Genomic DNA, 71184 nt, shown 5'->3' with positions numbered 1-71184 from the left:
GGGGGAGGAGGCACGGGGTAATTGGCAGAGATTTCATGGTCGTTCAGCTCAAACCGGATCACTGAGCAGCAAAGTTTCAGCTGCTGAAACATGAGATCAGCTTCCTCTGATCAATCAACAGTAATCTCTATCACTGATTGGAATATTCAAACACTCAGCTGATCGAGCTGTTATTGATCGTGTAAAAACTTCAAACTGCTCGCGAGTCAGTGAGAGGGGGCCGAGGCCCAACCGCCATAAACTAAACATAACAACATGAACATGGTTGTGGATCATCAGGCCAGCAGCAACCAACTATTGATTGGTTATTGATCGATCAGTGGTGAACTGATGATTTCAGTGATTGGACAGTTATATTAGATCAATAAATTTGATCAGTGACACGACTGATGCAGAGACGGCGTCCACAGTCTCACCACACGGAAACTGGCTGATCACAAGTTGCTGCAACCAGCACAGTTGGATGTAAGGCGGTTGCAGAGGTGTGCGGTGGGGGTCCAGCTCAGAGCCAATCACAGACAGAAGCACCTGTGGCAACGGGCTCGTCTGCTTTTATTCTGAAAGAAGAGGTGCATCAGCTCATCGTTGCATCACCATGTTGCTGCAGCAGAGCTGCAGGCCGCTTCAGAGGCGCATGTTGATGCAGGAAGTCACAGACATTTTGTGCTTGTTCCTGACTGGCTGACAGAAATCTTCCTAAAACAGTACCCACCAATCAGAAAACTGCAGGGTGGAAAGTCGAACCCAAAATCTGCAGTTGGGGCGTGGCTTTTTAGACTTCCAAGTGGCTGTGGCTTTGTGCTGCTGGAGCGTTTTCATTTATTTGACCAATAGCATGGCTGCTCTGAGGTTACCGTTCCCACACATCCAACCAGTCTCTGCTCCAGGTTTAGGGGCTGAAATCAAGGATTTTGATTGGATCCTCCAGATCAGCAGGTGTGTGTGCGATGCAGACATAACGTCACAATGTCTGCGCTTCACCCTCTAGACCAGGGGTGGGCAACTTCAGGCCTCGAGGGCCGGTGTCCTGCAGGTTTTAGATATCACCCAGGGTCAACACACCTGAATCACATGATTCGTTCATTGCCAGGCCTCTGGAGAACTGCAAGACATGTTGAGGAGGTCATTTAGCCATTTAAATCAGCTGTGTTGGATCAAGGACACATCTAAAACCTGCAGGACACCGGCCCTTGAGGCCTGAAGTTGGACACCCCTGCTCTAGACCGACTCAGTAGTGAAGCCTCTGCTGGACGGAGGAGGAACTGCAGATTTGGTGCTTCTCTGCTGCACACCTGTGATGGCTTCACCTGGAGCTCTGCGATTGGTTTCTCCGAGTGAGAGGGTCTCTGTGTGGCGTTTGGCTAACGGTATGTGAACTGCAGTCCTTGAGCTAGAGCGCTGTGGAGTGCTTCCACCCTGCTGTAACCACACCCTCACCTACAAACACTTTGATCAGTCACATCCACCCAGAGTCTCTGCATCAGCACAGAGATGACTAGGCTTCTAATCAAAACTTTACTGACGAGTTCAACTGCAGCACACGCCCAACTTCTACTTGCCGCACAAACAGGAAGGGAGTTTAGAGAGCCAACAGCCAATCAGAGAGCAGGATTCTCTGTGGGAGGTGGACCTCAGAGAACTGAGTTAACACGAGATGAGAGCGATCGAGACCACACACACACGTTTCATGTCTTAGTGAGGACATAGGAAATTGACATAACCCTTTCCCGAGCTGCTTCCCCTAACCATCAAAACTGAATGCCTAACCCTGCCTAAACATAACCATAACCCAACCTTAACCTAACTGTAAACCTGACACTAAAACTACATTTTAATAATCCCTTCAAACTTGTGGGGATGGGACTGTTGTTCCCCACAAGTAGTAAAGTAGTAAAATTAAATTTTTTCACACACATGCACACCCACACCCTCTCTCTCTCTCTCCCGGGTGGCGTCAGAAGTTGGAGCTCCAACAAACTGAGTCTTTCTTCAGAACAAGCAGATTAACGGCCGACGGATTAAAACCACCCAAGACGACCACGAGTGGTCTCCTGTCACTGTGGTAACCAGGCAGTGGTGGGAGGGGGGCCTCCACCCCACACACTGCTGTCAGGTGGGAACCCCGTATCTCCATGTCTGTATTAAAGTTTGTCTGACTCACTTCAGTCTGAACATGTCTTACGATTTAAAATCAACAATTATTTCTGTTATTTCTATTTTGTCATCATCTCCGAGGTCAGATTGGGGTCATGGATCTTTTTGCCAAAGTTTAAAGCTCCTTTTTTAAATTTGTCCCAAATTATTTCCACTTTTCTTCCATGAAACTTGATTTTAATCACACACGTTAAGGTAAATATCATGAATGATCCTCTCTTCTTCCCTGGCCCCTTGGATTCATCCAGCAACCCTCTGAGGGTCATGACCCACTGACTGGAAACCGCTGCATCAAAGTAGTTTCCTCGTTTACAGAAAAGAACATTTGTCTCTTTAAACTTTATTTACAAAAGGATCAGTTGGATTTGTGTGAATAAAATTACAGACTGGTCCTTCACGGGTCTCTCAGACGGCAGGTTTGTCTGACACCTCATACACTAAACATCCAGCAGATCACAGCCCCCACAGAGACAGCGGCCAGGGAAGCAGGAGAACATCACATCCAGAAGGCCCTGAGTAAATGTGTTTATCCAGGAGAGAAGGACAAGTGCTGCCTGAGTGAAAACCCTCAGTGATCCCGTACGTGCCAGCTGAAACACTTTTTCCTCTAAACACCGCGTCTCTGTGGCTTTTAAACCCTAAACAGTTGTCCACCCTAAGGATCAGGTGCCCTGACACAGGCAGAGTAATGTCGGTCTGTAAGACTTACAGACTCACATTTGTGTGTACCACGTTTACATATCTTTGTGAGGACCAAAACTTAAAATTATACTATACTTGTGGGGACCATCAGCACCTATGGGGACAAAATGCTCGTCCCCACGAGTTTGAAGCTCAAAATGTAGGTTCAGGGTTACAGTCAGTTAGGTCAGACCTTCCCAAAGTGTGGGGCCCGCCCCGTAGGGGGGCGCAGAGCCATTGTAGGGGGGAGGGGGGGGGGCACGGCATGAAAAGGGAAAAAAAAACAACGCTTGGACACTGCTAGCACGGGACGCCCACACAAACGCAAAGCAGGAGATGAAGCATCGTTGAATATGTTTCCAAACCAACTTCATTCTAAGACAAAGACTAGAAAATATGGTGAAGCAAATCTTCCCTTTGGCTTCACCTGCACAAGTGCTGAGGTAGGTCTCCCTGTATGATTGGTTTTCCCTGCGTCAGGAGCAGAGATGGGCAGTAACGCGTTCCAGTAATCTGATTACTTTTTTCAAGTAACGAGTAAAGTAAGGGATTACTATTGCAAAAACGGTAATTAGATTACCGTTACTTTCCCGTAGGAACGCTGCGTTACTGCGTTACTAAAACCATGATTTTTTTGCGAGAATGTCTCATGACAGTGACGTAAGCGAGTGCGTGACAACAGCTGTGTGCAGAGCAACAATGGATCACATATCAAGTGCGGGAGAGAGTATGAGCGTGCAGCGTTTAAAGCGTGGAAGTACTGACCTTACTTTGAGTTTGATTCCATAAAAAGTGACAAAAACATTAGCGTCCATCGTGCGTGGGAAGAAAACTTCTTTTTACAGCGAAAAAAACCCCCTAAACTTCCAAGCAAGCGCCAAGTGCGCAACGACGTAATGGGAAACTCACAGAGAAACTCGCGGATTCTTCCACTGACCGCCGCGGCACACCTGCACCAGGGTAAACCTCCGCCTACGCTACTCCTGCTTTACAGGTGAAAATAGAGCAACAGGACCGCTAGTCTTTGATTTTATTTATTTTCTGCTGTGTTTTACTTGCATTTATTTGAAAGACTGAGTGTAAACACACACACACACACAAAATTATGTGCTGGAATGTGCAGAAATTAGGTTTAAATGTTAAACAAATTTCTTCCAGTCAGAGAATGTTGCATATAATTTAATTTTTGCTTGATGCATAAAGTTAAAAGATTAAAACTAATAACACAAGTTTTAAAAAGAGACTTTTCCATTTGATTACATTGTGTATGATGGATTATGCAGAAAAAGTAGAATTGGGCTGAAAGATCTATCGCTTTATCACCTATTCAGGTTGTAAATCGTGTTTTTAAAAAGTAACTAAGTAACTAAGTAATTAATTACTTTTAAAAATAAGTCATCAGTAAAGTAACGGGATTACATTTTTGGGGAAGTAATCAGTAATTAGTTACTGATTACTTTTTTCAAGTAACTTGACCAACATTGGTCAGGAGCAGCGCTGGGCTGTTCAAATCACGGACAAACAGGATCCCACATTCTTGATTTTTAGTTCACAAACACTTGTTGTAATGACTAACTACTCCTGACATTTAGCTCTTTATACAGTAAAGTTACAGCAGGTTACAAATAACATCAGGCTGATCCTGCCACGATTTGTTCCCTCTGTCTAAATCACAGACAAACAGGATCCCACAGCTGTTTATGTTTTTAAACCCATTTTGCACAGAGGGGCATTTTTTGAAAAATGTATTGATGCAATGTTGAATATTATTACACATAAAAAAAACAACTACAGTAAAATAATCACAGCGTGACGCCTCTGCCTTTGTAAATGGCTTAATACATTTAATACATGTAAAACCTTAATACATTTGTAAAACCTGCAGACAGAGACAAAATACTGTTTATCTGCTATTCTGCAATTCCTCTCATGTAAGCAATAACGTGGTGCACAGCTGACGTGAAAAAAGGCACTTGACATTGGGTAATGAACTCTGTATTCCTGGTCCACACGGAAACGCAAAAAATTAGTTTAAAAAAATCTCCGTTTTCGATGATTCGAAACGCCGTTTACGTGTGGACGACACAGCTGCGTGTTCAAAACTACCCGTGTAGGTGTGGACGCAGCGAGTTAGTAGTTTATTTTCTTACTACCTGCAGATTACTTGTATTTGCTTAATTGTTTACTAAATGTTTGAGGTGTGAAATAAACCGCAATTGAGGAAAATATGGGTGTATGTGGTTGGAGGATGTGTTAGTGCGTGCGTGCGCGCGCGCGCGCGGGGGGGGGGGGGCGCGAACATTTTTCTGTAAAACAAAGGGGGGCCCAGCGAAAAAAGTTGGGAACCACTGGGTTAGGTTATGGTTATGAATTTGTTTTTGATGGTTAGGGTATGTCCATTCGATGTCCTCACTAAGATATGAAAACAACTGTGTGTGTGTGTGTGGGGGGGGGGGGGGGGGGGGGGGCGTTTGCTGTACGTTCACTTTTTCTGTTTCCACCGTTTACAGGAGCCCCCCTTCTTACCCTAACCCTAAAGTTTTGATGTGTTCTGCAGAAAGTTTTCCTGCAGGAAACCGGCCCGGGGTGGATTAGCCCCAGGCACACTGCTGCTCTCACTGCTGCCTTCAGGAGGCGCTACAGAGCAATGTTTACTGAAACCAGTTTGTCCCCCAACTCTCTGATGAGCGCTGTGGGATAACCCACTCTTATTGGAGCTGAAGTTTACTGTATTGAGTGAGTTGCAGTGAACAATGAATTTATTTATTATTTAAACTGATTTTTTTTTTAACAGCAAGGTTCCACATGTCACTGTTGTTGTGGGGCATTAATCAATGGGACACCACTAGTGACAATGTTGCATGTGTGGGGCTTCTCAGCCAAAGTTGCATGGACTCCATGTGGGTCAGGCACATTCCCCTGTAACTAAACCATGAGTTTAAATTTGGTGTGTTTGGTTAACTAAGTATTAACTCATGAGTGTAAATGTAAAATAAGGTAAATGATGATTATTATTATTGTTACTGTTATTATAGCAGAATCTGGAACAAACACACAGCAGGGCTCGCAAAATCGCTAGCCTGACGTCCCAGGGCTAGCGATATCTCCGGTCGGGCGGCTTATTAATTTAATAACTGTACAGTACTCTGTTTTTGGTAACTATTGTCCTTGATGTAAATATGTTAAAAAAATTGTGTATGTTTCTGTTCTGTGTCCTGTTTGTTTGTATGTGTTTTTCTTGCTGCTGTTACAACCAAATTTCCCCTTGTGGGACAATTAAAGGATTATTCTATTCTATTCTATTCTATTCTATTCTAAGTCTTCGGACACAGAAGATCACAATCAGAAGACGAGCGCCGCGGGTCTGATGGAAGCAGCTTTTCATTACCTCGTTCTTCATTGCCTGCTGTCAGATTTCATCTGCAGGTCTGCAGACCACCTAAGAGCCTCGTCTCCCACAGCTGTTCAGTCCTGAGTCCAAATCAGAACCTCCTTTTTTATTAAACGCTCCCACATGTATGATTGGTCGTCAGCTCGACTCTGCAGTTACAGAACCAGTCTGACTGACAAACAGCTTCATGCACCGTAGCTCAATAAAAGAAAACATGAGCACAGTAAGAGAAAAACTGCACTCAGTTCAATGTTATTTATATGGCGCCAAATCACAACAGCAGTCGCCTCAAGGCGCTTTATATTGTACAGTAGATCGTATAATAATACATACAGAGAAAAACCCAAGAATCATATGACCCCCTATGAGCAAGCACTTTGGCGACAGTGGGAAGGAAAAACTCCCTTTTAACAGGAAGAAACCTCCGGCAGAACCAGGCTCAGGGAGGGGCGGGGCCATATGCTGCGACCGGTTGGGGTGAGAGAAGGAAGACAGGATAAAGACATGCTGTGGAAGAGAGACAGAGGTTAATAACAGATATGATTCAGCAGAGAGGTCTATTAACACATAGTGAGTGAAGCAGAAACACCCAGTGCATCATGGGAATCCCCAGCAGCCTACATCTATTGCAGCATAACTAAGGGAGGATTCAGGGTCACCTGGTCCAGCCCTAACTATATGCTTTAGCAAAAAGGAAAGTTTTAAGCCTAATCTTAAAAGTAGAGATAGTGTCTGTCTCCTGAATCCAAACTGGAAGCTGGTTCCACAGAAGAGGGGCCTGAAAACTGAAGGCTCTCCCTCCCATTCTACTTTTAAATACTCTAGGAACAACAAGTAGGCCTGCAGTGTGAGAGTGAAGTGCTCTAATAGGGTGACATGGTACTACAAGGTACGATGGGGCCTTCCTCCGAAGGGTGGCTGGCCTCTCCCTTAGGCTACGTTCACACTGCAGGCAAAAGCGCATCCAATCCGACTTTTGTGACCCTCTGCGACCCATATCCGATCATGGTGTGACAGTGTGAACGGCACAAATCCGATCTGGGTCACTTTCGTGTGTGTTACTGAATCCGATACATATCCGATGTTTTAGAAAGTGACTGCTGTTTGATGGTCATGTCGCATTAAATCTGTCTTTTACGTCACTGACACATGACAGACGCCAATTATCAGCGCCGAAGAAGACATCACGAACGCTTCCTGTCCGTCCAGTACAACTGTTGGGAAGACAACGTTGGAGAAACGTGAACATTTTATTTGTACTGCATAATCTGCAGATTCTGACAGAAATCTGCAACTATCCTTTGAAGCACCGTTGCTCTAAAACAGAATTAAGGATCATTATTAGGTTATTTACATTATTATGTAAATAACAAAATAACTTAAAGCAAAAATTGGGAAACGTAAAGTCCGAAGTCTTTATATTAAGGGCCATCAGTCAAACAATATTGTTTGTTCTGGGTCTAAACAGACGTCTTCTTTTGCGCATGCGGCCGCTTTGAGCGTTCACACTAGAGCACAGAAACAGCTTTAGTGAAGGTTACAAATGATCTTCTTATGGCCTCTGACAGTGGACTCATCTCTGTGCTTGTCCTGCTAGACCTTAGTGCAGCATTTGATACTGTTGACCATAATATCCTATTAGAGCGATTAGAACATGCTGTAGGTATTACAGGTACTGCACTGCAGTGGTTTGTATCATATCTATCTAATAGACTCCAATTTGTGCATGTAAATGGAGAGTCCTCTTCACACACTGAGGTTAATTATGGAGTTCCACAGGGTTCAGTGCTAGGACCAATTCTGTTTACATTATACGTGCTTCCCTTAGGCAGCATCATTAGAAAACATAGCATACATTTTCACTGCTATGCAGATGACACCCAGCTCTATCTGTCCATGAAGCCAGATAACACACACCAATTAGTTAAACTGCAGGAATGTCTTAAAGACATAAAGACCTGGATGGCCGCTAACTTTCTGCTTCTTAATTCAGATAAAACTGAGGTTATTGTACTCGGCCCTGAAAATCTTAGAAATATGGTATCTAACCAGATTCTTACTCTGGATGGCATTACCTTGGCCTCCAGTAACGCGGTGAGGAACCTTGGAGTCATTTTTGACCAGGACATGTCCTTCAACGCACATATTAAACAAATATGTAAGACTGTGTTCTTCCATTTGCGCAACATCTCTAAAATTAGAAATATCCTGTCTCAGAGTGACGCTGAAAAACTAGTTCATGCATTTATTACTTCCAGGCTGGACTACTGTAATTCATTATTATCAGGATGTCCAAAAAACTCCCTGAAAAACCTTCAGCTAATCCAAAATGCTGCAGCAAGAGTCCTGACAGGGACTAGAAAGAGAGAGCAGATTTCTCCTGTTTAGGCTTCCCTTCATTGGCTTCCTGTTAAATCCAGAATTGAATTCAAAATCCTGCTCCTCACATACAAGGTCTTAAATAATCAGGGCCCATCTTAGCTTAATGACCTTGTAGTACCATATCACCCTATTAGAGCACTTCGCTCTTGCTCTGCAGGCCTACTTGTTGTTCCTAGAGTATTTAAAAGTAGAATGGGAGGGAGAGCCTTCAGTTTTCAGGCCCCTCTTCTGTGGAACCAGCTTCCAGTTTGGATTCAGGAGACAGACACTATCTCTACTTTTAAGATTAGGCTTAAAACTTTCCTTTTTGCTAAAGCATATAGTTAGGGCTGGACCAGGTGACCCTGAATCCTCCCTTAGTTATGCTGCAATAGACGTAGGCTGCCGGGGGATTCCCATGATGCATTGAGTTTTTCCTTTCCAGTCACCTTTCTCACTCACTATGTATTAACAGACCTCTCTGCATTAAATCATATCTGTTATTAACCTCTGTCTCTCTTCCACAGCATGTCTTTTATCCTGTCTTCCTTCTCTCACCCCAACCGGTCGTAGCAGATGGCCGCCCCTCCCTGAGCCTGGTTCTGCCGGAGGTTTCTTCCTGTTAAAAGGGAGTTTTTCCTTCCCACTGTCGCCAAAGTGCTTGCTCATAGGGGGTCATATGATTCTTGGGTTTTTCTTTATATCTATGAAGCGCCTTGAGGCGACTTATGTTGTGATTTGGCGCTATATAAATAAAATTGAATTGAATTGAACTAGAGCGCGTTTGCTGTCGCATTTTATTTGTAGTGTGAACGAGCAGACAAAAAAAATCGGATTTGATCAAAAAATCGGAATTGAGCATTAAGACCTGCAGAGTGAACGTAGCCTTAGAGATGGGGTGAGGAGTTCATCCACCCAGGACGGGCTCAGAGTAGAGCCGCTGCTCCTCCACATACAAAAGAGCCAGCTGAGGTGGTTCGGGCATCTGACAAGGATGCCTCCTGAGGGCCTCCCGGGTGAGGTGCGTACAAGAAAGTGTTTGAACGTGAAAACGATCCAACGCATGAACCTGAACTCAGTATTTGTTCATGTTTGCACGTACACGTTTGTAAAATCGTTTGACATGAGCTCAGACTGCTCACGTGTTTGTGTGTGGATCGGAGCACGCACACGTGCACACAAATCCCTGCACACGTCTGTCAATCAGAGTTTACACTGGTGGATCGTATCGGAACACTATCTCCTGTGCAGCGAGTCCCGTCGTGAAATCTCCTCACTGCTAAATATTCCACAGTTAGTGAAAGTGACTGGGAACGACAGCAGCTCAGGCACGACGAGCTCGGCCACGTGAAATCAGCAGGTCAGCAGAGGCTGAGGATCACGGTGCTCAGAGGTCTTGACTTTCTGGAGAGTTAATCGCTACAGTCCTCCAAACTTCACGTGGCCTTCAGATTAGCTCAAAAACAGCGTGCAGAGTTTCACGGAATGGGTTTCCACGGCGACCAGCTGCAGCCAAGCCTCACATCAACGCAAGGCACTAGGGATGGGTACCGGTGTCCGGTGCCATGATGGCACCGGTTCTGACATAAACGGTAGTAACCAGACCGAAAAGCAGCGCACATTTCGGTGCTTTATTTCGGTGCTTTTTTTTCCTGAGCTGTGATACACTTCTAGCCAATCATTTTACGTTTCCGAGGATAGTAGGCTGGGCCAGGTACGTACGTTCTTTTAGAGCAGAGCTACAGATTAAAAATGTCCAAGGCGAAGCGGTCAAAAGTCTGGCTGTACTTCACAGCAAAATATGCAAACTCAGCAGCCTGCAACAAGTGCTTTAAGCTGATACTGTGATACTGTCAAAGGAGGTAACACCTTGAATCCGATGAAACACCTGGCGACGCATAGCGGTTTTTTTAAAAGCCCAGAAATGCGCCGTATTTGATAGCTTGCTGCGAGACCTCACACCGAGCGCATCTACCGCGGGTGGGTTGCCTGTTATGCAACATCCCCCAAAAACACGAAGAGGAGAGTCCTGGCCCCTAGCCCTGCCAGTGTAGCAGAAATGATGACGGATGATGATGGCAGCAGCAGCCGTTCTTCTCTGCGTGAGTAGCTTAATGTTGTTCATGTGTAATTTACGTTGAGTAGGCTAACCACGTTATTACATTAATGCATGTAAGGTGAACTAGCAAACATCATCATAGCTACATGCGGCTGTCTTCTTGTTTGATGGCAGATGCTCCCTTCACCCTGGCCCAAAAGGCTAAAATGACCAAAGAAAAAGTGGAAAACAGTTAAACATGAGAGGTTTAGGACAAAGTTTGTGTTTTTTCCATTGATTAAGCACTGCTTCCAGCCAAGAGTGATACCATAAATCCCCTATAGCTGCAGAAAATGCTAACATTGTTATCTTTTTACAAATAAACAGCTGAACATGAGAGGTTTTTGGACAAAGTTTGTGTTCTCCATTCTTTAAGCACCGGTTTGAGCACCATTTAAGCACCGGCACCGTTTCAAAAGTACCGATTTGGCACCGGTATCGGATAAAACCTAAACGATACCCATCCCTACAAGGCACACAGCGGAGCAAAGCACGGCGCCACTGTACTCTAGAGCAGTGCTCTCTGGGACGACCGATCAAACTCTGGGTTTGGTGGTTGCCAGGAACGGTACTGGTCTGACTGCACTGTGCCAGGTTTGGTGGAGGCGGGGTGATGGTGCGGGGCGGAGCAGGACGCCTCCTCGGCTAGGAGAGCTCAGAATACTGAAGTAGTGTGATATAATTACTCCTGTGTATAAACCGCCGCCCCTCTTGTAAAGCGGGTGTCTACATGCTTACTGTGGCCGAGCTCTCTGCACTCACCCTTGACTGCTGGTTTATGCACAAAGGGCAAAAAAGAACCTTGAACCTTGATGGCGTGACAGAAGAAGAAGAGCGTGCTCAGGGCGCCATGTGACCGAGCCAGGAAACTTGTCAAAGTTAAATTTTAATTAGAAGTTTTGGGAACACGAAGTCAGAGCGGCTTCATCGCGGTTGTCACGGTGATCCTCAGAAATGAAACCGAGCAGAGATTCAGTTTAAAACAGGCGAATTTAAGAAGAACCTTAAATCAACACAAGAACTAAAAGACACTGATCTCCAATTAAAGACCCTGGGGGAGGGGCGGGGCTCTCTGAAACTCCACAATCAACCAATCGACCAATAAACCATCAGGAAACAGAAGTCACGGCATCACTGTTTTATTAAACAACAAAAAACATTTGATTGATTTTAAAATGTCAGAACAACAAAAACGTTTGATTGAGAGAAAAATTTCATTCATGATTCCGGAAAGTTTGAAGCTTTTTTGGGTTTTAGAGCCGAAGCTAAGACGACGAGAAGGAAACATCATCGTCACTGAGCTGCTGCTGTCTTCACTGATCAGGACATCCGGCCGCTCAGATGACAGCGCGGACACTTCCTGTTCCAACTTTCTTCCTCAGCACCTCGACCAGACGCTCCAACCTGAGGAGAAAGATTTCCCGTTAGTGACGCTGAACTCTGATGTTCTGACGAGGTTTGTAAGAGCTCGGTGATGATGATGGCGGTGATCCTCTGTGGCCACTGCTCTGATGCTGTGACCTCAGTTCTCTGACTAACGGGAGGAAATGATGAGGAAAGTGAGAGGAAGATGAAATGTGTGTGTGGGGGGGGAGCGACCTGAATGACTTTCCAGCAGTCGGCGATGCTCGCTCACTCTCACTCTCTCTAAATCAAATTAAACTTCCCTCTGTAATACCCCCCACCCCCACCCAGAGCAAATATTCCTCTCCGCTGTTCAGAAACTTGGGAGGCTCTTCAGCGCCATGCGCCCCCCCGCTGGCAGCCAAATTAGAGCGGAAAGCCATGGGTTTGAGCCCAGGAGGACAGTGCGGGACGCAGACGGACGACTTAAGCTGTTTTCATCATGAATCTCATCCCTTCATCTTCAACTGATGAGCCGCCGCGCCGCAGCAGAAGAAGAAGTCACGTTATCCGGCGTCGGAGCGCCATCCTGCAGGAGCAGGAATCTGACTGATTAATTCTCCTCATCGGCTCGCCGCAGACACTCGCACACCCTCGTCTGCTGAATATGAATCATCACACCAAATCTCCTTAGTCCCACATGCTTAACCGGTCTTTGAACGCCTCCCGGAGTCTGTGAGACTTTCCGAGGCAACTTCACCGATCGGTCACTGTGCTCTCGCCGGACTGTCCAGAGAACCAGCTTATTGATCACCTGCACAAGAGATCAGTGAGCCAATGAACAGGTGACAAGGTTTGCACCTGGATAACATCTGTCAGGAGAAATCAAACATCTGGCTCTCTCTAGGAGTCTCACGGCTGAGTTAGGACCTCGTCTGACCTCTGACCCTCAGGCACAGTTATTTCCCGATCGATCAGCTCGGATCGTCAGCCTGTTTCAGGCTCTCGGCTCAGAGTCACGTGCTCCTGCCGTTGATGAAGAGCAGCGCAGAGATAAAATCTCCTCAGACTGAAGAACAGCTACTCAGATGTTGCTGCTAATTTAAACCGCAGCGGATTTCAGGGTCCTACGAACTTTTATTTGTGATGTGAACAAGGAGACTCGCCGGGAGCCTGAAAGCGTCATCATTCTTGCCGACCTGTCCCAGCAAGCTCTGAGGGTTCAGTACCTGCCCGTCACACCTGTGGGCCACAAACAGCAGCTCACCTGATGTTTCCTGACAGCTGCGAGGCAGTTCAGTAATCATTATTAATAATACATAAAGCCATGTTTCAGAGCTCACCACTGGCAGGCTGTCCGCACAGTTCTCTGTGACGACATCAAACAAAAGAAAGTTTATTTTGTTTGATGGACATTCTTTAGGTAAACCTTTCCTCTGCGTCAAACGTGATTGACACCGTCAGCTCACCATGAAACGCCACCACTGGAGTCTCCACCCGTCATTTCGAATGATTTTAGAGACACGGTTTCTAAAATCATGAGAAATAAGCCGGGCACGGCTCTGAACGCTCGAGGAGAAGACCTCGCCATCGTCAGAGCTGAGGGACATCTTCATGCAGAAAAACTTCTTCAGGCTTGCCGGGCCGAACCGCAGAGGTCCGAGTTTGGTTCCTGTCATCATAAAAATCCTCTCCCACAGTCTGCAGAGACTCTCAGCCGTTGCAGGTCTTTAAAGCTCGGTTCAGTCTGCAGTAAAATCGGCCCTCTGGACCTGAAACTGGGCTGAAGCTACGCTGCAGATTCTCTCGAGTTTCATTCCTCTGTTTTTGTTCTTCTTCTGAGCAGCAGCGTGTGATTACTGTGCGATGAAGAGGAGGAGTGCTCTAACATTAAGCTACTGTTATGCACCAAATGGGTAAAACTGATGTTCACGTCTCCCAAACCTTAAAAAATCAGATTCGATTAATTTGAAGAACTGTTAGATTCACTCTGATACAGACACAACGACGCGCTGCGTCTGCGGCACGGCGGCAGCTTCATGAGCAGAACCGAAACACCAGTCGCCACAACATTAGGACCACGTACCTAATGTTGTGTGCCCCCCCAACGTGGTGGCATGTCACACACGGTGGGGGGGGGGGGGGGGGGGGGGGGGGGGGGGTTCTCCCGTTTTCTGTTCTCCTGTAGACTCTGAGCTGATTGATGACTTAGCGTGACATCAGAGTGTTTCTGTTGTCATGGCGATTGCAGCAGAACATACAAAAATATTATACATGGCTTCAGCAGCAGCAGCCAATCAGAACAGAGAACGCAACAAACAGGAAGTGAAGGCTCTGACCTGCGCACTTGCTCAGTGGCCTCTCGCTCTGCCTCCTGGCAGCGCTGAAGCTCCGCCTCCACGCTCTGCTTCTCCTTCATCAGCTGCTGCAGCTTATCCATCAGGGGTGGGGCCTCAGGAGAGACGCTATCAGCTCGCAACGAGGGCTGGGAGGGCGGGGCTAAGTCCTGAGATCTGAGAGGGGAAGAGGAGGACGTTCCTGTTAAACTGACAGTCAGAGTGCATGCTGGGAAAAAATGGGTTTATTATATATTTATTTTATATTTTCAGAAACTTAAAAATATGAAAACGATTCTTTATAATAAATAAATAAAACAAACTGGCTAACAGGTAAAAAAGTGATGAAGAACCAGTGAGCTTCCACACGTTCACACATCCAACTGTAAACACTGAGGGAAACAGACGTCGACCAGCAGTTTATTTAAAAAGCACTTAAATAAAAATGATTCAGAGGCGGCAGTGTGACGTGAGCTGCAGCACATCAACAGGTATTATTGATTATTATTGATTATTGAGCTTCAGACGGCTTTAAAGCTGCTGTGATCGTCAGCGCGAAGCAGCTGATAAATAATCGATCGGTGGGATATCGATAGGTGCTAGGTTACTTAAAGGTAAACAGACAGGTCAGAGGCACTGTTGGCCAAGTTACTTTGAAAAAGTAATTAATTATAGTTACTAGGTTCTTCTTCAAAAAAGTAACTGAGTTACAAGATTCTAAAGGTATTTAATTACTTGAAAAGTAACTATTGTGTTACTTAAAATAAACGTTTAACCCTCTGAGGTCCAGGGTATAATTGGCCATTTTAACCACTTTGATGTTTCCTCCACATTTCACCTTTAAAAACTGTTTATTTGCCGTGTTTGGTCTCATCCTTTTCAGCACAACCTCACGTGTCTGAATTTACAGTCATGTTTTCATTCTGACTACTGTATTAACAACATTGATCTAGAATCAGACAAAAAACATAAAATCTGAGTAGAAAAAGTTATTTTTTACTGTAACAACCACAAACATGTTTATTGAATCATATTTCATAACTTTAAATGCAAATATTTGTCAGTTTTAAAATCTATGCACAAGTTTTGCAAACAAAGTTATTTGCAGCCATTTACCTTTTACCCTTTTTTTTTTAACCACTTAAACTGTTTACAGAACAATCAGCTGTTCTGCATTTAATAAGACAAATTATTTGTGCCACTCCAAACACGCTAAACGTCACAAATCTCTCACATCTCGCTCTCTCTTTTTCCACTCTCTCTCTCTCTCTCCGTCACTCCTAAATCTTCCTCCTGTTCCTAAACAACAAACGTCATGTTGCCATATCATTTTTTGATTGGTTGACATGGTGCATTGTTCCACCAACATGAACGGGCTGTTTTTTTGTTTTGTTTGAGCAGAGAGGTCTCGCTGCTGTCCTTAGACAGTAAACGTGAAGCTATTCAGGAAAAACAGGCGTATAAATTGTTTATCACGACTCTGGTTTTACTGGCCCATCAACACCGTTTATAAACTGGTATACGTCACCTTGTTGCTTTGTCATCTTGGTCATGTGATTGTTTACCACAACTACTTTATTCTTCCTCAGTCAAACAGCAGCACTCATGCGATTGTTTTGCCTCCTGAGCTCCAGGTGTTGTGCTAGACAGTGATCGTGATCGCGGTCCGCGGGAGTGCGCAGCTGCTTAAAGCTGCAGCGTCCAGATTACTTACAGCTACTTCCTGCAGCTGATATAAGCTGCAATAAACTGAACACAGCTTCAACCGTCTGTTTGGTGAAAAATAGTAACGCGACCGCATTTTGTTGTTAGTAACGGTAACGGCGTTGTAACGATAGGAATGGTAATTAGATTACTCGTTACTGAAAAAAGTAACGCTGTTATCCCCATCACTGGTCAGAGGTCAAAGTTCAGACCAAATTAGAAACAGAACACTTTAAAAACAGAAGAGAGGAACCAACAGCATCGTCGTCAGGACCTTCAGCAGTTTTCTGATCCTCGTGCTGCATCTGATATTTTCTCACTTCATCACACTCGACCGCTTCAATTCTGCTGAAACGTTTTCCATGTTGGAGCAGGACGTCCTAAAACTTCAATTTGTGGTTCAGCACAGCTCATATAAATCCATAAAACTGAATGAAAGGAAAACAGGAATACAATGCATACTAGGGCTGGGCGATATATCGAGTTTTTTAAAAAATATCGATATATTTTCATACGAGATATAAGATGTGACAATATCGTTTATATCGATATAGTCTATGTTACGTTATAATTATACTTGTGGAGCCGCAGGTTTGCCTCTCTTTCGTCCACTTTTGTCTCTACGCAACGTTACTCGGCCTCGCCTCTCCTTCACTGAACACAACTCCGCCTCCCCCATAGCTTCACCTGCAGGCAATGACAAGATGAAAGCGGAAAATCTCCGTTAGCGAGTTACCGCGGATCGCCCCGTGCGTGGGGCTGGACGGCGTCAACGTGTTAGCGAGCTAACCGCGCTAATGACATGCAGCCCGGAGGGGCTGCACGGCCTAAAATCCTTTCATTTTCTCAAAACTCGACAGTGCGCCTTATGTATGAATTCTGGTTGTGCTTACTGACCGCGAACCGATTTTATGTGGTACACAGCGCTCAGCAATCTGTCAAAAATGTTTTATTATGACTTTGCTAAGCTACGGAGCTGCACCACTTGATGGATTGTCGGAGGATTACCGCTACCGGGGAGGAGCCTCGCGGAGTGATACGTACTGTGTGTGTATAAGGACCACAAATGGCACCTGTTCAGAGACGTGGTGCAGCTGTGAAATCTGTCTCTTTGTTATTATGCTCAGCGTCTATTAGTTTACATTTTGACTGCACAATTATGAGCTTTTTGTTATGCACAAAAACAACATTGTTTTCTTTTATTTATGGACCATGATTATTTAATAAATGCTGATAATTTATTTTTGAGTAATTTCTTCATGTACATCTACGCTGTATGTAAATAAAAGTGCCCGTGTGACATCTGGGACACAGTGTGACTAAGAACTCTCTTTTTGTTCTTAACTTATGGCTTTAAAAAAAAAATCGAGATATATATCTTATATCGCCATCCAGCTAAAAAATATCGAGATATGAATTTTGGGTCATATCGCCCAGCCCTAATGCATACACACAGTGTTAATATCTGAGAATATCTTAGTGATAAGCACCGTTTGAAACATTTAAAGAGTAAACACACAAAGACAACCACTGATGAGCCGTCACAGACGCCGCTGCACCTGTCCGAGAGTCTGCAGAAACCATTCCTGAATCTCAGACGTCGACATCAGCGAGAGACATCTCTCCAACTTCATGGTGACAAAGCAGACACCCGACGTCACACAATATTACATCGAAGGCACAAACACAAAAACACGTCCGACGGGAACAGAAGAAAGCGCACCCTGTCTCACTTTGTTATACACATAAAAAAATAATTAGACTCTCAGCAGGTTTTAAAAATAAGTCTGTACAACCTCACACAAGCAACATATCACTTATTACTGGGTGGCTGTAGCTCAGGTGGTAGAGCAGGTCATCTACTGATCGGAAGGTTGGTGGTTCGATTCCCGGCTTCCCCTAGTCTGCATGCCAAATATCCTTGGGCAAGATACTAACCCGAAATTGCTCTCCGATGCATCCATCGGAGTATGAATGTGTGTGAATGTCAGTTGTGCTTGTGCGAATGGGTGTGAATGGGTGTGAATGCACAAGTTGTGTAAAGCGCTTTGAGTGCTCAGAAGAGTGGAAAAGCGCTATATAAGAACTAGTCCATTTACCATTTACCATTACTGGGTATCCTCGCTGATTCCTATAACGCCTGGATTCAGCTTCTGATCATCTATCAGTACTGACACCGTGAGACTTGATCAGAGGTGTGAGCATCGCAGCAGAGGCCTTTGTGTCCAAGTAACTGAGGATAAAAACATGAAGCAGATTTTCCTGGCCTGGCTTTTTATAGCACCTTAAAATAAAACCATGAATCAACATGTGAACCTGATGCTGCTGAAGTGAAGCAGAGTTACAGAGGTGTGATTACAGCTGAGCAGTCATTTGTAAAAGTTTAGATGTCAGAGGCCGACAGCACTGAACACAACAGCAGACTGGTGTGTGGTAAGAAAAACAGATCTGATGGTAAACTGGTCTCTGAGGACACAGAGACCGAGAGCTGTGCAGGAAGTAACAGCCAAAGAATTCATGACGATGTTTCTCAAACGTGAAGCGCAGTTTGATCTTCTTTTGCTGCTGGTTCAGTCAGAGAGATGAAACCTGCAGCTTCTGAATCTGAGCTGTCGGCTTCCAGCCGGACAGCGCGTCTGTGCCGTCAGGTGACAATCCCCGCTCGGCGTTTACATCTTTGTGCAGAATCTGTTTACCTGCTCTCATTTACTGTTTCAGCTGTTTGTTAATAGAAATAGTTTTTTGAGCTCTAAGCTGACACTCTGCCGTTTCTGATAAAATGCATTTATATTTAAAATTGGTTCAGGAGTTTTTAAACCCACCTCCAGTTTGGGCCATCAGCGAAGAAACCAAGTACACAAACACAGGCCTGACCTTTGACCTGCTGAGATCTGTTTTATCTAACCCGGTCTGCACTGCTGAGGTTAGCGGCGTCTGATCAGGACTAAGAGACTTGAAGCATAAATAACTACGTTTCAGTCTGAGGAAATCAGAAGGAATCACTGTCTGGATATTTTAAATCAGTCTTCACGCTGGGACGCATTTCCTGTGATCTGACAGGATCGCTAACAACAGGCAACACAACATGAAAGAAATCCAGCTGCTTTTTTTTACTTCTACACTATAGCACCTCCTCAGAGGTACTAATACGTCAGACTGAACATGCCTGGTTCAGAGGTTGAAGTGCAGCTTTTTGATTGGCTGCAAACTGAACAATAACCAAATATCTCTCCTGTGAGGGCATCAAATCAGCACAGAGACCCTGAGAAAAACCACCAATAATAGAGAATAAACAGAAACTGTAACACAGCAAACACAGAATGTGACCAACACGTCAAAGGTCAATCTTCTTCTGACGTCCTGCTAATCCCGTGGACCAACACACTGATGAAAAACCATCTGACACACATCTGTCAGCCTGCCGGGCTCAGAAATCCAGCTGTGAGCCTTCAGACTGCTCAGGACCAGTACTGAGACCAGCTCCGAGCCCGTGAGAGGAACAAAACGTCCCCACTTTGAGGCTGTAATACCTGAGACCCCACACACACACACACACACACACACACACACACACACACACACACACACAGGGTTTAATGAAGTAAAATCACAGGAAATTAGTTTTTATTTCCACCAAGAAAACTGAAATCAAACAAAAATCCTGATTCCCCCCCCCCGGACATCTCAGCAGGCGTCCAGCATCAATCCTGATGATTTATGGAGACTCACAGTTTGGCCAGCGTGGACGCCTCGCTGCTCATCTTTATTCTGACTCAGGCTACTGCGGCGCTTCGCTGTGACTGCCGAGTGGGGCCTCAGCCCGAGTGTTCTTCCTCAGGGCCGGTCCTGAAACTGCGCCCTCTGACCTCTCTGATGCTTTCTGTTGGGTTTCGTTCATGTTGTGCACCGGCTACATAGGGGCTGACAATGTTGTCGCGTCTGTCCTTTTTATCCTCCCTCGCTGGTGTCTGATCTTCTTTTCTGTGCCTCTTTGCTGATTTGATGAAAGCCCAATTAGGATAACCACACATTTTGAGTGCTTCCTTTACATGTGTGTTCCTTCTTTTTCCCTTCAGGCTTAGAGGGAACATGTTCTGCCCGGCGGTGTAGGGTCCTATGTAGCCGGTGTTTCTCTCTCTCATTATAGGTTCACGCCCTCGAAGGAGGAAACACCTGTGCCTCATCAGTGTGGATGGCATTCAAGCCAGGAAGCAACGGCTGTTCTTCGCTGGATCGTTGTGAGAATCACGTCAGTGAAAGTTGAGCGTCTAGCAAGTGTTTTTCCATGTAGTTGTGTGTTTGGAATCTAACGAGCGTTTCTTTGTGTGCAGACCCTCTGGACTGTTTTCCCCGGTGTTCCCTAAGTGACGAGTGTTCGAGTGGATTCGTGTTTGGATTGTTTGGAGAGAGACAAGAGTGTTCACCTGGATTTCCCCCTAAGTAAAGAGAAACGACACTCCATCATTACTTTAAGAACTGAAGGTCAGTCAGTCCGTGGAAATGCTAAAACTTTGAATGTGTCCCCAAGTGCAGTCTCAAAACCAGGTGCTACGATGACACTGGCTCACCTGAGGATGCCCCAGGAAAGGAAGACCAAGAGACCCCTCTGCTGCTGAGGATACATTCATCCGAGTCACCAACCTCAGAAATCCCAAGTTGACAGCACCTCGGAGCAGAGTCCAGATAAATGCCACACAGAGCTCCAGTAGCAGACACATCTCTACATCAACTGTTCAGAGCAGACTGTGTGAATCAGGCCTTTATGGTCAAATAGCTGCTGAGAAACCACGACTAAGGAAAAGCAACAAGAAGAGATTTGTTTGGGCCAAGAAACACAAGAAATGGACGTTAGACCATCTGTGCTTTGGTCTGATCAGTCCAAATTTGAGATCTTTGATTCCACCTGCCATGTCTTTGTGCGACACAGAAAAGGTGAATGGACGGTCTCTACATGGTTCCCACTGTGAAGCATGGAGGAGGAGGTGTGATGGTGTGGGGGTCTTTTACTGGTGACACTGGTGGGGATTCATTCAAAATTGAAGGCACACGGAACCAGCATGGCTACCACAGCATCCTGCAGCGACATGCCATCCCATTAAGGTTGGGTGATATGTAGAAATTTTCCAACCAACAACCATCAGTCCAATCGCCAACAACAGGTGATATATTCGCACAGGAGCAGACTTTTTGATGGGCGGAGCAATGTAATCATGCATGGACTGATTTGTGCGTTTAGAATTTATAAGTTTTGTTTGGAGGGAATATTTTACCTACTTTTCTTGTTTGTTTCATAACATAGCTACTTTTTGGATTATTTATTTATCTGTTAATTTATTTGAGATGCGCCAAATTGCACAAAACACTTAACTTTTTTAATGCTCACTGGAAGAGACTTTGATTTTCAGCTTACTTTTGGTTTAATTTTGCATTTGTTGTTGGGTCAACTGTGTAAGACAGATAAACACGGTTATAGTGGAAAAAAGAAGCCAGTTTCTCTTTGTTTCCCTCCCGCCATTGTAGGTTTTTTAAATAAGGTTTTTGGATTTTTCTGAACATAGGCTACTGCATTTCTTTCTTTCTGTTATGAGTTTGAGTAAATGAATCGCTGCATTTGGGCGCACTTTGAGGAGGGTGCATTTGCTTGCCGCTGGAAGAGGGTGCCATTAAAACAGTGCTATTATTTTTCCGTTGACTGCTTCTCTTAGCCTCAACCAACATTATCAGCAAACGTACTCATGGACAAATAAATAAATAAATAAATCTCTCTAGTAAAACTGATTGGTGAAAGGCTCAGCCTCAGTGGATATATTCGCCCAATCGCCCAACCTTACATCCCATCATTTATTTTCCAACAGGACAATGACCCCAAACACACCTTGTGTAAGGGCTGCTTGACCGAATGATGGAGTGCTGTGCCAGGTGGCCTGGGCTCCACAGTCACCTTACCTAAACTCAATGGTGATTGATGGTGAGATGGTTTGGGATGAGATGGGCTGCAGGTGAAAACTAGTAATGACTTCATGAACTTCTTCACAAGTAAAATGTTAACAATTAGAGAAAAAATGACTCAAAATCATCCCACAGATGTAATATTATCTACAGCTACTTTCAGTACCATTGATGTTATTAAGTTAGACTCTTTTTCTCCAATCGATCTTTCTGAGTTAACTTCAATAATTACTTCCTCCAAACCATCAACGTGTCTTTTAGATCCCATTCCTACAAAACTGCTCACAGAAGTCCTGCCACTAATTAGAGATGATGAAATCATGGAAAATATTATTATTTTTTATGATTTCACTAACTGAAAGGACATAACCCAGCTGAAATCAGCCGCTCCTAATATTACTCACTGATAAATCCACAGCAGGAAGTGATAAGGGACTTTCACAATAAAACCACAGATTTAAATCAAAGCTCTGACATATTTTAACTGACACCTTAAATCAGCTATTTGGTGTCTCTGAGATCTGGGTCCTTGTTTGGACCGAAACCACAGATTTCTCCACATTCCTGTGGATGAACATCTTTAAGTTCAGACTCGTGTGTGCTGACCTGTGATTGGCTCGTAGGGCCCGAACCTCCGCTCCCAGCCGCCGCCGGTCCTCCAGAGCACCGTCCCTCTCCATCTGCACCTTCTGCAGCTCCTGATTGGATGAAACACGCGTCAGTTACAGGTAATCAGCTGATTTCAGTCAACACCAGCAGCAGAGAGGCACGTTACATCAATCCACCCGAGGCTTCTGGGAGCCGCGCTCTGATTGGCCGACCTAACCATGTGTTTGTGTTTTAACTGCTCGTGCTCACGAAGAGATCAAGCCATGGCTCTCAGCGCTACTTCCTGTTCAAATAAAGGATTAATTAACTAATGGACTAATTAACTCTAACGCGTGTCAACACTGCGCGTAATGAGGAGGGGTTTACAGGTGCATTGTGGGAATCAGAGGGGATTTCTGCGTTTGTCGAGCACCGTAAATTAACGGTAATGATGAGGATTAGATGCGTTAGTAAGGCGCCGGCGAGGCAACGAGAGAGAGAGAGGACGCGTTTTAATCTGCATGGCAAAGGCAACAACACAGGAAGTGACATCATGACCAATCACAGCGTGTTTCAGAGTCTGTATCGTCCAGTTTAGGTTACGGTCGTGGATTAAACCTTAAACGAGGAGGGGGGAGTTCCTCTGGGCTGCGCTGCAGCAGGACCACAGAAGAAGAAAAGGCTGTTTTCATTTTAAAAGCTCTGCCTGTCTTTGTAATGATGTCATACTTCCTGTTTTTATGACCTGCTGAGCCCACAGTGAGGCCAGGCGGCAGTAAAGCAGCAGCAGTGTTTTGTAGTCCATATTCTGGGTGTTGTAGTTTATACATGTCACCGTCACAGAGTCCAGAGTCCTTGTGAACTGTACTTAACGTCACCATGGTTTCCACCGAGGTTGAAGTTTCTGACGAGTCATCAGTGAGCAGAACGCAGACGCCGCCGGAGCGCTGCAGCTGCCAGAAGGACATGGATGATGCCATCGTGGTGAAGTCAGCAAGTCTGCTGAGAGGATGCAAGGATGTGCTGGACTGAGTGGAGCCATTTTTAATGGGCATGAATGAATATAAAAGGCAGCACGGTGGCACAGAAGGCCCTGGGTCCGAATCCACCGTGTGGGCGGGGCCTTTTATGCTGCATGTTCTCGCCAGCTTCCTCCCACAATCCACACACGTGCAGTTAGTGAATGGTTGTCTCTGTCCCTGTGCTGGCCCTGTGACAGACTGGAGACCAATCCAGGTGTGCCCTGCCCCGCGCCCTATGGTAGCCGCGATAGGCTCCACCCCCGTCACTGTGAGAAGGATAAGGAGAAGAGAATGGATGGAGAGATGTACTTTTTATTTATTATTCGTTGTACTTGTTCTGTATTTTACGAGTGAATGTTGTATTTCTTTAGAGGAGCCGACATCATGATTAATGAATTTCCTTCATGGGAGTTCGGAGGGGGCGGAGCTCGCACTCTGATTTTAATCCCTATAAAGACCGTGTGAAGCGTTTTGTTTTACAAACATGTTTTAAATAAAGTTTATTACTTTTTGTTATTTTATTCCTTTCAAACAGCTGACCACTCCTCCTGTATCTTCCTCCCCTCTTGTCCTCCTCCTCTGCGACTCTGCACAGGGAACTGAATTTGTGGACAACCGCGGCGGGCCACCGGCGGCGGGCCGCTGCATCGCGCTTTTGCGTCGGGCTGTGTCTTTGGTCAGACTGTGTGGAAGTCAGCCGCAGCCTGATCCCGACCTACTCCCCTATGCTAATCGAAGCCCTCGAGGTCTGGGAGTTTAAAGCGAGACATCAAAAGAGGAACCAAACCCGGAGAGTCAATATGTGTCTTCTCCAGCCGGGCCGGAGGAGACGCTTCAAAAGAGCTGCCCGACTTATTAATCAGAATAATTTCCAAATGATGTGAGGAGCAGGCGGGAACGACGCCGCGCTGACCTTTAACACGACGAGTTAAGGTCAACCGAAGAGGGAGGACGGGGGAGGAGGTAATAAAAGGAGCCCGCCCGAACCTTTACCACCAAAGAGGGGAGCTGTCTTTAATTAGCATGGAGGAGCAACAGGACAGGAGGTGGAGGTGGAGGTGACAGAGGCACGGGGTGAGGAGGAGGAGGGGGGAGGGGGGTATATGAAAGGAACTACTTTGACCTTTAACATGAGGAGTGTGTGTGTGTGTGTGTGTGTGTGTGTGGAGGGGGGGGGCTCAGGATGTGGAGGTGAGGACGAGAGGAAACTTTAATTATCAGAAGGAGGAGCGCGGCGAGGAGTAAATGAAACGCTCCTCCTCTTCCATTGACCTTCAACATCCACACTGTAACTGTACTGACTGTGGGAGTAACTGAGTACTTTACTCAAGTACTTCAGGATCACTGATATTGGTTTTACTTTTTTGACTGCACAGACCTGACAGACGGAGCCGTCAAAGATCAGTAATCGATAATCAATCAGAGAGATGGAAAGCGGCCTGGATTTATCGAAGGTCTCCGCTGAGTCGATCCAGGTTCACGGATGGAAGCCCAGAGGTCAAGTGTGCAGAGCACGGCTGTGAATGCTGTGTTAACGTGTACGTCTGCGTGGAAACGTTTTGCGTGCGTTGTAACGTCTGGTTTCTGGTGTCGGCTGCGGCGGCTCTCTGGCCGCCTGGCGTTAATTTGCCGGCAGCTGCTGAGTTTGTGTGTGAAATTAAAAAGCTCTCCAGGCTCTAATCCCCACAGAGCCCTCAGCCTAATTAACAGGCTTCAGCAGGAAAAACGATGGCGCTACATTAATAACAAAATTTAATCAGAAGAACAAAACAGACGCAGGCAGAGCAGCAGAAACAGATTCTACCGAGACTCGACTGAAACAGAAACCTCGCATCAACAAACAACAAACTTTAATCAATGAAACTAAAACCCAACGTTTCCATGTTTGTAAAGGACCTCCTAAAAAATCAATAACTGCTCAACTTAAAAATGTAATTTCTTTGATTAAATTTAAAAAAATCAATGATCTAGTTTATTCTGACTGATAAACTTTGATGATGTGTCTTTCCTTGCTTCACACTTTGTCACTTTTAGTGTGAAAGGAGCTAGAAGAAAGAATACTTTAAGAGGTAATGGTACTGAAGTGTTAAAAATAGTGTTATTGTAGGCAAACATCCAAATATTGACCAGGGGTGTGTGTGTGTGTGTGTGTGTGTGTGTGTGTGTGTGTGTGTGTGTGTGTGTGTGTGTGTGTGTTTACCTCGCTTGCCTGCTGCTCTCTCTCTTGTTCCAGGCGTTTCCACTGCACGCAGACAGGGACAGAGTTAATCTGCAGTTACTGATCGGACCAATCTGCAAACGCACATTTTAACTCATATCTATAATCAGTCATTCAGCAATTGATCCTAATCAATGAGCTGAGCTGTGGGCACTCGGCTCTTTCAGCAGTCCGAAGTGTAGAATCATGTTTTTACAGTTTCCTCATATATTGATCCACTGACACGCTGAAAACACGTGATCATTCGAGCTGAACACCTCAGCTTCTGTCTGACTGATGGTGGAGTTTTTCAGCCCTGAATGCTGCCTGCAGACGTTTTAGGACAGAAGCCTTAGGGGTCACAGAGGTCAGAGGTCAGCACTTAGGCCAACCTTAGGCCGCAGCTGTCAGAGCAGCTCTGATTGGTCGTCACGGTTATGTAAGATTCTGGTGTCAGAAAATCAGGAAACAGGTGAGAGGAAGCAGGCGAGACAGACGCCTGAAACTCCGCCTCCAGTTGCAGGCGTTAAACAGAATCACAGACGGGTTTCACCTGTGACTTTTACCACTCAATGAGCGTGGAGCTCATGGAGAGAAAATAAGGCCTTTACCAAAGTGTTTAAATTCCCTCAGGACTGCAACAACATTCAAATGCATTGCACGCTGATGTCACAGCCACAGGATATCACCACGGTTACAATCACATCACCATCACAACCACGATGACCACCACAATCATCATCATTGTTACGACCTGTGGCCATAAAAAGTCTGTGTGAGCTGCTGTGTTTCTCTTTACTGTGTCTCTCTGCAGGTCCTTCCCCTAATGAAGAGCAGAGAGCTGCTGATTGGACCGTGGTGACTGCGTTCAAAAACCCGCTCTGACAGCTGCCAGGAGGGAGAGAGAAGCAAGCGAGCAGCTTTGACAGCAGACGCGGACCTGGACTCCAACTTTTTGGGTTACTTTGTATCTGTGTAAGCGTGCTCTGTGAGAGCCGCCACCTGCGGGTATAAACTCAGTGCTTATGCATAAGCACTGAGTTTATACTTATGCATAGGCTGAAGGGGTGAGCTGCTGAAGGGGTGAGCTGCCTTTTCTTTTGAACTGTTTTGTTAACTCAAAAGACACGACGTCGTACTCTCATTCCCAGCGCTTTATTCGTTCCGCCATTTTACATACAAACAACAACAACACTTCGCGGGCAGGTCACGCATGTAACTATCTAGCCACTTCTGACCACAAACTGTACGTGTACATGCAGTATCAATAATGGCTGACCCCAGTGCCTCAGTCAGCAAGATTTCAGAGTCTGGCTTTAGTGTACAAAGTAGAGATGGACCGATCCGATATTACGTATCGGTATCGACCTAAATTACTGGATCGGATATCGGAGAAAAATAAAAAATGTAATCCGATCCATTAAATATCACGAAAGCACCTCACAAAACTTGCAACACGCCGTAACTCGCCTCAGAACGTTAGCACATCGGAGCAGTATGCATCACGTGATAGAGCGGCTGTGGCATGCGGGACCTGTCGGTGGTCTGGATAGCATTTGGAGCTTCGCTAGCAACCCGGCATTTCATCTCCGACAAAGTTATCCCGAGAGAAGTAAAGCAAGTGTGTAAGTCCATCTCTGAATGTTTGTAAAGCATTCCTGCGTTAAGCTTAACAAACGATATATGGAGCGACTGCCTCTTCTTGCTGCTACTTCAATCATGAAACTGCTTAATGATCAGCTGATCGGCTTTTCTGTCGCGAGTCCGTGTCTCTTGTTTCTTTTTGGCCCACTTTGCACCAGAAAGAGGAAACCAGTGGATAAACAACAGCAGCACATTTAAGCTTGATCAGCTATTGTTAGAATGTATTTAATATTACTTTCTACTCGAGGATCTTTTTCTACGTAGCTGACGCTGGTAACTGTGCAGGGGCGGATCTAGCAAAGTTTAGCCAGGGGGGCCGATAGGGCATGAACAGGGAAAAGGGGGCACAAAGACATACTTTTCTTTCTTATTCTCATTTAAAATGTCTAGCTTTTAATAAATAATTATCTGACACCCAAAGTTTTAATTTGATGTAAAATGAATAGAAGTCAATTACTGTATATAGTGACTATTAAGTCTAATATATATACCCTAGTAAGCTATAGTACTTTTTACTTTGGGAAGGTACCATCTGTGCAGTCTGCAATTTTGTTGAAGAAAGATGTTGAATCTATTTAATATTTCTTGAAAAATAATTGATTTCTGTGCATTTTTTTCACACTGCATCAAATTAAGGTTGATTACGTCGATTAAGCATCATGAGGTGGAGCGTGAGGGGTGGTTCCCTATTTTTTATTTTTTTATTTTTGTTGTTGCTGGGAGTTGGAACCCTATTAGTTAGGTTGCTTAATATTTACGCTAAGTACTCTTTAAAATACCAGAATAGGGAGGATGGTGTAGGTTTGAGTTTATTAGATTGATCAGTATTGCTGAACTATGAAATATTTTTTTTTGCATACAGGTATAACAGAATAGCTTTAGTGTAGTTGTTGTTTTAAACTTGAGTATGAACTTATACAAAATGCAGCAAGATATTTAAAAAAAACAGTTTTGTTGATTAAAACACACTATATCGGATTCATATCGGTATCGGCAGATATCCAAATTTATGATATCAGTATCGGTATCGGACATAAAAAAGTGGTATCGTGCCATCTCTAGTACAAAGTAATGTTACACTCCTCCACTTTCCCATCTTCAGTTAGCTTTACTTGGTCACCATTATGATGAGGACAGTCTTTCGCCCAGTGGTAAGTGCTCTGACAAATAGCACATCTTGTTCGCTTGCCAAACTTGTCAAGTGGGTTGGTACCTTGTAGTGGTTGTCGCTGTCCACTCCGCGACGAAGTACCGTTGTTTCGTTTGTATTTGGGACCTCTTTGTTCCGTAAGGAAAACTGCATCTTGGTTCAGTTGAATTCCGCTGAAAACTCCGGTTACTTTCCCTCCGAAAATCCGTTTCAGTGCAGACTTCATAGACGCAAACGTTAAGTCCGTGCACACTGTCGACTTTCCTCATCAAGACAAGCTGTATCTAGAAGCTTAAATGCTAGCACAGCGTCAGGCAGCGTCATGTTGTACTTTTTCATCCGGTTATAACGCTGTTCAAAGTCTATAATGTAGTCTGCCATGGACACGCTGTGGTTCTTTGCAATGCAGTCAAAACACGAGTAGGCTTCATAAGCGCGATCTTTCTCTTCTCTCTGAAACACCGCGTCAAGTTTTGCAAGTCATCTTTGTCCAAATCTTCCGCGTGTATCTCCATGGCCGTTTCTCTGGCTCTTCCCTCGAGCCCCAGCGCCACCGCGAGTGCCTGTTTCTTTTTATCCAGCTCCGTAACTTGTCTCCAGATATTGACTTCATTCTTCCAGCACTCGTATGGCCTGGCTTCATCAAGCTTTGGTGGTACTTTGTAATTTGAAACCATCCTCTGCTACCAATGTTAACTCAAAAGACACAACGTCGTACTCCGATTCCCAGCGCTTTATTCGTTCCGCCATTTTACATACAAACAACAACAACACTTCACGGGCAACAGCACTCTCGCGATATAACAGAAAATAACAAGTTAACATGTTTTCTCCTATTTCTGGGCTAGGAAGCGAGGGATAGTATTAGGGCTACACGATTAATCGTTAGAAAATCGCGATCTCGATTCATACTTATGTGCGATCTCATTTCCAAATGACAACGATTTAAAAAAAACAAAAAAACAAAAAAAACAAACAAAAAACGACGACGACTGTACCGCATTTTGATCCGGGACGTACTCTGCATGAAAACAAGCGCTCACTCTTCCTGCTCAACAAATGACAAGGGCGGAGCCTTATACCACGTGATACAGAAGCTGTGCCGCGTGATGCTAAAATTAGCAGGGAAAAAACAACGGAGAGCACGTCAGGGATGACGAGAGAGTGACAGGAGAAAATCCGTCCCGGTCAACCACCCAAACATCAATAATGGGAACCTTATACAGCGCTTCCCTATACACGTCGAACTCAAAGAAATTACGGAGGCTATCACTTATCACCTGACCAAAGATATGGCTCCCATCAACACTGTGCAAAACGAGGGATTTAGGAAAATGATCAACACCCTAGACAAACGCTACACAGTGCTGTCCTATTTTTCTATTGTTGCACTACCTGCTCTATACACGCAGTGTCGAGCAACGGTGGAGACGGAATTTCAAGCAGTACAACATTTAGCGGCGACAACAAAACGTGAGACATTTGTTATTTTTAATGTTTATTTATTGTTTTTATGTTCGGTCTCAACTGTTACGAAGTTGATGTGCAGTTAATAAGTGCAATAAATATTTATACTGGAAAAGAAAATCGTGAGAGAATCGTGATCTCAATTCTAAGCCAAAAAATCGTGATTCTCATTTTATGCAAAATCGTGCAGCCCTAGATAGTATTGTCATTTGTTTGTTTTGTTTCTTTCTTAGGGTTTAGTTAGTTTTCTCTTAAAAAAATAAAATAAAAATAAAGTTCTATCTTATCTTATCTTCTCTGGCGGGACTTAGTTGGTTTTGTTTATTATTTTGGCCTGGGTTCACCCTGGAGCTACGCTTCCTGACATTGAATAAAATCACCTTTTTCACCCATAGCTGGTTTCGGCTGTTTGGTTTGGGAACCAGGGCGGGTGCTTGCTTCTCTCTCCTCCTTCTCTCAACCTTATGTGCTTCTCTACACGCCTAGACTAAAGGCGTAACAACCATCTCAACCACCATCTTCATCACCACCATGACCATCATAATCATCACCATCACATCACCATCACAATCATCACCGCCATCACCATCATGACCATCACAACCATCATCATCACGACCATCATAATCATCACCATCACAATCACATCACAATCACAACCACCATGACCATCACAATCATCACAATCACATCGCCATCAAAACCACCATGACAATCACAATCGTCACCATCACAATCACCATCACAACCACCATGACCATCACAATTATCACAATCACATCACCATCACCATCATCATCACCACTATGACCATCAAAATCATCACCATCATTATCATCACAATCACAATCGTCACCATCATTATCATCACAATCGTCACCATTAGGGCTGCTCAATTAATCGAATTTTAATCACGATTACGATCTGGGCTTTCAACGATCATTAAAAATGTCTGAGCCGATTATTAGCCCCTCCCTCATTTATCCGCGACACCTTGAAGGCCGGTCCGTGAAAATATTGTCGGGCATAAACCGGTCCGTGGCGCAAAAAAGGTTGGAGACCGCTGAGAGGACCCGAGGGAAGCTCGGAAAGCTAAGCAGAAGTTATTTGGAGAGGAGAGTGACTGCCGTTGGTTGAAAAGAGAGGTAAAAAAAAAACTTCAGTGGTGTTGCACACTATTTTATATTATTTTTTAAAGTCATTGTTAACCCTTTAAAGCCGGTCAGACCAGCACGCTCCGTTTTGTGTAACCTTTTTAAATCCCTGTAGAACCTGAACCATGTAAGCTAGTGCAATAATTTGTTTTGCATATGAAACCGGAGGAGTTGTACTTACATCTGATGCCATCAGCTTGTCCTCGGTCACGGTTTCCTTCCACATATAGCTTTGCAAAAATTGCATAAAAAGCGCTTGCAGGAACAAAAACAGAAACAGCTTTGCCGATCCAATCAGCTGTTCGTAACACTTCCCACAGTGAAACAGACGTCAGCTCGAACTATCACATGTCCGCCATTTCCTGGCCGAAACCAGAAGTGACGTCATTTTCGCGGAAAATGTAGTTTTTTACTTGTAGGCCTTAAAAGCCGATACTGGTCATGTTTGACTTTTCTGAATAGTTTCTGGGATGTTTGCACTGCTGGAAATAGTTTATTTTGATGCACCTGCTGTTTTCTTTGCAAATTTGCATCATAGGATTGTTTTTTCGTTTTTCCTGCAGTATATAAAAATTGCTGTATCTCCAAAATAAAACTATGAAGACACTCAAAATAAATTTCCTGTTGTTGTAAACTATTTTTTGCAACTTTTTTGTATTTAAAGTTTTGAGGGATAAACCTCTTAAATTTCTCCAAGAAGAAATATATGTAAAAAAAACAAAAACGATTTTCAATTTTTTTGTAGTTTATTGCACTTGTTTGCAATTAATGTAGTTACTATGGACTTAATGCATACATATTATTAAAATATGGGCTATAACAGTTGTATAGCAACTTGAAATGCTCCCACAAATGGCACTACAACATGTAAAAAAAATAATATAAGCTCTGGCGGACTTGGTTCTATGGTAGGTCTTAAAGGGTTAAATAAATATCGTCATATAATCGAGATCTCAATTTCAGTGAAAATAATCGTGATTATCATTTTTGCCATAATCGAGCAGCCCTAGTCACCATCATTATCATCACAATCACATCACCATCACCGCCATCATCACCGCCATCACCATCATCACCATCACATAGAGCTGGGCGATAGAACGATAACGATATGTATCGCGATATAACTTTTACTCGATAGAGAAATTAAGCTATCGCGATAGACCTTGCCGCTCTTGTCCTCTTAAAAAAAAAAAAAAAGGTCAGCCAATCCAAATTAAGTAGCGCAGAGCCGAACCAATCACAGCCGCAGCGTCACGTCGCGTGACTTGTTACATACAGCACAAGTGCCAAGCCGCACGTGTGTTTGTTTGGGAAGCAGCCAGTGCGTAATGGAGGAAATGAGTGTGCCAACTAAAAAAATCAACCGAGCGTGACCGAAGAGAAAACAGATGATGGTTCCAACGCCGGAGAGATTGTCGAACGGAAGAGCCATACAAGTTCCGTAGTGTGAAGGTATTTCGGCTATTTCAAGTCTGACAAAAAACAGAGTAGCGTGCACTGTAAATTGTGCCGAAAGCAAGTCTGGAAATACAATAAACTGGTGCATGCGTCACACTGTGCGCCACGTTATTGTTTCGGTGAAATGAATTTCTACAATACTGTTACTGTTAATTCTACTCTCTGCAGTGTTTAAATGCTTACATATACACACAGTTACTGTCCGTCCACACATACGACTCGGTTCTGCTTCTGTGCCCCAGCTTTGTTTACTTTTTCCCACCGAGGCTTCTAGACTTCTGATTGGCCAGTATTTCTGCACGGTTAGGAATCTAGCGCCACCTGCTGCTTTGGCATGTTCATAGCAGCGTTTTCCTTCATTTCTGCCTTTATGTGTGGACGGGATTATTTTTTAAAACGAAAACGGAAAATCTCAGTTTTCAAAAATACCCGTGTACGTGTGGACGTAGCCTCAGTCTCTGACTGGAAGCGCTAATTCGTCATTCGGCTTTTGTCAGACTAAACTAACTGTTAAAACTGTTTGAAAAGCTAAGCTATACAACAAGGAGAGATTGAGAATTTCCTTTTAGTTCTCAGTTTATTTGATATTGACAAAAGTTAGTCAGTTTTGTCTGTTCTTCTGTAAAACAAACTAAGATTTATTTTTAGAATTAATATTTTGTTTCTAAGTGGAATTGACAATTTAGTCTGTTTTGTTTGTTCTATTTTGAAACTTAAACGCTTTAGCGGCTGCCTTTTGTGTAGTTTGCAATATTTGCCTTTATTTATCTGAAAAAGTCTCATGTTCCTTAAGTACATCTACCCTGTTGAACTTATTATGGGAAATAAATATTTAAATAAAAACAAGCTGCTGATTATTTCACATTTTACTTGTGAGCAACGGCACATTTAAATCTTACAAATATAGTTATTTGGCTTATATCGTGATAGATATCGTTATCGCCTGAAATGAAAAAAACATATCGTGATATGAAAAAATCTCATATCGCCCAGCTCTACCATCACATCACCATCATCAACATCATCATCACCATCATTATCATCACAATCATCACCATCACAATGACCATCAGGATGACCATCATCATTGTTTCTATTACATTGAAGTAAAATCAGCCAGTTAAACTCAGATTTGTTGCGTTTGGGTGTAATCCGTCGGGCACAGCTGTCTCCAGCTGTTTCTGTCAGTAAGTGAGGAACGAAGGTCTTCCTGTGGAAATCACACCGCCTCAGTGTATGGCAGCGCCGGCTGAGCTTTAATAATGCTGTAATAATGTTCTAATAATGTTGTAATTACCTGATATTAGCTCAATAAGAAGCTGCAGCTTCCCTCTGAGAGGGAGAGGAGCACACACTGACTGAGCGCGCTCAGGGACAACTCTCTCCTCTCTTCCCCTCCCTCTTTTCTAATATTTCCCAGAAGCCTTGGCTGCAGGGGGAGATAATCCCTGAGAGATGAGTAGAGGGAGCGGTGGCGGGAAGGGGGGGGGGGGGGGGGGGGGGTTGGGGTGATCCTCCAGCGTGGAGTGCACTCTCTTCTTCTTCTCCTGCAAGGATTACAGCGGCATTTGAAACATATTTCACCGCGACGCAGCAGCAGAATGAGGGCGGGATTATGGTGTTACTGTGGAGGGGTGGTGTTAACGCAGAGGGGCGGGGTGTTAAAAGATGGCGGAGCACTGATATTGTTGGGGGTTAGCGGCAGTAGCCCAGGTGATGCTGAAGTGATGCTGATACGGTGGCAAGTTTGGGGGGGGGGTTAATGGAGGCAGAGTGGAGGTGTGAGAGGCTTAAGATGCGAGGCCGCATGGGGCGGAGCCAGCAGAGGTGAAGGTTTGAAGGAGATCATAAACACTGTGAGCGCAGAGCAGCCAGGAGAGGAAAACATGGAGATGTGCAGGGAGACGTCAGGACCTGCAGTTCCACTAATGTCCACTAGGTGCTCTGACCCAGCCTGTTCACATGTGTAAAAGATTCAAAGAAGAGCATTTAACGTGTCATCACCGCGCTGACATCAGCAATCAGACGTCAGGTGACTCAGTATGCCGTCGTGTTGACAGCAAGTATGAGCAGAGCCAGTGACACAAGTGACACCTGGAGACTGTAAAAGTTACTGCCCCGTCAGGTGAAGCTGTGCTCCTATTGTTGCTGAGTGCTGCACACCTGAACAGGTGCAGAGTTCTGGATCCTGTTAGTACGGACACTTTCCTTCTTCTACTCCAAAATTTGCCACTTCCTTCCATCTTCATCAGGTCTCATCACTCCTCTGCTTTCCTGACGGCAGTTGCCATGGTTACTAGAGCTCAACTGTGCTGCTGCAGGCCTGTTCCCATGGTGACCACAGTCTGTCAGATGAACAGATAAAGGTTTTTCAGATCTGCGAGCAAATCAGGAGGGGGTGGAGCTTCTGAGCCCGCCACCCGCATGCGGCATGCTGGCAGCGCCGATCCTGCTTTCCGAGCCCCCCTTGGATTGCCCCGTTCTCTCCCCCCCCACAGAGACCGGTTTATGAGTCTGGGTGCATTGTGGGTAATAATTCTCTGTGGGTCCTGTAATAAACTCTGTGAACTGAGCGCCGATAATAATCACAGCCAGAGACCGCAGGAACACCTTTTCAAAGTAAAAGTCCAAACTCTGATGCCCGTAATCAGCCCCCAATCAGTTGTTCTGATTGATTATTTACCAAGTCTGACTCAAACTGGCAAATCTGAAGGGAAGCCTCTGAATGTGATACAACATCATCTACGCACAGGCGGCTCACCGTCAAAGCCAGGTTCAAAGGTCACAGTGAGAAAATACAAACATTTACAGAGATGCTCTGAGTTTCTGTGCTTGCTCTGACATCACGAGAACGATCGTTTAAAGACCCCGCCCCCATTGGGACTGCTTGGTCAATGTCAATAACAGCAGAGATGGCCTGTAAAACAATGTTCCCGCCATTTGGCCACCATGACTTCAGAAGACTGTACACAATGATGGCTGAAGCAGCCAATCAGGAAACGTGACAAGAAATGATCACTAGTTGATGAATGTGTGTGTAAGGCAGTGTGTGTGTGTGTGTGTACGGGTATTAACATCTTTGTGGGGACCAAAAACTGGAAGATTACCATACCTTGGGGGCAGCAGTCTCCAACCTTTTTTGCGCCACGGACCGGTTTATGCCCGACAATATTTTCACGGACCGGCCTTTAAGGTGTCGCGGATAAATACAACAAAATAAAACTAGTACCGGTACCGAAAAAAAGAAGATTTATTCATAACACACGTGAAAAGACCCAGGAAAACCGAGTTAACGATAAAAACGATAACAAAATAACGCTGAAAACCGATAAAAACCCTGAAAAATATACATTTCACACCTGAGCCTCAACTCTCGCGGCCCGGTACCAAACGACTGACGGACCGGTACCGGTCCGAGGCCCGGGGGTTAGGGACCGCTGCCTTAGGGGACCACAAGGATATAAATACACAAAGGGACAGGGAGTATGACTCTGTCCAGCTGTTGCCTGATGTTAACCTCCACACCAGGAGAAGAGGAGATGTCACCCAGGTGTGAGCAGGAGTGTGTAGTGTGGGGAGGGAACACACCTGCAGTCTACCTGTGTGGCTCATTTTAATATCAGTGTGTCCATCAGAGGTGGTCTGTAAGCCACACACACACACACACACACACACACACACACACACTAGGGCTGCCACGATTTGTCGACTAGTCACGATTACGTCGACTATCAAAATCGTCGACGACTGATTTAATAGTCGACGCGTCGTTTGAAGCTTTGTAAGATCACAAAAGACGCAGGAATAAGTGGCAGGATTTAAGAGTGTAATAACGGACTGAAACAGAAGATGGCAGCATTGCATGTACAAGGATGTCAGCTACCGCTAAACCCCGAAGAAGAAGAAGAAGAAGGAGCAGCTGTGTCCCAGAATTCATAGCGCGGCCCAGCGCAGTTTCCAACAATGGCGGCAGCTAGTTAGTTTTAATGTTACTCTTATTATTCTTTCTGGGTCACAAAATAAACGTTTAACATATTTTCAGGCGAGAATGTAGCTGTGTAAACCTCAAATATCTGCTCAGTTTATCAGGACACCACATATTTTCAAAAGCGCTCCGATGTTTTCGGAGACATCTGTTACCCACTAGCTCGTTAGCGAGCCGGGGGCTAGGCTCACTAGCGCCGTGAGAACACCGGACTCCCCGCAAATCATTTTCAAACCCACCGCCGTCTTTCGCTACTCAGGTTAAATATATATGAGTCACTTAGATAACTTAAAATGTTATTGTTTGGCTTTTTTTTTTTGTATTTTATTTGTTCCTGAGTAAATCAGTTTGTCTGAGATTAAAGTTATAGTTTTTACACAGCTGAATAAACGTCAAGCAGACAACTGATTATCAGAAGTGTGAGATGCTCCAGAATATACTCCAGTGTCCTGTTATATTTTAGATAGCAAGGAGTTTATTAAACTTCACCGAAACAATCTGCAAATTTCATTAAAATTTAATAAACTATCATCTTGTCTTTATTTTTAGTTAGCACAGACCTTAAACACTTAAAGCTGTAAGCTAATGATAGTTATATGAGAGCAGATGCTGCTGGTGCAATAAGCTGTAGTTTTACGTCCAATGGATGATGATCTGATTAGTCGACTAATCGCAAAAATAATCGGTGACTAGTCGACTATCAAAATAATCGTTTGTGGCAGCCCTAACACACACACAGGTGAGTAAACAGCAGGTGTTCAGCAAACAGCGTGTCGGCTCGTCTCAGTCTGCTGTCAATATTTGTGTCTCTGTTTTCACCGCATTCTAAATATTCTCGTTCACATTCAAACTCAAATATTTGAGGTCTGAGCACCGTAACCCGGGCAACCGGGTTAAACACGCCGCTTAGCAACGCTGCTGTCAGAACACGATGACGTAGAGAAACCTGCAGCTCGCGTTTGTCACATGACCACCCAGATTTATGGCACAGGGAGGAGACCCTGCAGGGTCACATGACTGCTCTTAAGAGTCTGTTCTTATTAATAAGTGGGAATTTCTCGTGAAGACCCTCACGGTGCACTCAGGATCATCACGTCAGTCTGGATGACCTGCCAAACCAGAACTGGGTCCAGTCTGGCCCGAGTCATTAAAATCCTGCATTGGCTGACTCTGTTGTGGTCACGTGGTTTATTTCAGCAGCTCGAATCGTATAAAACATTCAGCTCGGATTGAGCAGAGGGAAGTAACTCCACTCTGGTCTGTGACACACCTGTAAGAACACACCTGCGCTAACAGAGTCTTACTTTACGTCTGCTTGTGTCCACTCACAGCGGAGGAGTCGATGCTGAGAAATCGTCTGCGAGCTGCCAGACCTTCACCTCTGATCAATAAGTCTGATCGGTGCGCCTCTTTTGTGAACGGATGACAAACACAGGTGTTCGCCCACTCTCTCGGAGCACACAGGTAAACAGACTCACCTTGGCGGTAGAGCTGTCCCTCTCCTCCATCACGGCCTTCATCTCCTGAGCTGTGATGTCACTTCGCCGTTGCCGTGCCAACCAAAGACGCTGGACCAGAACTGAGCCGAACTGCTCGATTTCCTGGACGGAGTCGGCGTCACAGATGTGCCGCAGGAGCTCATCCACATCCTAAAACGCACACGGAAGGAAACCGATCAGAACCTCAGACAACCACGAGAACCTGCGGTCATCAACACGCCGCCAGCGTTTACCTGATCGCCATCGTCCAGGTGGAAGCACTCTGACCTGACAACACACAGATGGACACATGTTAGACTAAGCGGTGCTAAGTCTCAGCGGCAGGTGAAGCCCTGAGCTCCTATGAACAGGTCAGCCCAACATTTTTAGCAGATTTAATTTTAGTTTGAGAGAAAAAAACTGAGCATCAGTGTTTTGGTCTCTCTGGCTGCCATTAGAGTCGAGTCAGAGCTCGCTGATTTCTATCATGATGAGAAAAGTTCATATGTCTCTAAACTCGCCGTCATACAGCAACCGTGAAACTAACGGGTGGAGCAGGAGGAGCAAAGAGTGCCCATCCTCTCAGGTAACGGGTGGAGAGACAGAACCACAGGAAGGCTGGTTGGACTAAAGTGGAGGAGACGGCAGGACAACAACGCTGTCCCAGAACACGGAACATGTGGAAACAGCTGCAGATGATCCTGAACACACTTGTTCATCCTCAGAAGACCACCTGAGTCGCTCAGCTGACTAACTTCATCAGGGTTCGAGGGCGTGTGTTCATCCAAGCCACCACCCTAAACCTTAACGAGTAGTTTTAATGTAACACGTGGTTACTTATTTGGTTAATGAGTTAATGATCGCCTTCTACATCTGTTTAGTTTTTAGCTTTTGGTCTCTAAACTGGAAATCTGACCCTGCAGGACAGGGCAGCGTTGGTGGAGAAGCCACAAGATCCAAAGTCTTATTGTGACAGCCGGACTGGTGAGAACCGGCAGAGCTCAATGCTCCTGCAGGGTTCTCGGGGTCAGAGTTCAGCGGACCCTGGATGTAAGCCTCCTGAAGCTGGATGTTTCTGGCTCTCTGAACACGGAAAGGTTTCAGGGCGCTCTGCCTCCATCTCTGAAACACAATATTTCCTTTTCTCTGCCTCTCTTTATGAAATGTGATTTCGGTGTTCAGGTAGTCCCGAGTTCATTTCTGTGCAGTGAGTCTTAAATAAAACAGCGTGTGAGGAGCAGCTGAGGGGGCTGAAGCGGCCTGTAATCGGGCCCTGTAAGGCTGGCGGCCCCCGTGTTTTCCCGCCGCTGACCAAATTAAAGCCGCCGCAGCCTGTGAGATGACCCGAGCTCCTGCAGCTGGGCAGTAATTTGGTCCTCGCTCCCCAAAGCCCACCTGAAATCTGCTGTCTTCGTTGTGAGGCTGCGAGGGCGTGGGTTGGGCGGAGCTTCGTGCTCGCTCTCAGCCTGACGGTGGACGTGCAGCTGGTAACTAGCTGATCCGCGTTCTCCTCCTGGGAAGCTCTTTCATTTAGCCGGCTGCTGTTTTCTGTAATAAACTGTAATAAGGTGGCCGAGCCGCTCGTTCCGCGGGGAGCAGCAGGTAATGAAAGACCGGCCGCCTCCAATAAAGCTCCTCTAACACCCTGCTTACAGCCCATCGAGCCCGGCTCAGCCCGGCTCGGCTCGCTCCCCGTCATTAACACTCCCACACAGCTCGCCTCGACAGAAACACCCCGCCGCCGCCGCCATTAGTAGGATCAGATGAGAAAGAGAATTTATCACTTCACAGAATATTTCTGAGAAACGTCCCAGACGTCTGAGAGAGGCCTGCTTCGGACCTGAGGGTCAGGACCCGGCGTCCATCTTCATCCACAGGTTCAGGGACCGTGCCTGTTTCACGTCAAATTGATCAGGCGGCGGTCAGGTCGCTGAGCACCGTCCGAGGCCTCAGCCGAAGCCCATTTCTGTTTGACTGCACCATAATCACATTATTCATGCACACACACACACACACACACACACACACACACACACACACACACACCCACCCTGAGTCCTGACAGATGGAACATGCTCCTCCATATTCTGTCCCTCATAAAAAGGATTGTGGCCTCCAATATCAATTACCCTCTCATCCTGGGGGGGAGGAGGTGGGGGGCGAGGGAGGACGGGGGAGCAGGATGAGGGGGGATATTATCTCTAATTAGATTTTCTGCTCTATTTGGCTGCTCCTCCAAGACGACGAGAGCTCATTTCACAGCCCTTAACAGGACTGAGGAGGTGCATAATGAGGAGGAGGAGCAGCAGGTTGCTCCTCCGTCAGCACAGCAAACATGTTTCACATGTAAATAAAAGAACAAACAGATTCTCCTCAGAGGAGACGACAGCCGCTCTGTTTATGCAACAAACAGAGCCGACACAAACCTCGCAACATCCACGGTTCCTCTTATTAATCATTACAGAACCCCCGCGTTATTGATCGCTGTGATCAGAACAGCCAGAACTCTGTCTGCCTCCAGCGCCCCAAACATCCCGACATATCCGCTTCAGCACCACCCGAGGTGGAGGCCTCTTATCCACACATGTGGCTTCAGCCAGGGTGTCAGGCCGTCAACAGGGTTCTGCTCTTAGTTCTCAAGAGTTGTACTGTTAGTCCACGGGGTTCTACTGTTGTCCCTTTAACTTTAAAGCTGCTTTAAATTCTTCTCAGGTGATAACGAACTTCAATCAACTGACAGGAAATGATGAAACTTACTCAGCCGCCTGCTGTAGTCGATGCAAACGAAGCAAAGCCTCGTCTCTCTCCTCATTGGCCAGCAGGAGTCGTGACATCACAGCCTGATCTCTGTCCTTCTGAGCTGCCAGCACCTCCTCCAACACCGCTGAGGAGACAGGAGGAGGAGGATAGTTTGAGGATAAATTTCAGTAAAAGCAGAATCTTTTTTCAGTGTCTCTCCAGATTGATGGACCAATGAGAGCAGAGCTCATGATTACCACGCCATGTGTGTGTTCAGGGGTAATAACACAGAGATGACCACAGTACTTCTGAGACTCGGTGCACAGAAAATTAAAGTGGAGACTCTGCTGGTTATTAAAGTGCACCAGTTCTCTGGGTGGGAAACTTTTTACTCTGGACAGGTCAGGTCCCACCTGATCCTTCTCTCTCTGTATTTTTATACTCCATCTCTTTACTGGGAATGATGGGACTACACCATCACCAGAGCGGCTGTAGATCTGCCACACTGCATGCGCCTGACCCTGGGAGCTTCATAACCTCCAGGTGAGCTTTGCTCTGTTAGCTGTTACTCAGGTGTGAAGCACACACGCAGGTCTTTCAGCTGCTGAAAACATACATGACATACAGAACATACAACAGACAGGCGGCCGGACTGTGTGTGACGATTTCACTTAACGGTCAGAGAGGGCGCTGATGAAAAAATGACCAAACAAAAAGTTTCTATTGTGATCTGGTGGAGGGAGCACTGTGTTACTGTGATGATCCTACCAGATGACACACTCAGCTCAGTTAAATCAACATCACACGTGAGTGTGATTGCTGGTTAAACACACACAAACACACACTGTTCTGTTAAACTAACAGCTGCCACGTTAACTGACATCTCATTACCACTGCTGTTGTTTTAATTAGCGCATGCAGTCGTGTGTGTGAGAGAGTGTGCATGGAAAATATTCAAATATTTAAGAAGTCGAGTTTGGATCCGATCTGATTAAGAGGAGAGTAAACTGTGACACTCTCCCTCCTCACCTGCAGGTCTCTCCCAGTCTCGGGCCTCCCTCCGTTTCTCCCTAAGCTCCTCCTCCACCTCCCTCCTATGCAGCTCCTTCTCCTTCTGAACCAGCTGCTGCTGCAGCTGAAACACAAACACACAAACACCTTCTGCTGCTGCTGGATACCAAACATATGAGGTGACTACAACTCCCATCATGCACTTTAGCAAAAAACCTCCAGTGAGTGAGGTTTAGACCCAGTCAGTAATAATGTAAGGGGTTGGGAACACCTGTGTGTGTATGTACCTTGTTGTTGACCTGTCTCAGGGCGTCGAGCTCCTTCAGTAACAGCGAGATGTTTTTGTCTCGGTCGGCGCTCGGAGGCCGGGCTGATGCAGAGCTGCAGCACAGAGATGATGTCATCAATGACAACCAATCACAGATTAAAGAGCTGTAGGTCCCGGAGATGTTTGTTTCTCTTTAAAGACACGAGTTTACCAAACTCATCTACACACAAAACACACACAGTTTAGCTTCCTGTACTGCTGTTAATCTCAGCGTACGTTTCTGTGTGCCTGACTGTGTGTTAACGGTGTCCCCTTCAGCGTGTGGCGTTGGACGACTGAAAGCCTCAGCGGCGCACACAGCGCTCTGAGACATCACTCTCAGGTACCTGCTGTTTCACACCATATTAAAATATCTGTAACGGCACTCGTTAACATGTTTTAAATGTGCTGCACTGAAGGTAAGCTAGTATTTTCCACACTGTGAGAACATTAACTAAAAACAGAGAAGTGTTACACATTTATTGGCAGCATGTCCTCGCTGCGCCCGCAGCGGTGTACATCCAAAACTGACGGCGGCGGCACCTCGCTGCAGTTTTGGTTCAGTGAGATTGAGTGGATTTCGTCACTGCGGCCAGGCCAGCGGCAGGAGCGTATGAGCAGGTCGTCTCTGTGTCGATTAGAGAGAAGATGAGACGCTCTGCGGAGACATCTGCTTCGTTTCCTGTTCCCACTTCCTCTGGACGTCCATCGCAGTGACGGTGAGTGCAGTAACAGTGGGCGGGTAAATAATGCGTCTGTCCTCCTTCAGGTTTGTAATAAAGCAGATCTCCTGCGGATGGATGCTGAGCTCCACCTGAGCCGTCACATTCATCCACAGAGACCACACAGTCTAGAAGGCCATCTCACTTTAAGCGCGCTTAGTGCTGACTCGACGTTGCTCTCGATGGATTGGTGGGCTGCATGTGAGCAGGTACATCTGTGCACCATCGGCTCATCACCTGGAGATCTTTTGGTTTATCTCAAAACTTTTGGTTGTCCGACACCGAGGAGCGCGTTAAACCGAGCGGCTGTTTTTTACCGATCTCATGGTCGGAAGTTCCTCAGCAGCTGCTCGCCACTCTGCGAGGCTCTCGTTGGTCAGGGCTCAGCGTTTCATTAGTGTTTCACCTGTGTGTAGTGAGGTCAGGTGTTTTAACGGGAGGTCGCGGCCTCACTTTATCAGATGTGAGGCTGCACGCTGCAGCAGCAGCAGGTTTAATAAGCAGCGGCTGATGTTCGCCTCTAATTCTCTCATATTACCTTAAAGGTCAGGCTGCGTCGTGGCTTCGTAATAAAGCGGGTAAATAAGACGCTGAGTGTGGCTCACTGTCTTCTGTAATTGACTGTTTCTGACTTTATAACATCAGCTGCTTCTAATCAAGCCGCTGCTTTTACTATCTTTCTATTTTGGTCTCGCTCCCACTAATCAAATCAAATCTAAATTTAATAGCTCACATTTCAAACAGTGATGCAACTCAAAGTGCTCCACAAATTTATTTCAAAATGCATCAAAAGACAAAAGAAGCAGGAAAAATGACAGAATCTAAAGAAAGCAGAGGAAGTTTAATGAAAAGCAATAAACTTTTTAATAAAGCTCACTGTGTGGGGGCTCTAAACATATCACATTAATCCGTTCAAAAAGCACCGAGAATACGGCAGCATGGAGGCTCCAATATCGGCCACGTTATTACTGACACGTGTAATAATCTATAGCTCGGATACATCTGAACAACTTCTCACAACTCCAGCGCTAAAAACCTGAAACTTTTCCACCAGACTCTCTTCAGAGCAGGGCCCGCTCTAACATCTCATCGTCGGCACTGCTCCCACTCACCTGTCCACAGCGGTCACCAGGTGTCTGCTGAGGGAGGGGCTAGCAGGATCTCCGGGTGCGCCACCTTCATCTGCAGTATCTCCACAGCTCTTTGCCCAAGGAGAAAGACCTCTGCTGGTCGAAAGGTCCACTTCCATCTCTTCTGCACCTCCCAGGCGACTGGAGGATAGCGGGGACACAGACTTCCTGCAGGGCGGAGGTGACAAAGGAGAGGCGGACCTTCTGTAGGATGGAGGTGGAGGGGAGCAGGAGGTCGACGGCTCCTGCAGGTGCTGTGGAACTGACAGACAGGTAAGAGGTCACTTGCAGGTGAATATTTTACATTTCCTGATCAAAGAGTTCAGGAATCAAAGAGCCCAGTGATCATGATCAGTTTGTTGGTCCGACATTCAGCAGCGTCTGCCTCACGTCTTCAAATACGAATTAACCCAGAGCATGACGGGACTTCATGTTGGCTCTAACTCTCCCATCAATAACACACTGTGAAGCCCACATTCATCACACTCCAGTTCAAAATGCATGAAAAGTGTAAAACAAACACTAAACAACGTATCTGAGGTAAAACTGTACCTATGATGGGGGTGGATGTTACCTCGAGGCCAGGTGTGGTGGTCGTAGTTCAGGTTGGGGCTCAGGCTGATCTCTGATCTGTGAACATCAGAAACAACATGAGGTGACTTTCGCTGACCTCTAAACAGCAGCAGCGTGCGCGATACGGACATGATCAATGAGTCATCACAGGGACAGCTCAAAGACAGAGAGACCGAGATGGTGGAGGATTAATGTGGAGGATGAAGGTGGAGCTGCAGACAGGAGAAGCAGAGGAAGAGCTCAGAGGTTCACGAGGAACGTGGATGTTGGAGGAGGACATCCAGAGGGCTGGAGTGACAGAGGAGGATGCTGGGATTGGAGGAGATGGAGGTAGATAATCGGCTGTTGGTGAAACTAAACATTCAGCTGCAGCTAACCTCCAACATCACCTCCACCCTCAACCATAGCCTGACAGGTACTGCACTCACCCGTTGGAGCTGATGAGCTGGGTTCTGATAAGTGCAGGAAGACGCTGTCGCAGCTCCACGTTCACTCTGGGATTAGCTGGACAAAAAGGAAGCGACAGCTAAAGCAGACAGACACCAAAGACCCGCCTGTGCGAACACCCGCCTGTGCGAACAACCGACTGTGCGAACACCCACCTGTGCGAACAACCGACTGTGCGAACAACCGACTGTGCGAACAACCGACTGTGCGAACACCCACCTGTGCGAACAACCGACTGTGCGAACACCCACCTGTGCGAACAACCGACTGTGCGAACACCCGCCTGTGCGAACAACCGACTGTGCGAACACCCACCTGTGCGAACAACCGACTGTGCGAACACCCACCTGTGCGAACAACCGACTGTGCGAACAACCGCCTGTGCGAACACCCACCTGTGCGAACAACCGACTGTGCGAACAACCGACTGTGCGAACACCCACCTGTGCGAACAACCGACTGTGCGAACACCCACCTGTGCGAACAACCGACTGTGCGAACAACCGCCTGTGCGAACACCCACCTGTGCGAACAACCGCCTGTGCGAACAACCGACTGTGCGAACGCCGTCTAATGAATTACTCAGAGCTGTAAACACACATTAACATCATGTCCCTCACCCTCTCTCTCTCCCCGCCTGTCATGTCCCTCACCCTCTCTCTCTCCCCGCCTGTCATGTCCCTCACCCTCTCTCTCTCCCCGTCTGTCATGTCCCTCACCCTCTCTCTCCGTCTGTCATGTCCCTCACCCTCTCTCTCCGTCTGTCATGTCCCTCACCCTCCCTCTCCGTCTGTCATGTCCCTCACCCTCTCTCTCCCTCTGTCATGTCCCTCACCCTCTCTCTCCGTCTGTCATGTCCCTCACCCTCTCTCTCCGTCTGTCATGTCCCTCACCCTCTCTCTCCGTCTGTCATGTCCCTCACCCTTTCTCTCTCTCCCCGTCTGTCATGTCCCTCACCCTCTCTCTCCGTCTGTCATGTCCCTCACCCTTTCTCTCTCTCCCCGTCTGTCATGTCCCTCACCCTCTCTCTCTGTCATGTCCCTTGCCCTCTCTTTCTCGCCCACAGACCTCTCACGGACCACCTGACCCATCCACGACCCCGTACTGGGAACAAGGAGAAGCAAGAAGCAGTGCGGGAGGATGGTGGCAGGATGTTCTTTCTGTGAGCCTCTGCAGACTGATCAGACTTACAGCAGAACCAAGAAAGGACTGAAGCTTTCCCCTCTGATGGGTGCTGATCAGGCCCTTCGTGACCTCTGACCAACACCACTACTGTCTGCACAGCTCTCACTGTGAGCTTCTCGGGTGGAGGACTGTAATCTTCTCCAGGGGTCGAGGACATCAGGTTACTTCCTTTGAGCCTGAAACTTTTCCCGGAGAGTTTCTTGGTTTTGCCTGCTTTTAGTTGCCTTTTAAACATTTTTCTGACACTTTTTTCTTTTGTATGTTTGCTCCTGCAGATCTGTGAGTGGCCCGATCAGTAAGGAGGACGATTATCTGCTCCTGAGTGTGAAGCAGCTAAATTTCAGTTATTTCTGAATAATTTGTTCACTTTGAAACTTTTCTCATTTCCTGCCGTCCTCCCCCATCCTCCCCCTCTCTGATCTCCTTGTGGACTCAGAGCTAATTGAGCCGCCGGCTCTCCTTATTATTCATGTACAATTACAGATGTGATAATGTGCTTAAATCCTTCTAAATGACCGTTCATGCCTCGCGCTCGCTTTGAAGTCTCGTCAAAGATGGAAAATCTGCAGAAAAAAGGGAAAAAGCAAAAGCCAATCAGAGCGCCAATCTACATTAACCAATGAGGCGAAGAGGGGGGACACGCCTCCTCCCGCCTCCCCCCCTTTTTCTTCATGTAATATAAACTCAAGTCCATTAATTTTTTAAGCTGTTTTTAATACATTTTGTGCAGAAAGTTTGGAGCGCTGAGTGTCGGCTGCTCCAGCTGACTGCATGAATATTAATGACGGTGTTACGATGATTAAAGAGGCTTCAGCTCAAATCCAACACAATCCGCTTGTGATCCGGCCCGCCGACACCACACCGCCGCCACACCGCACATGAATTTAGATACGGACATTAAGCCGAGGAGACACACGGCGAGCTGGGAACGCTCACGCACACGCGTGCAGAGTAAACATGAAGCCAAACACACTCCGAGATCAATCGATCAGCAGGAAACCTGCTGCTCTTCAACAAACGAGCGATCAATAAAAGTGAGACAAAATCGCTCCTGTCGATCAGAGAGGAAATCGACTGATCAATAACCAGAGAAAATACCTCATGGTCATGTGACCTGATCATGTTTTTCATGAAAATTATTCTTAAAACAGGTACTGCCTTTCACAGTAAACTGAAGGTCTTTTTGTTCTGAGTAAAATCACAGTCCACACCATGCAGGTAGCACACCTGCGCCCTGATCTGTTTCCTGTTACAGGACAGCTGATAGCAGTCACTCGTTCTCAGTTCAGGAAGAAACGGAGCAAATGTCTCAGATTTATTTGGTTAATCTGGTCCAGGCGTCCGTTTCCTCTGACCGCAGCAGGCGTAACATCTGCTTCTCCTACAAACAGAATCCATGTTTCACTCCAGTCGCACTATTTTAATTATTCTGCACTTTTAATTCAAGCAATTTCTTGCTTGAGCTACATAGCACCCGTTTACTTCCGGTTTTCTTGTCTTTGATTTTTAGTCTCCGGCCTCTAAGCGCTGATCAGTAAATGCTCATTATTTGCATTAAATCCTGGACGTCATCTAAATCATCCTGCAGCTCCGTCACAATTGGCTGTTTCCTGTCCTTCATCTTGGAAGCTGCAACACTACGAGTGCAGCAAGAAGCTGGTAATTGATTATTGATTATAGCACACAGGGTTGAAAAGGCCACTTCTACTCAAGAAGTGATGTCATTTAAATATATTTAATGTTTTCATATTTAAGTTGACAGCGATGAACCACTTTTATGTGACTCAAACTGAAATTATCTTCACACACATTTATCATCACCTGAAGATGACTCCAGGTGCAGCTGTACGATCTGCTGACCCCGGCACACACAGAGACACACACACACACACACACACACACACACACACACACACACACACACACACAGAGAGACACGCTTACACACACATACACACACACACACACACGCAGACACACACGCAGACACGCACAGACAGACACACACACGCACACACACACTATGGTCAGTAGATTTAATTTATTGAGAGAAGAGGAAGACAAAGGCTGAGTGTGGCTGAGAGGGAATGAAGAGCAAGAGGGAGGAGACAGTCGTGTGAACAGTGTTTAATCTGCAGAGTGGGTGGTCCACGGACACACACACGCACACACACACACACACACACACACACTCAGTTTTATTGTTGTTAGATGGGTGGGCTGCAGACTCTGGTTTGTTTGAACAGGCTGAAGTAGCTGCTGCTCTCTGTGCAGGAGTGTGTGTGTGTGTGTGTGTGTGTGTGTGTGTGTGTGTGTGTGTGTGTACGAGCGCTTGTGTGTTTCTGTGTGTGTGCGTACATCTGTGTGTCTGTGTGTGTGTGCTCACGCTGGCATTTTATAACATTTGCCTTGTTTAGATCTAAATTGTGATTCCTACTTTGAGCAGAGCTTTTATTTTGACAGTGTGTTGCAGCTTTACCTGTAAAAACACTTCCTACCTGCAGGTGGCGCTCCACATTACAAGCTGCTGAATTAATCGACAAATGATTTATGGAAAACTACTGTTACTGATACAGCTCAGGGGACCAACTAAAGACCAAAGAGCTTGTAAAGCAACAAACGCAAAACAGAGGATATCGCCGCATCCTGACACGCCAAAGACACAGGAAGTAAGACGCCACCAGCGCAGTGTGAAGCCCCAGGCTGATGATGTGATGGAGGGCTTCCTACCACACACACAGGAACAGAAACGGGCCTCAAAATCATCTTCATCTTCTGAAACCTCTGAACAACCAGACGGTTGTCATCTGCTTTCGCCCTTTCCCGCATTCCAGAACTTGGATGTCGAAGTGACATCACTCAGGAGTTAGCGTGTTCCAGAAAAACAATTACATTTTTTTGCTTGATGCACACTCAAGGATTCAATCCTAGAAAAGAGATTCTGCTCATCTGGATGTCGTGTTTTCAGGGGGAAAACAGTCGCATCCCTCATCAAAGGAACTGAAGAAGTCGCTTGTGGCTTATTTAATGAGTCTCAAACACCAGCGGAAGTACAGGTTCCCAGTTCTAACCTCTACTTCCTGTGGGGCTGCTCCAACTTCCCAAGCGGGAAACCCGAGTTGAGGGGGTGTTTCACAAAAGATTTCCAACTTTCTAGTCTTATGGAGGAAGGTGCGTCTCCCAGCAGAATAAAGTAACACCTCTACTTCCTGTTTAATGTCTAAATTTGGTGGTATGTTTAAACGTTTTGAACTTTCAGAGCTTTGTTTGGACATCCTTTCACATTTACAGGATTCGTAGCGTTTTGACCATGTGCAGGTAAGTCATCACTTGTTAAACTTCAGGTTCTTCACGCGACCTGAGCTGCAGGATCCAGGTGACCTCTACGTGTGGTTCACAGTAGTAACACCTTCACTGCCTCCTTCATACGTCCTCAGTAACCTTTGAACTCAAACATGTCCTGACTTGAACCAGATGCTCCCTCTGTGCTTCTGCTTCACCTCCACAGCTGTTTTAAACATCTGGAGCTCTTAAACACGAGAGAACTCTGTGAGCAGCTTGCGTCAGATTATTGATCAGTGAGAGGCTGAAGGAGCTGAAATCTAATGTGATGAAGATCAGAGGTGAAGAGGAGGTGTCCATGAGTGTGCAAGTTCAGATGAGAGGATGAAGAAGCAGTTTGGACTCTGTTTTAATAAAAGGAAAAGAAGAAGCTGCCCTCACGCCCTTGTGTTCAGCTCACTGCCGCTCCCTACTGGCTGCCTCCTCCTCCTCTTCTGCAGCTGACCTTCATCACTTTTCTCTACTAAATCACAGAAAATACAATCCCACTTGGGTAATGAAGTCTTCCTTCATTTTAATCCAAACCTCTAAGGTTTAAGTTAATCTGACCCTTTGTTTTCACAATACCTCTAAAATCTGCCCAATCAGAAGACGGAAAAATACAAAAACCAACCAAACTTCACGTTACTGGTGAAAACCTAAAATCTGCCCGCAGCTCCCAAATCCATTATTGGCCTCGACAGGCACCGGCCGCAGACTTTATCATCACAGCATTTTTATTCTCTATTAAAGAAATTCATACATGTAGTCCACATTTCGACTTCAACCCATCTGCTTCTGAACCGCGTTCAGAAGCAGAAAACCTGCCTGATGATACAGCTTCATCATCATCCTCACCATCAATCGTTACACCAATAACATTATTAATAATAATAATAATAATAATAATAATAATAATAATAATGGATTGCATTTAATACCGCTTTTCAAGGCACCCAAAGCGCTTTACAGTTCCACTATTCATTCACTCTCACATTCACACACAGGTGGAGGCAGCTACGGTTGTAGCCACAGCTGCCCTGGGGCAGAAGCGAGGCTGCCATATCGCGCCATCGGCCCATCTGGCCAACACCAGTAGGCGGCAGGTGAAGTGTCTTGCCCAAGGACACAACGACCAGGACAGAGAGTCCGGGGATCGACAGTAACACTAAGATTCAGCAACATCTTTTCTCATTTTCATTAATCAGCAGCGCCGACTGTTCATCATCATCATCGTCACTGTGTGAGTGAGGCTCCTGGCACCACAGAAGAAGAAGTAAACAGAGACGCATATGGAGGCACCGGGCGACTGAATACTGTGTTTGTTTCCTGCACAACTGTTTCACACGCAGAGTTTGATCTGAGCGAGGACGCCGACAGACGACGGATTATCACCACGGGTGGGGGTGGCGGGGGGTGGGGGTGTTGATGTAAAAAAAAACAAAACTAACTGCAGCTTTTCTTTTTCTTCTCCTTCAATAATTCAAGCACACTCTCTCAGCGCTTTAAAGCATGAGGATAATCCCAAAGACGATTTGGGTTTAAATAAATAAATAAATAAATCAATAACCGATGGAGGGCCAGCGACCCCGGTGTGCCGCTCACAGACTGTAAAGAAAGTCTGGATTTTGCCATGGTGATGTCACCCACTCGCTCGCTCTAAACATGCCTCTTTTTGCTGAAGCGACCTGCCCGCTGAAACGTGAGAAGCGATCACGTCAAACACTTCCTGTCAGTCATGGAGATGAAATGAGTGTTGCCTTGGTAACCAGCGATCACAGCTGTCACTGATCTCCAGCAGGTTTCATCCTCTGTGTTAACACGAGCCTCTCAGCCGATGTCTCACCGCAAACACAAAGTCCAAATATAACATGTCCTCGAGACACATTTACACAGCAGATTACTGAGCGTGCTCAGCAACCATGAGGAGGACGCTCTCAGAGCTCGGAGGACAGCTGATTTTGAACAGGACTCTGTCCCTGTGAGCGGCAGCAGGGCTCTGATGTGAAGGAGAACAGCTCCCCCTGGTGGACATTTGCTGACATCACCTCGGGACCTTGGGCTGCTTCCATCAGGCTTATTGATCATCAGATTTATTGATCTTTGTGTCATTTTTCGGCACATTTTCTGGTTTTATTTCACTTTTAAAAAGACAGACGGGTGTTTCAGACGGGTTGAGCTTCACTAGAATTCGGCCGATTTATTTTATGGGACCAGCAAATTTGCATCAAACTCATTGATTCAAAACTCAAAATCATCAGCATGTGAAACACGAAGCTCAGGAGATGTTGCAGACAGGACGTCAACTTCCTGTCTAAGCGATGGGGCGGGGTCTGATCAACGAGCACGCCTCACTGAACTGATCACAGAGGTAGGTAGGGACCACACAGCACGCAGCAGAGGGCCGCCAATGACCCGCCAGCCACACTCTGAACCACTGGTTACCCTGCTTAGTAGTAGGATTTACAGTAATATTACCTGTGTTCACATATAGTATCTGTGGTATTACAAGTAGTATGACCTGTGTAGTATCTCTAGTATTTACAGTAGCATTACCTGTGTACATATATAGTATCAGTAGTATTATGGACGATCCGGGGGTTTCTCTGTGAATGTCACGTTCCCGTGGCAGCGTGCTCGCTGCTCGCTCAGATTTGAAGTTTCATTTGTCGCTGTAGAAGTTTTCTTCCCACGCAGAGTGAACAGCGGACGCTCATGTTTCTGTCACTTTTTACAGAATCCAACTCAAAGTAATGTGATTACTTCCACGCTTTAAACGCTGCATGGTCGTACTTTCTCCATCACTCCATGTTATCCATTGTTGATCTGCACACGTCTGTTACCACGGACGCCGCACGCTCGTACGTCACTCACGAGACACTGACAAACAAAATCACGGTTTAGTAACGCAGTAACACTGCGTGCTCATGGGAAAGTAACAGTAATCTAATTACTTTTTTGCAATAGTAATCCCTTAGTTTTTTCAGGTAACGAGTAAAGTAATTGAATTACGTTAGTACTCATCTTTTATTATAGGTGATATTACCTGTGTAGTATCTGTAGTATGTACAGTAGTATTACCTGTGTACATGTCCACCAGAGAGTCCTGGAGCTCTTTGCTGGGTGTCGTTGTGGGCTGACTGGTCTCTTCTGGACTTTGTGATCTGGTTTCCCTGGAAACACAAATACACACTATCAATCACCGCTGTCATAGTTGCCTGAGGTTGGGGGATGGAGCTAAATGCAGCCAAACAGAGAGCCACAGGGAGCATCACTCAGGGAACCAGAGTGACAGGGAACCCTTTTTCCTTTAGTTTTTGTTTCAATAGAGACACATTTGAACAGCACACCTCAGCACTGGAGAAAAAAACCTGCCCACCACACCTGAAGCCAGGTGACTGTCCACCAACTCAAACATTTATATTGTGACCTGCAGCAGCAATAAAAACTGATTTACAGGTTTGATGGATTTTCTACTGATTTATTGATGTTATTGGCAGTGTTGGGGAGTAACGGAATACATGTACCGCCGTTACGTATTTAAAATACAAAATATGAGTAACTGTATTCCGTTACAGTTACCGTTTTAAAAGGTGGTATTCAGAATACAGTTACTTTGTTGAAATAAATGGATTACACTGCGGTACTTTCCTGTTTCATTTTGTCGCGGGTCAGGACTGTTTGGGTTTTGTTTGACAGCTACGTGCTGTTGTTCCAGGCGGCAGCGTTACGGTTGCCATGGTTACAGGGCGACGCTCTCTCTCTCTGCGACTGTGTGTTTCCTGGGTGAGAGAGCGCCTTTTCGTTGTTGTTGTCCTTGTTGTTGTGCTAAGCTAACAGGCAGAATGCTACAAGCATAGCTCTAAAGAATGTAGCATCATGGGCAGTGTAGTCCGTGCTGCAGGGAGAATGGACTGCCATACACGTTATGGGTCTGTGAGCGCGAGGAGGGAGAAAAACGGGAGTGGAAAGGTACGAGTTGTCATCGAGGAAAAACAGGAGCTGGAAGCATGTAAATATAATAATAACCACTGCAGCCAAGAAGAGTGCCTGACGAGCCCAGTTGTAAGTAAGCTATTAAGACTCGACTGTACACCGTGTTCGTGTTTTCCTCCGAAAACAATAAGTTCCGTTGGAGCAGTCTTTCAACGCCTCTCTCTGTCTCTGGCAAGCAGAGTTGACCCACACAACAAAGTAAAGCTATTTTTCGGCTACGAGCCGACAGGGACCCCGCCGTATTAGTCAGAGGTCCCTTTACTACAGTTCGGAGTCGCGGACCTTCAGTAATAGTAATAAATCACACAGCAATAGTACATTCACGTTGTTGTAAAAAGCATGATAATATATTAAGTAATCCAAAGTATTCAGAATACGTTACTGTCATTGAGTAACGTAACGGAATACGTTATTGAATACATTTTGGGGCATGTATTCTGTATTCTGTAATGGAATACATTTTAAAAGTAACCTTCCCAACACTGGTTATTGGTTCATTTCTTAGAGCAGCTCAGAGTGACTCGTGCTTTCTGACCTTTAAACAGGAAGTAAAGTCTGATTAACGGTAACAATGTCAGAGGTAACGAGGTGACCTCCATCAGGTAAAAGAACCTGACTGGTCATTCCTGCGGTGGATTCCCGTGGTAATCAATATTCTCTCCACGTGAATCGTTTCCCTTATCAATACACAGAGCACAGCTAGCCCCTCTCTCCCTGTCAGCAGCTCCAACAGCCAATCAGATGGCTCCTTCATGATCCAAACCTCAAGGCGGCACCGCCAGTCCCTGGAATTATTGATCCAATACAGGTTTAACTTGAATTCAACTTTTACAGTTAGGCGTTCAACTCTGGACCTAATCACTAGATTATCACTTATCAATTACTGATCGATCAGTTCAGCCTGTCTGACAGATTATTGATCACCGATCAGACAGTTCTTACTTGAGTTGGAGCTGCAGCTCATTGATCTTCCTCTTTGCCCTCTGCAGAGCAAACTGAACATCTGCCGCTCTATGCGACGCCATCGCCACAACTTCACCTGCCTGAGAGCATGCCTGAGGTCTCCGTTGTAACCAGGTAACACATCGAGGAGGAGCTGAGCTGTGATTGGCTGACAGTTATGTGAAGGTTAAATATTGATAAGGTCACGGGATCGGGTGACTCGAGAAAAACAGGATCTGTTTCACAGTGATGTCACAGTGAGGCCTGCTCTGATTGGCTGTGTAAAGATGACACAGTGAAGCCACATATTTCTTAATCACTTGTGTTTATTGCTTATTTGTGAGTTATTGGCCTTCGGCATCTTGCAGCAGTTTGTCCAGCAGGGCAGTGTCCACACGGTGCTTCATCACAAACTGACCATTCAGGTGGAACACAGGTATGTCCCACCTGTACCTGTCCCACCACAGCCGGTTCTCTGGGAGGCTGATGTCCACCTGCTGCAGGACCAGCTGACACACACACACACACACACACACACGCACCCACGCACGCACACACACACACACACACACACACACGCACACACAGGTAAAATACGTGGAAAACATACAGACTTTCTTATCAATACTATTGTGAACATGGCAATCAATCACATCCCAGTCTATCAATAACACATCATATATCAGCCTCTCAGTCATCACTGATCAATCAGTAACGTCAGTTCAATTAACTTTAAACTTTATTAACAACAGTTTTATAACAAGCTTCTCACCCGGTGTCTGAACGGCTGCAGCTGCTCTTTGGCTTCATCACACAGAGGACACGGATCCTGCAGAAAAATGTGAACTTTATTGCTATTTTCCCCCCAAAGCGTAGTAATAATACATAATCTGACTGGTATTTAAAGGGTATAATATCTGAATTTGAATTATATTTTGGTTTTAAAAAAATCAAGTCAATGAAAGTAGAAAAATGTTTTAATATATATGAATTTTATAGCATTTTGTAAACATAAACAGGGGGTGGACATTTTTGGCCACGAACAAGCTGAGAGGGAGTTTTGTTGTTTTTCTGTCACTGCACAAAAAAAACAAAGATGCATAAAACTCATTGATACGTTTAATTATTGCTACGCATCTAACCTCCACCATGGTTAGAAAATAAATCAGTTTGCATGTATTATTTAGAAAAAAATGGGGATTTTATTCCTATTTAATTCATTACAATTATGTGATTTAACTGGTATTTAAAGGGTTAAAATTCTGAATTTGAATAAAATTTAGATTATCATGAACAGCACTGATGCTAATCTAAAAAATTCAAGTCAAAAAAGTGGAATTTTTTCTTAATATATATGAATTTTGTAGCATTTTGTAAATGTAAACAAGGCGTGGCCATTTTTGGCCACGAACAGTTTGAGAGGGAGTTTTTATGTTTTTGCTCTCCCTGCACAAAAATAACAATGCATTATAATCAGTGTTGATGTGAATCAATTACATGCCCCAGACTCTACTATTAATAATACAAGAAATTTCAGTAGCAATGCAATTATATAAAATTGTGAGATTTGAGGTTGTCTTCCAGCTAGTGCAGTGGGCAAATAAACTGGTGTTTAAAGGGTTAAAAAGTAATAATTATTTTTATATTTATGAAAAGAACTGAAGTTAGTTAAAAGCTTTATGCAGAAAAAAATTGGAAAAAAAAAAACATAAAAATAATAAAAATTACAGACTTAATCTGTTGGTGGCCACTTTTGGCCACGAACAAGCTGAAAGGGTCGTGATTTTGAACAAACCCAGAAGTCCAGACGCTTTTCTTTCCAAGCTCCTGAGACTATGATGTTAATGTATCGAACAGGTGTGGGCGTTACCTTGGTGAAAAGTGTGAGAGTGGGTAAAGTTCTAGTGGAAAACAGTCGGAGCTGCAGGGTTGCAGGTCCACAGAAACTCTTCATCACAAACATTTCATCTGAGAACACCAAGAGAGACACAGTTACTGACCTGCATGCAGCTGGGCCTTCAGAGAGCAAACACGTCCTCACAGAAACCAATCACAGGTTCAGCAGGCAGCGCGTTTGTGCACGCCACTGTCCTCCACGCTTTGGTATCATTTCAGCCAATCGTGCTGCATCTCAATTTTCATGAACGACGCCGCTTACAGCTGCACAGTCACGCCAGTCTTTTGTATCATTTCAGTGATACATCAGTGCCAAGTCTCAGATTACTGAGGTTACTCAGATTACTGAGGTTACTCAGGTTATTACTCAGATTACTGAGGTTACTCAGGTTATTACTCAGTTTACTGAAGTTACTGAAGATACTCAGATTACTCAGGTCACCCAGGATCAGAAATGGGCAGTAACGCGTTACAATTAAGGCATTACTGTAATTCGATTATATTTTTTTAAAGTAACCAGTAAACTAAAGGATTGCTATTGCAAAAAAGTAATTAGATTACTGTTACTTTCCCATAAGCACGCAGTGTTACTGCGTTACTAAACCGTGATTTTGTTTGTGAGTGTCTCATGAGTGACGTATGAGCGTGCGGCGTCCGTGGTAACAGACGTGTGCAGATCAACAATGGATCACATGTCGTGATGGAGAGAGTACAACCATGCAGCGTTTAAAGCGTGGAAGTAATCACATTACTTTGAGTTGGATTCTGTAAAAAGTGACAGAAAGACGAGCGTCTAGGGCTGCTCAATTAATCGAATTTTAATCACGATTACGATCTGGGCTTTCAACGTTCATTAAAAATGACTGAGCCGATTATTAGCCCCTCCCTGCCTCGTGCTTTACTCTCGCGCTGCTCCGTGTGGTAAATCGAGCGCACCTCTCTGCATTTCGAACACGCATCACAACAATTAAGAGGACCCGAGGGAAGCTTGGAAAGCTAAGCAGAAGTTATTTGGAGAGGAGAGTGACTGCCGTTGGTTGAAAAGCGAGGTAAAAAAAAACTTCAGTGGTGTGGAAACATTATGGGTTCGCGTTTATAAACTTTGCTATGGTGTAGTAGCTGCACCACAGAGCAACACTGCAAAGTTCACTAAACATAGATGTTTACATTTTTCATTTATTTCTTATATTGCAAACATTTGCACTGTTATCAGTATTTGCACACTGTTTTATATTATTTTTTAAAGTCATTATTCAATACATTGTTATTGTTAACCCTTTAAAGCCGGTCAGAGCAGCACACTCCGTTTTGTGTAACTATTTTTAAATCCCTGTAGAACCTGAACCTGTAAGCTAGCGCAATAATTTTTTTTTGCATATGAAACCAGAGGAGTTGTACTTACATCTTATGCCATCAGCTTGCCCTCGGTCACGGTTTGCTTCCACATATAGCTTTGCAAAAATTGCATAAAAAGCACTTGCGGGAACAAAAACAATATTCCAGACACACGTTTTGCCGATCCGATCAGCTGTTCGTGACACTTCCCACAGTGAAAAAGACGTCAGCGCGAACTATCGCGTTTCCTGCCCAAAACAGGAAGTGACGTCATTTTCGCGGAAAATGTAGTTTTTTACTTGTAGGCTTCAAAAGCCTATACTTGTGTTTTTATAAGCCATGTTTGACTTTTCTGAATAGTTTCTGGGATGCTTAGAACTCGAATTGCACTGCTGGAAATAGTTTATTTTGATGCACATGCTGTTTTCTTTGCAAATTTGCATCATAAGATTGTTTTTTTGTTTTTCCTGCAGTATATAAAAATTGGTGTATCTCCAAAATAAAACTATGAAGACACTCAAAATAAATTTCCTGTTGTTGTAAACTATTTTTTGCAACTTTTTAAAAAGTATTTAAAGTTTTGAGGGATAAACCTCTTAAATTTCTCCAAGAAGAAATATATGTAAAAAACAAAACAAAAACGATTTTCAATTTTTTTGTAGTTTATTGCACTTGTTTGCAATTAATGTAGTTACTATGGACTTAATACATACATATTATTAAAATATGGGCTATAACAGTTGTATTGATGTATAGCAACTTGAAATGCTCCCACAAATGGCACTACAACATGTAAAACAATAATATAAGCTCTGGCGCACTTGGTTCTATGGTAGGTCTTAAAGGGTTAAATAAATATCGTCATATAATCGTGATCTCAATTTCAGTGAAAATAATCTTGATTATCATTTTTACCATAATCGAGCAGCCCTATGAGCGTCTGCTGTTCACTCTGCGTGGGAAGAAAACTACAGCGACAAATGAAACTTCAAATCTGAGCGAGCAGCGAGCACGCTGCCACGGGAATGTGACATTCGCAGAGAAACCCCTGGATCCTCCCACTGACATGACCGCTGTGGGCAAACCTCCACCCGCCCCACTCCTGCTCAACAGCTGACAGTAGATTTAAGAACTGCTGAGTCTTTGATTTTATTCATTTTCTGCTGTGTTTTACTTGCATCTATTTGAAAGAGTGCAAACACAAAACGTGATTTTATTTTATACGCTGGAATATGCAGAACATAGCTTTAAATGTTAAACATTTCTTCCCGTCAAAGACAGTTGAAATAATTTAATTTGTGCTTGAAGCATAAAGTTAAAAGTTTAAATTGATTAAAACAATTTTAAAAAGACACTTTTTCATTTGATTACATTTTATATGATGGATTATACAGAAAAAATAGAACTGGGCTGAAAGATCTATGACATTATTACGTATTCAGGTTGTGTATCAAGTTTTAAAAAGTAACTAAGTAATGAAGTAACTAATTACTTTTGAAAATAAGTAATCAGTAAATTAACTGGATTATTTCTGGTGAATTAATCAGCAACTAGTATTTAGTTACTTTTTTTCAAGTAAATTGACTCGCACTGCTCAGCATACTCAGGATATTCAGATTACTCTGAATAGTAATATTACAAAGGATACTCAGATGGAAACTCCGCATGAGAACACTTTCCTGAGAATCTCAGCAGTCGTCAGCTTCATCATCTCAGCTCATGATAAAGTTTTTCCACATTATTTTAGTTTGCGCGCGCACACGCGCACACACACACACACACAGCATTACAGACCAATCAGCTGCCAGCGCGTCACACAAACGCCTCACTGACAGTTACACCTGTCTGACAGGTAGAGCCTGTTCCTTCCTGTCAGCTTTTAAACATATTTATTCGTATTTTGTTTTTACTTTGTTGTTTTACTTATATATTTAAACACACACACACGGGGTTTTTTTTGTTTTTGTTTTTTACACACAGATCACACACCGTGCCGCTTTTTGTGTTTATTTTTATTTTATTTTTTCGTGAAATCATTTCTAAAGTAACTCAATCGCTTGTCGCCCTTTCAAAATAAGAGCCTGTTTTCTGGTAACCTTAATGCTATCTGTTAGCCTGTTGGCTCCCCGGGGCTCTACGGTTCTACAGCTAGAACCGAGCTTCACTTACCGGGTCGGGCCTCGCAGCCCCGCTGGGTCCGGGCCGGTGTTCTGGGGTCCTTCGAGTCTTTCAGGTTCGGTTTGAGCCTGAAGTCTGGAACTGAAGCACAAACTCTTAGCCGCTTCTTTTTCTGCGGATAACGCTCTCTTCTTCTTCTATGGTTCAAAAAAAAAAAAAAAAAATCAACGAGCCGCCGCCGTTTCCTGTGAGCAGCGCCACCTGCCGTTTTCCTTTCCTCCTCTAAAAAAATCAGTTTATCTGGCCTTTTAATGTTTTTGTGCATCACTTCCAGTGAAGACATTTAAATGGATAATCTCGTCATCCTCCTACAATCTGTATTTATCCGTGTGTTGGAGTTGTAGTACTCATCTTGTGCTTCGAGTGGGTAGTGTCTCACACATCACAGACTGTCCACCCCCTCCCTCGACCCCACGGAGGATGCCATCACCCTTCACACAGCGCTGAGCTATCTGGAGAAGAGGAAGATGCTCAACACCAAACTGGACCACCTTCAGATTCCCTGATCCTGGGATCCAGAGAATAACCTGAAGCTGAACATCCTTAAAACCAAAGAACTTATAATGGACCTCAGGAGGCACAGACAGGTCCACTTCCCCCCTCATTATAAACGGAGGACGGGTAGAATCTGTTTCCACCTTCAGGTTTCTGGACACCCACATCTCCCCTGATCTCACCTCCAACCTACAACACCATCGCCGTGGTAAAGGAGGCCCAGCAGTGGCAGCACGTCCTCGGTGTCCTGAGGAAGAACCACCTCAAGAAAGCCTTCATTTGTCACATGCAAGAGGGAGAAAGTGGGAACGCCTTCATCAAGAGCCAGATGAAGACCTGGACCAGGACCTGCTGCTGCTCCTCAGTGGAGAGCGTGCTCTCCTGCCTGGTGTTTGGTGCTCAGGGGCCACGACTAAGAACAGGAAGGCAGCAGAGAGGGTCATTAACACCACCCAAAAAAGCACTGACTGCCATCTGACACCCCTGGATGGCATCGCCAGATCCTCCTGTCTCAGGTAAACCAGTGAACTGCCCACCGCCCGTTGGACCCTCTGAATTCAATTCAGTCAGGTCGCACACCTCCAGACAAACAGCTTCTTCCCCTGGGGGAAGACTGTTATCAGACTGTTATCCCCCCCGACACACATTGCACCCTGCCCACCAACCAATCTGAGCCATGGTGTGAGTGACCCTCATCACTCAGGTCACTTGCACACAGACTGTTCACACCAAGTTTCTTCTACCTCAGGATATTAAAGTTTCTTGAAACAGATGCTGGAGCCTCTTTTTGCCTCGGTTTGTCTTCACACACATTGGTGACCCACACCTGTGTCGAAGATCGAGTCGCCACTGTGGACCCCGAGACATCAGTGACAGCAGCAACACGCAGCAAAACCGCCAAGTGACATCATGTGGCTACGCTATTATTTCACAGGCAGAGAGTTCCTTTATTGATGACCTCATCAGTGACGATAAAACAGGAAGTCTCCGCAGAAAAACTTCACAATAAAACAAGTTTGTTTTCTGTCAGTTTTATTTTCACACAAACATTCAAAACTTTAAAGTGTGCAAATGAACCGAACGACTCGCACGAATTCTGTCGACGCTCGGAAACCCACCAAGGCCACAGAGCAGCCAGTCCGCACCGCCGGGCTCTACAGGAGTCTGCTCTTTATGTAGTTTCATCCGGTCTGATCAGGTTTTCGGACTCCTCTGTGGCTGTAGTGGATTTCCTAGCATGCCTCTGTAAACGGGTAATAAAAGGAAGTAAAGCTCGATGCACAGCATCAGTAACGAGCAGCAACAACGTCCTCATAGTGGCGGCCATGTTGGCTCTGAGTTCTGTCACCACGGTGACACTGAGTCATTCACCCCCCCACCCCCGCGCGCGCGCGCGCGCGCGCACACACACACACACACACACACACACACACACACACACACACACACACAGTTTTGTAGTCCACCAGTCAATAAAGTTCACTTTGACTGGCTGCTTCCTGTCTCTTCTTCTCCATCTTCCCATCTCTGATCCTTCCCATAATCCTTTGCTCTGCCAGGTGCGCACCGGTCACACGGTCACAGGTCAGGAAGGTCAGAGGTATCCACGGTAACCTGCCGGTCAAACCAATCACCACAGGTTAATTCACTGATCGCTGAATTTATCAATACATAGGTGGGGTCTGTAACCCGCAGGACACGCCCCTCACCTTGATGAAGATGGTGTCATCTTTAATGTAGGTCCCCGTCTCCAGGACAGTCTGCGACACGAACAGCGGGCAGCCGGACGCGATGTTCATCTCGGCCACCGGACGGCGGAAACTGCTGCTGTTCGGGTCCGGTTTGAAGGCGTCGCCCAGGTGCTTCCTGGAGGGACCCTGGTCCATCAACATCAGGGTCACCTGACAGACACAGACCGCATCAGAACACGCTGTTCACGCTTCTGCGGTTAATCACACAGGAAGTGAGGTGTACCTTTTGTTTGAAGGGCCAGGGCAGCAGGGCATCGTACTCGCCCCTCATCACCACAAAGAACAGCGACAGGTGCGTCCCCTTGCCCATGCCGTCTCCGTTCAGGTAAACTCGAGCACACATCTTGTAACCGAAGTATCCGGTGTAAAACGGCTGCGAGTACAGCGACAGCGTCTTCGCTGCCACCGCGTCCTGTTTCCGCCTTTTGTAGTCGCGGATCTTCCAGATTAGAGTCCCGTTGTAGCTCGCCGTCTCCAGCACCTGGAAACGCAGGTCCATGTCAGCCAATCGGATCTCGTGGACGCTCAGCATGTCGTCATGGCGATTCAGCTGAGTCTCCAGGGATGCTGCAGAGAAGAAGACGTGCACCGGGAGTTATTGATTATCAATCAACAAACAGCCGTAGCGTGCCCTAAACCTCTGGTGTCTGAGACTACAGCCCGTCCCCAGACCCCAACGGCGGTACAGAGAGGCCGTTCTAACCCAGTGTGTGTGTCGTGGATCCGGATCCGCCGCGTCCACCTTGCTCCAGAGCGGCGAGCCTCGTCCGTACGCTCTCCAGCGTTCCTCGCAGGCTCTCCACCTCATCTCTGAGCAGACGGAGAGAATGCAGCTCCAGTTCCACCTCCAGCAACTTCTCTGAGTGAGAGCTCATTAGTTTCTGTGGAGAGAGCACAGATTAACGTGATGAGCGTGTCTGTGGACGGTGGGAGGAGCCCACGCTGTCAAGAAAAAACCACCAGCGAAATGGCGGTACCTGCATGGTGGCGAGTTTCTGCTCCATCTGCCGGTTCTTCTCCCTCAGCTCCTCGTTCTGGTTCTCCAGCTCCGACAGTCGGCTGCTGAGCGCAGGAAGCACCTTGTACCGCTCCATCAGCTCACCTTTTACATCTTCCACCTGGAAGCAGAGAGCGCTCAGGTGAGCGCGCGCCGCACTTTCTGAGGAAGATGTGAAGTGTTTTACGTGCCACCGTGGTTACCTTGTTCTCTAACGACAGGTTCCTGTTTGCCATCATCTTCAGGTGTTCGGCTGCGAAGGTGGACTCGTGCTGCCTCATGTCCTGGTTCAAACCCTGAAACACAGCACACGCAATATTGCAGTACATGCATTATGAAGTATTAATACAGGTGTATAACTGCAGTACTGTGGTACATGAGCCACAGGTCTGCCACACGTTTAGTGAGAATGATGATGAAACTACCTTGAACGTGCAGCCGTAGCGGTGGAACTGACAGCTGACCTGAGCTTTGGGACAGTCATGCTGGTGACCCGAGAGCTGAAACAGCACAACATCAATAAATCAATAGATCGATCGATCACTGCGATCGGAAAAGCTGAAAGCTGAAGGGTGCGAGTGATCCGGGAAAAACTGGGTCAGCACCTCGCTCCGGGGCAGGGAGGCGAAAGAGCAGTGGTTTGGACACATCACGGGGAACGCCGGACAAACCGTATCTTTGTGTTTCTGAAAAAAGTTTTTAAAAACTTAATTTTTCACAAAAATCACCAAAAAGCAAGAAAAAGAAGCCAAACGCTGCCCGCGGCTCACCTGCAGGTCTGTCAGGGGCATCTTCATGCTGCAGAACTCGCAGGTGGTTTCTCTGTGTTTGCATTTCCAGCTCAGGTGGTCGGGAATCTCCTTCCTCATCATCCTCTCCTTACACTTTCCCAGCGGGCAGGGAACCTCGAAGAACGGACACACGTTCAGGTGGTCCTGCAGACACACAGGTGAGGCAGGTAAGTGAATTTCTGCTGTATGCAGAGCAGCCAATCAGAAAGCGGGATTTTCAGGTACGTGTGCTCACAGGTATCTGCTGCAGACTCATCTGCTCCTGACAGCCGTTCGCCTCGCTGCGGCAGTAAACCTTTAGCGACATGATCTCCCGGTGGCAGCAAACGTCTTTGAAGATCTGAAACACAAAGCACAGCCTGATCAATCACACAGCCCGACGAGTGATCACAGATTGCTCAGTAACTGATCGGGAATCAATCACAGACCAGTGGGGCTGTCAACATTAACATGCGTTATCCGTCGCCAGGATTAACGCGATTAAAATTTTAACCAAATGAACCCATCGGAAATGCCTCTCTCAGCGTATTTGGGGCAGTTTGTACAAAGTTGGTCCATTCTGCGCTCCAGATGGCTTCATCATGTTAAAACTTTATTCATAAACACAGATTAACAAATGTTAACGTTGACAGTCCTACTGATCAGTCAACAACGTGATCTCTGCTGTGATGTCACTTCCTGCCCACCTTGTCTCTGAACAGTGGCTCCATGTCAGCCGGACACACCGGGTTTGGACGACTGCAGGAGAGAGGACACAAAAGTTAAACGCTGACACCTGCAGGGTCGAGCAGGAACTCAAATCGACGCAGTGTTTCCCCTGAGTGGGAGTGGCCTGTCTCACCTGAGGATGTCGCAGATGCAGCTGTTACAGAAACGGTGTCCACACTCGGTCTGGCGGGGCTGACACAGGACCAGCCTGCACGCCTCGCAGCAGTATTTAGCTTCTGGAGTTTCTACAAAGTGATCTCTGAAGCCGCCATGAAGAGGCAGGAAGCCTGCGGGCACACCTGAACACACACCTGAGGTCAGAGACACACCTTACCGAACCTGTCCTCAAAGAGGATTCACACCCTCCTGGCTTCAAAGGCCTGACTGGGTCTTAAATAACCTTAGCCAATCAGATCAGCCACCGTGTGTGAATCCTACCTAACAAAGATTTTTTTTTGAAACTCGTTACCTTGCTGAGCGGTGGGCTCACTGGAAGGCCACAGATTGGCTGGGCGGTGAGAGGGCGGGGCTGCCGAGAGGGGCGAAATAAGGGAGGGTGCCACCTGCTGGAGGGGAATCTGCACCTCCCTGCCGTCAGCACTCCTCCCCGCGGACATGACCTGAGGAAACATTAAAAGAAACATTAGAACCCAACAACTGAGTCCAGTCTGCACGTGCTCAGTGGAGTCCAGCAAGGGGCGAAGGGGCGTGGCCTATAAATAGGAAAGTTGACAGGTCACATGTTAATTTAATTAGAAAGTGCAGCGAAAACAGGTGAGAACAGGTGAAGGAGAACAGGCAGTGAGCTCAAACATGGGAGTTTCAGCTCCACTGGTTCAGACCAGTAAAACCAGTAAACAATCTGAAAACCTTCATACATGATTTCACGATCCAGCCTGAGATCTTTCCAGAAGGTCTCAGAACTTCCACATCAGTCTTTGTGATGTCACAGGTCAGGTTTAACCATGTACTGCGGTGCGGTGCGGCAGGTCATTGATGACGAGAGAAACGGCGACCTCAGCTCGGACACTCGTGATGTCATGAAGCCCAGTCGCTTTTCTTTCCAAGCTCCTCAGATTAGCATGACCTGGTACCTGAGAACCTTCACAGATATGTCAGAGTGAGTGTCCAAAGATCAGTTGGTCTTCCTCCGAACATCTCAGACTTAGGTAGGTCCTTCAGGTGGACCCTCGGGTGAATCCTGTAGCTTCTGGCTGAATGTCACGGGAACCCCGTCTCCGACCGGTCGGCATTCACAGTTTTTCCTTTCGTGTTTTCGTGGATCCTTTAAAAGGGCCGATGCTACCTGAACCCTCGATGGGTCACCTGATGACCAGGTGGACGTTTGCGATTGAAGAATCACATTTTGGTCATGTTGGAACTCCTCGTGTACAGTGTGATCAGACATTTAAATATTACACTGACCTTTAACCCTCACAGCAGACGTCCGCCATGATGTTTGAGCAGCCCTGGACGTGAGTCCAAATGTTAAATAAAGGAAAAAGGTTCAGATACTGAACCATTAAACTGAGGAATGAATGCATTTCTCTCTCAGTTAAAAACATAAAGAGGATTTCAGAAAATGAACCTGTTACTCTGTTTTCTAAGTTCATGAAGTTGACGGTTGGATAACCGGCTTTAACTCCAGTCAGCTGCTCTGAGCTGACTGACGTGCAGTTTGGGGTTTTTCCTTAAACATGTGATGTTTCAAAAACAGCCACAATGGAAATGACCTCAGTGTTCTGATACTCACTGCAAAAAAGTACTTCAGTACCACAGTATTACACTATTGCTGTATCACAGTACTGCAGTATTCTATTCTATTTTATTTATACAGTGCCAAATCACAACAACAGTCACCTCTGTTCATCTGGACGTTTGACCGCTGCCCCGACAGCACAGACGGCCAAACACGCAGACCGAGAATCCCGGTCACGGATCGGACGCACGATGAGGAACAACCAGACTTTCCGACATTTGTTACAGTAACCTCGGTGTGCACGCGTGGTTTACCATCATTTCCTGCTGTTCGGCTCTGACGGGAAACCCGTCCACTGCAGCCTCACACACCTGACGAGCTACCTAGACGGTAGTTCGTCAGGTGACATGAGATGTGCCTCCTCAGTGAGGCGGTGGCGCTGGCGGGGTTTTGATCAGAAGTATTTACCTAGCTTATGTTATGTTATCAACTCACGAACATTCAAAGAGCCGACGCATTTTCAAAACACAAACAGTGAAATCTGGTAAAAAATGAAAGATTTGAACATTTGAATAAATCCAGAAAGAGGATCCACACACTTCACACAGGAATTCTGGGTAATTTCAGAAGCATCGGGTCAGCTGACACATGAAAACCTGAAGTGAGAGCTTTCATGACCTCACACACAGCTGTGACCTTTAACCTCCACACACACACACACACACACACACACACACACACACACACACACACACACACACAGAAAGAGAAACACACACTTCCTGTCAGGGATGCTGGGGACTTTTCCATTCACTGCATCGTCAACACACACACACACACACAGACACAAACCCATCCCTTTCAAAATAAAAGCCCCAAATGAGTCAGTGGCATTCTAAGGCTTGAGTTAGAGTGAAAGCTCGTCACTGATGTGCAATCTGGATCTGCCAGATGTGTGACATCACACCTACGTGTGTGATGTCATGCCTGTGGTTAACGGGTGCTGCGACATGAAGCAGGTGACTGCAGTCGTGACTGAGCACTTCTCAGAAAGAGAAACTGGAAGAATTCACTTCATCACAGGGGTTTTCCTCAGAGCAGCTGATGGAGGATCAGTAACCTGATGATAGCAGTCTGCGCCCAGCAGGGGGTGCCTGTGGAGGGGCAGGTGTGGACTCACTTGGGTTTATTCATCATCCCTGAAACAGAAACATCTGGATGACAGCAGATGTTTCTGAACCTGCAGATGTGCTTCAGCATTAACAGGACCTTCACACATGTCCCAGTTACCCAGTGCTCACCACCATCATCATTATCACCACAACCAGCATCATCATCATCGCCACTATCAGTACCATTTATTTAGATAGCAGCAAAAACACAACAGCAGCCATGTCAGGTGCTTTAATGGCCCTTTGTGAGCAAGCACTTAGCGACAGAGGGAAAGAAAAACGAGCTTTTAACAGGACGAAACTTTCAGCGGAAAGCGGCTCAGGGAGGGGCGGCCATCTTGGGGTGAAGGGAGGATTCTTATCATCGTCTGCTCAGCTAAACACACCATCACTAACACCCATGATCTTAAATTTTGACACGTATAGTGCTGCACAGCACCTGCCCTGCTGAGCAGCTTTTTCTCATGTCTGTCTGACCTGTACTGGAGCGTTCTGGGTAATGTAGTCAGACCCTCTGGGTGTTTTCTGGATTTTTCTGATGCCCAAATAATGATGATGACATGGTGTTAACATCTGTCTCGTCCAGGTGTTTCCTCAGCGGGATCCCGTCAGGCCGCCGTTAAGACACTTATGGGTGACGATCAGAGGTCAACCTGAGAGCTCCTGCAGGCTCACCCTGGGTCACCTAACAAAACACGCTCCGCCCCGGGGTATGCTCAGTGTCAGGTTACAGGTGAGACCTTTGATTCAGATGTTAAACATCACAGGGTTTTATTCTCTCAGTGTCCCAATCTTCTCAGACCATCAGCGTCACCTGCATGTCCAGGTGTTTTCATCTGAATAATGGTTTGTTCTGTCAGCTGACGATCAGCTGCTCTCTCACAGGTGAGCTAAAGGTGAAACTAACCTGATAACCTGCATGTCCTCAAATGAGAAACCACCTGGAAACTCCACATCGGAGGTGGTCTGAGGAGTACTCTTAGTACTTTTACTGCCTTACTATCCTGCTTACTCTGACAGTACTTTGGTGTTTACAAATAGTAAACAGTAACTCCAAGTTCACGTGACCTCACACACACCTGTCCTGTTAACCTTCCCATCACATGTTATCGACACACAAGCCATAATCGATACCAGGAACTGATCCGCGGATCAATAAGAACAATAGAAGCAACAGACTGGGCTCGTCCTGTCTGTGCTCGATTCTTCAGGTCTGACTGTTTTTAGCTCTGCTGCTCTGATCAGGGCATCAATCAAGTTACCGATCGAATTATTGATTTTGTTACTGATCCGGTGGGCGCGGGTGTAAACAGACGGAAAGCCGACGCTAGCCGACGTTAGCCTGTTAGCTCGGTGTGATCGGTAACGGGGATTTTAATGTAAACACAGCTAGCTGTAGCATCTCCTCCAGCCCGCTAACACAGCTAACATGTTCCCGCTGCTCACGCCGAGTCTCCTGTCAATACCGCATCTCTGGTATGTCTCTACTGTGTGTCTTTATTCTGTTTCTGCTCTCTCGGACTCACATGAATCTCCTCCGCAGGCCACAGCTCCTCAGGACTCCCCGGGACCTCCTTCTCGGCGGTTCCTCCGCGGACTCTCTGCGGGATTCAAACCGTCAACCTGCCGCTGTGTCGGAGCCTCCGGGCCTGGGACGGACTCCTCATGGTCCGGTTTCGGGTTCAGGTTCTCCGGCTGAGTGGTTTGTGTGAGCAGACGATGCTGGGATCAGTTCAGAGATCCAGCAGCAGGACGGGCTGAACGCTGGAAACCCCCTCCGCTGCTTCCGCCCAGGAAATCCCCCAGCTGCCCGGAGCCTGCAGGGCGGCGGCGGGCCGCAGGGGGCGCTGCTTCCGCCACGTACAGTTTTCTTTATTTGTTTATCAGGCCTGTCGGGGTGAACGAGAAGCTCACAGTGGCGCTGAGATGTTAACAGGTACGAAAGGGCAGGGCAGGAGCATGTTTTAGTTCATTAAGTCAGATAATTTCAGTTTAGTGTTTTCAGCTCATTCTTGCTTCCACTGATGTGGGCTTTGACCTTTGCATTTTTACGATTATGAACAACATAATCATTTAATTTACCAGAAAGTCCAAACTTGTTTCCTCTGTAAGCACTCATTACTGATGCTCTGATTACAGATGCCTGTAAAATTTTCAGGCATCTGTACTTTACTTGAGCAGCCTATTTATTTTTCTAACCCTTTTTACTTTAACTCCCTACATTTTTAAACAAATATTTGTACTTTGTTCTTCTTACATTTTCAGAAAAGAGACTCATTATTTTAGGTTCATCTATAGTTTATACTCAGAGATAACCTGGGCAGGTGAGTGCAGGTGCCGGTACTTCAGCATCTCGCTAGCTCTACAGAAGAGGAGCGAGCATAAAGGGAGTAACGTTTTTAAGTGTCAGGTAATTTGAAATGCAGTGTTTCTATGAGCTCAATAAACATCAGCAAACACACAAACTGTTTGTGTGCAGTTTGTCTCGCAGTGTGTTGCAGCTAAAGGTCCAGCTGACATGTAAATCATCGTGTTTTTAAATCCATACATGTGACATTATGTTTTTCACATTGTGAAACCTGCTGCTAATCAAACTGAGGCAGACAGTTATTTAAAGGCTGCATGAAAATCCTCTGCAGGATAAACAGGTTAATTTGTACTGTGATGGTTTAAAGTAAAGAACAGTGTGTGACTGGTGCACAGTGGCTGTCTAATACAAAGACAGCATGAACAGCAGACTGTCAGTGTAGAGGATGGCCAACTGATGAAACATCTGCTCACATCTGGCTAAATCCAGGTATGTACATCCAGAAAGAGCAGCAGGTCAGCTGATCACAGCCTGCACACTAAGACAATCTGCTGGAATAGAAATGATTGTGAGTTTGATTATTTTCCCCACACTGAGACAAAACAGCTGATTTTAAGTTCCCCACCTGCTGAATCCACTTTAACCCCTGACTGTACACATTTGCTGTTTAGAGGCAAAGTCTCCCTCCACAATGGAGGCAACAGGAAATAGAAACATATTTTTATTTTCCTTCTTTTTCTCTGCTCATGTTCAAAGACTGATTCAAGTTGAGTACATTTATTAGAGTAGAAATAGAAACTGAAGTAAAGTTTGTATTATCATTTGGTAACATTATTTATTATTACATTAATACATATATATCACAAACCCAAAACCCTGGATGACCAGCGAGGTCCGATCACTCCTCAAAGTCCATGACGCCACCTTCAGGTCAGGCGACAGAGCTCTGTACAGGGCTGCTCGAGCTGACCTGAAAAGGGGAATTTAAAAAGCCGAGACAGACCACAAAATAAACATCGAGTCCCAGCTGTCCAGCAACAACACACGGGAGGTGTGGCAGGGCATACAAGACAATACACCACAGCGGCTACACTGTGAAAGCAGAAAACCTGAGTGTGCAGCTGGCAGAGGAAATAAACGGCTTCTTCACCTGCTTTGAAACACCTCCCGCTGCCTCAGCAGAGCAACAAACATCATCAAGGACAGCTCCCACCCTGGTTTTAACCTGTTCAGCCTGCTTCCCTCAGGGAAGCGCTGCAGGTGCATCAGCACAAAGACCCACAGACTCAAGAACATTTTCTTCACAAAGGCCACAAC

General features: G+C 45.8%; 3 protein-coding genes across 4 annotated transcripts; all 3 read right to left on the bottom strand.

The window, feature by feature from the left end:
• Positions 1 to 11868: 11868 nt before the first annotated feature.
• mipol1 (mirror-image polydactyly 1) lies at positions 11869 to 54620 on the bottom strand. Of its 2 annotated transcripts, XM_085342678.1 has the most exons (14): positions 54538 to 54620; positions 52681 to 52772; positions 45075 to 45150; positions 44648 to 44703; positions 44056 to 44335; positions 42202 to 42295; positions 41933 to 42038; positions 40922 to 41048; positions 38419 to 38452; positions 38165 to 38335; positions 25829 to 25870; positions 22625 to 22716; positions 14369 to 14542; positions 11869 to 12089 (listed from the first exon to the last, which is right to left on the bottom strand). In XM_085342678.1, exons 1-14 carry the CDS (start codon positions 54618 to 54620, stop codon positions 12023 to 12025), a joined length of 1494 nt encoding a protein of 497 aa, XP_085198804.1. In that variant the 3' UTR covers positions 11869 to 12022. The 2 variants fall into 2 exon arrangements, with proteins under 2 accessions (XP_085198804.1, XP_085198805.1); XM_085342679.1 differs by lacking the exons at positions 52681 to 52772; positions 54538 to 54620 and adding an exon at positions 52156 to 52165.
• A 242-nt stretch (positions 54621 to 54862) lies between these two features.
• On the bottom strand, positions 54863 to 60075 carry lg19h5orf63 (linkage group 19 C5orf63 homolog). The gene is made up of 4 exons (XM_085342680.1): positions 59938 to 60075; positions 56408 to 56505; positions 55310 to 55366; positions 54863 to 55046 (listed from the first exon to the last, which is right to left on the bottom strand). Exons 2-4 carry the CDS (start codon positions 56498 to 56500, stop codon positions 54882 to 54884), a joined length of 315 nt encoding a protein of 104 aa, XP_085198806.1. The 5' UTR covers positions 56501 to 56505; positions 59938 to 60075; the 3' UTR covers positions 54863 to 54881.
• Positions 60076 to 61948: 1873 nt separating this feature from the next.
• On the bottom strand, positions 61949 to 69348 carry traf3 (TNF receptor-associated factor 3). The gene is made up of 14 exons (XM_085342361.1): positions 69086 to 69348; positions 65158 to 65308; positions 64822 to 64987; positions 64667 to 64718; positions 64216 to 64320; positions 63960 to 64124; positions 63795 to 63875; positions 63615 to 63689; positions 63393 to 63485; positions 63170 to 63310; positions 62896 to 63073; positions 62416 to 62759; positions 62151 to 62342; positions 61949 to 62055 (listed from the first exon to the last, which is right to left on the bottom strand). Exons 2-14 carry the CDS (start codon positions 65303 to 65305, stop codon positions 62020 to 62022), a joined length of 1776 nt encoding a protein of 591 aa, XP_085198487.1. The 5' UTR covers positions 65306 to 65308; positions 69086 to 69348; the 3' UTR covers positions 61949 to 62019.
• Positions 69349 to 71184: the final 1836 nt, after the last annotated feature.

This window comes from Diplotaxodon limnothrissa, linkage group LG19 (genome assembly GCF_057381915.1).
Source record: "Diplotaxodon limnothrissa isolate DT_005_m linkage group LG19, D_limnothrissa_male_GT1.1, whole genome shotgun sequence".
NCBI classification, from domain to species: Eukaryota; Metazoa; Chordata; class Actinopteri; order Cichliformes; family Cichlidae; genus Diplotaxodon; species Diplotaxodon limnothrissa.
This window is presented reverse-complemented; position numbering and strand designations above follow the sequence as displayed.

What these genes read in the sequence shown, in the direction of transcription:
- lg19h5orf63 (XM_085342680.1), bottom strand. Translation starts at nt 56,500, where the DNA reads ATGTTTGTGATGAAGAGTTTCTGTGGACCTGCAACCCTGCAGCTCCGA. An exon ending in CTCTCACACTTTTCACCAAG is followed by an intron (nt 55,367 to 56,407) that starts GTAACGCCCACA and finishes ATTTTTCTGCAG; the next exon opens with GATCCGTGTCCTCTGTGTGA. An exon ending in TGCAGCCGTTCAGACACCGG is followed by an intron (nt 55,047 to 55,309) that starts GTGAGAAGCTTG and finishes TGTGTGTGTCAG; the next exon opens with CTGGTCCTGCAGCAGGTGGA.
- mipol1 (XM_085342678.1), bottom strand. Translation starts at nt 54,620, where the DNA reads ATGGCGTCGCATAGAGCGGCAGATGTTCAGTTTGCTCTGCAGAGGGCA. An exon ending in TGAGACAGGTCAACAACAAG is followed by an intron (nt 42,039 to 42,201) that starts GTACATACACAC and finishes TTTGTGTTTCAG; the next exon opens with CTGCAGCAGCAGCTGGTTCA. An exon ending in GAGAGCAGCAGGCAAGCGAG is followed by an intron (nt 22,717 to 25,828) that starts GTAAACACACAC and finishes TCATCCAATCAG; the next exon opens with GAGCTGCAGAAGGTGCAGAT.
- traf3 (XM_085342361.1), bottom strand. Translation starts at nt 65,305, where the DNA reads ATGTCCGCGGGGAGGAGTGCTGACGGCAGGGAGGTGCAGATTCCCCTC. An exon ending in TGCATCTGCGACATCCTCAG is followed by an intron (nt 64,719 to 64,821) that starts GTGAGACAGGCC and finishes TCTCTCCTGCAG; the next exon opens with TCGTCCAAACCCGGTGTGTC. An exon ending in CCTCCCTGCCCCGGAGCGAG is followed by an intron (nt 63,690 to 63,794) that starts GTGCTGACCCAG and finishes GTGCTGTTTCAG; the next exon opens with CTCTCGGGTCACCAGCATGA.